Genomic DNA, 72,089 nt, shown 5'->3' on the forward strand with positions numbered 1-72,089 from the left:
CAAAAAATCAGCAAAGAAACATCAATCCTAAATGACTCACTAGACCAGATGGACTTAATTGACATCTTCAGAACATTTCACCCCAAATCACAGAATATACATTCTTCTCAAGTGCACATGGGTCATTTTCAAAGACAGACCATATATTGTGTCACAGGCAAAGTCTCTTCAAATTCAAGAAGATAGAAATCATATCAAGCATCTTCTCACATCACAGTGGCATAAAACTGCAAATCAACCACAATAAAAACAATCCAAAAAAAATCAAACACATGGAGACTAAACAGCATGCTATTAAACCATGACTGGGTTACAAGAGAGATCAAAGAAGAAATAAAAAACATCATGGCAATAAACAACAATGAAAACACAATAACCCAAAATCTATGGGACACAGCAAAAGCAGTCTTGAGAGGGAAGTTCATAGATCTACAAGCCTACTGCAAAAAACAAGAAACAATGGTAATAAATTACCTAACCCTACAACTCAAACACTTAGAAAGAGAGCAACAAGAAAAGCCCAGTGTAAGCAGAAGGAAGGAAATAATAAAGATCAGAGTGGAGATTAATGACATTGAGACCAAAAAAAAAAAAAAAAAAAAAAAAAAAACAATACAAAAGATCAACAAAACCAAGAGCTGGTTCTTTGAAAGGATAAACAAGATTGATGAACTTCTAGCCAGGCTCACCAAGAAGCAAAGAGATGACCCAAATAAACAAAATCAGAAATGAAAGAGAAGAAATAATAACAGACCCCACAGAAATACAAAGGATTGTTAAAAAAATACAACGAACAACTCTATTCCAACAAACTGGACAACCTGGAGGAAATGGACATATTCCTAGAAAAATACAACCTTCCAAACTCAATCAGGAAGAATCTAAAAATCTCAGTAGGCCTATAACTATGGAAGAAATTGAAGCAGTCATCAAAAAGCTTCCAGCAAACAAAAGCCCAGGTCCAGATGGCTTCACAGGGGAGTGTTACCAAACATTCAAGGAAGAACTAAAACCTATCCTCCTCAGACTGTTCCAAAAAATTCAAGAGGAAGGAACACTTCCAAGCTCATTCTATGAAGCCAGCATCACCCTAATACCAAAACCAGATAAAGACAACACGATGAAAGAGAATTACAGGCCAATATCCCTCATGAACATAGATGCCAAAATCCCTAACAAAATTCTAGCAAATCTGATGCAGCAGTACATCAGAAAGATCATACACCATGACCAAGTAGGATTTATACCAGGAATGCAAGGATGGTACAATATCCGCAAATGAATAAACATGATACATCACATAAACAAATTGCAAGTAAAAATCACATAGTCATACCAATTGATGCAGAAAAAGCATTTGACAAAATCCAACAACCTTTCTTGATAAAAACTCTCAACAAGGTGGGAATAGAAGGATCATACCTCAACATAATAAAAGCCATATATGATAAACCCACAGCTAACATTATACTCAATGAGCAAAAACTAAAACCATTGCCCCTAAGAACAGGAACAACACAGGGATGCCCACTCTCACCACTCCTGTTCAACATAGTACTGGAAGTGTTAGCCATTGCTATCAGACAAGAAGAAGAAATAAAAGGCATCCAAATTGGAAAAGAAGTAGTAAAGCTGTCCTTATTTGCAGATGACATGATATTGTACATAAAAAACCCAAAAGACTCCATCAAAAAACTAACAGACTTAATAAATGAATTCGGCAATGTAGCAGGATACAAAATTAATGCCAAGAAATCTTTGGCATTTCTATACACCAATAGTGAACTTACAGAAAAAGAGACTAAAAAAGCAATCCCATTTACCATCGCACCAAAAAAATTAAGATACTTAGGAATAAACCTAACCAAGGAGGTAAAAGACCTATACGTGGAAAACTACAGGACACTTAAAAAAGAAGGAAGATGTAAACAGATGGAAGTATATACCATGCTCATGGATTGATAGAATCAACATCATTAAAATATCCATACTATCCAAAGCAATCTACAGATTCAATGCACTCCCTATTAAAATACCAATGGCATATTTCACAGACCTAGAAAGAACTCTCCAAATATTCATCTGGAATAAAAAAAAAGACCCCGAATAGCCACAGCAATCCTGAGAAAGAAGAACAAAGTAGGTGGGATCTCAATACCAGATTTCAAGCTGTATTGCAAAGCCACTCTTCTCAAAACAGCCTGGTACTGGCACAAGAACAGACATATAGATCAATGGAATAGAATAGAGAATCCATATATAGACTCAAACCACTATGCTCAATTAATATTTGACAAAGGAGGCATGAACATACAATGGAGTCAAGACAGTCTCTTCAATAAATGGTGCTGGGGAATTTGGACAGATACTTGCAAAAAATGAAACTAGACCACCAACCTACACCATGCACAAAAATAAACTCAAATGGATAAAGGACTTAAACTTAAGACAGGAAACCATACAAATACTAGAGGAATCCACAGGCAGAGAAATTTCAGAAATACGCCGAAGCAACTTATTCCCAGATACCGCTCCTAGGACAATGGAAATTAAATAGAAAATAAACAAATGGGACTACATCAAAATAAAAACTTTTGCACAGCAAAAGAAACCATCAACAAAACAAGAAAGCCCATGGTATGTATGGGAGAACATATTTGCAAATGTTATCACTGATAAAGGTTTAATCTCCAACATCTACAGGGAACTTATACAACTTAATAAAAGGAAGATAAATCCAATAAAAAAGTGGGCAACGGCCCTAAATAGAATCTTTTCAAAAGAAGACAGAAGGAAGGCCAAGAGACATATGAAAACATGCTCAAAGTCACTAATGATCTGAGAGATGCAAATCAAAACGACAATGTGGTACCATCTCACACCTGTCAGAATGGCAATCATCAACAAATCAACAAACGACAAGTGCTGGCAAGGATGCAGAGAAAAAGGAACCCTCGTGCACTGCTGGTGGGAATGCAGACTGGTGCAGTCACTGTGGAGAACAGTACGCAGTTTCCTCAAAAAACTAAAAATGGAACTCCCATTTGACCCAGTAATCCCACATCTAGGAATATATCCCAAGAAACTAGAAACACGAATCAGAAAGGATATATGCACCCCTATGTTCATAGCAGCACAATTCACCATAGCTAAGATTTGGAAACAGCCCAAATGCCCATCAGCAGATGAGTGGATTAGAAAACTATGGTACATCTACACAATGGAATACTACGCTGCTATAAAAAAGAAGGAATTCTTACCATTTGCAGCAGCATGGATGGACCTGGAGAGCATTATGTTAAGTGAAATAAGCCGGGCAATGAAAGAAAAATACCACATGATCTCTCTCATTTATGGAAAATAAAGAACATTATAACCTGATGAACAAAAAGATAGATACAGAGGCAGTAAAGCACCGAACAGACTGTCAATTTACAGGGGGAAAGAAGGGGAGTGTTGGGGAGGGGGGGAAAGAGATCAACCGAAGGACTTGTATGCATGCATATAAGCACAACAAATGGACACAAGACACTGGGGTTGGGGGAGTGGGATGAGGGCATGCGACAGCGGGTAGGGGAGGCTAGGGGAAGTCAATGGGGGAAAAAAGGAGATATATGTACTTCTACATGTAATACTTTAAACAATAAAAAAAGAAAAAATGAAATAAAAGGAAAACATGGAAAATAATAAATTTAAAATAATAATAATGTTATAAGTGAGGGATATATTTATGTATTGGTGGATGTGATGGTTTCATGAGTATATATTTATCTCCAAACTCACCAACTGTGTACATTACATATATACAGCTTTTTCTGTGTCAATAATACCTCAGTAAAATGTTTTTTTTAAACCTAGAAAATATAATTGTCATTTTTTCAGTCACAGAAGAAAAATTCCTAAATATCTTAATAGCATTATGGCAACCAAAACCCAGGTACCTATAAATATGGGATAACACCACCCTGGCTGGTGTGGTTCACTTGGCTGAGCATCATCCTGTGCACCACAGGGTCTCCGATTCAATTCCTGGTCAGGGCACATATCTAGATTGTCGGTTCAATCTCTGGTCAGAGTGCATATGGTGGCAACCAATCGATGTTTCTCTCTCAAATTGATGTTTCTCTTTCTCTCCCTCTTCCTTCCTCTGTCTCTAAAATCAATAAAAACATATTTTTAAATGGATATACTATATAAAAGCAGTAATAAAAATAAAATTCTCTTAAGAATGCCACGCTTTCTGCTAAAGTAGCATGTTTCCGTGGATTAAGTACACATTTCCTTTATTGGTTTGAGAAAAAGTGAGATGCTACCACAAGGATTATTCAAAGGTATTTCCAACAGAACCTCAAACTGCCAATGAGGCCAAGGTGGGCAGTGACCTTGGGAAAGACAAATCCCTGTTTGGGGCAATCACAGAGTATGAAATAAGAATTTCTTGTTAATACAGAATTCAAAATGAGAAATGAAGTTAGCATCTCTGTTTATCTTAAAACAGCCTTGAGTCTGCACCCCTACCAATGCACTTCTCTCCCCAAACCCTGTCCTCAACATCGTCCATTCCTCTGAGAAGCACAGGGAAATTCCGATGATCTCCAGTGTCACTGACCAAAGATGAGCACATCACCGGTGGTAGAAGTTGCTGGTTCCCTTGTGACTGTGTCAGAAACCCATGTATTTCTCCACATATTACTCAGCATGCAAGACCTTCAGTAAATCAAAGGCTTCTGCCTGCTCTATGCCTGAGACAATAACAACACAATTGAGGTGAAGGCGGAGTTGGGGGCAGGGATGAGGTCAGGGTGGTGGAGGGGAGAGAGACAAAGGGTGATATGAAGGGAAATCCCCTTCCTGACTCTGAGCACATTTTTCTCTCTGAAGTATCAGTTTATATCAAACCCAGCTTAATGAGCTCAACCCTCTGTTAGACACTGTAGGGGGTTACAGACATTTTTTTCACAAACTTGTGGTGCAGTCTATTAGGAAAACAATTGAAAAATAGCAGGGCTTTTTTTTTTTAAAGGTCCATTATAATCAAATGATTCAGAATTCTTGCTTTGAGTCATCAGGATGAACAGATGTAGGAGTCAGGATTTATAAAAATGCGTGTTTTTTTTTTCTGGAGAACAAGGAACCTCAACTTCTTTCAGAAATGTAAGCTATTTGGGCGAGAGGAGCACAGGCATGAGCATATTACAGGAGTATGGAGAAATATATTGGGATTTGCCCTTCTTACAAAATCTTGGGAACTTGGAATATTTAAGGATTTTTCAAAGGCCATTTTATTTTAGGCTCTAACTGAATTCTGCTTTCCTTCTTAATTACTTAAAAACCTTAATAAATGTGCTTTGACTTCATGCTCTCTTGCCTCTCTATGTGGAGCCTAGGATTCTTGAAATAAAAACAGTAAAAATAACATCTCCTCTTCCTCTTCCCTGGCTGGCCCTTCCTGAGCAATGTAGGTCAAAGGCATTGGGTAGGGCTGAGCAAGATGGGCATTGAAATGTGAGGGTGGAGGGAACATCTTGATAAAAGGTGTTGGAGCCTGTGAGTGGTGAGGGTGTCCACATGGGAGTCATAGCCCAAAAAGGGTGATAAGGGTGTCCATGGAGAACAGTTGGCCTGGTAGATGCAAATGTCTGAGATAGCTAATAGGATTTTCACAATGGAGGTACTCCACAGTGGCCCAATGAGAATGAGAAGGGTACCCACACAAATGTGTGAACTATGCATCCTTGCAGAGAGCTGGGGGGGTGGGGGGGTCATGATGTGTCCAAGCTCTGGAAAGATAGAAGGTGTCAACATAGAGGGTAGTGTTGTGTGAGCTGTTGGAGCCCAAATGGTGGGTGAGGAGGGTGTGTCTGTATTGGAGGGCAGCCTGGTGTAAGAGTCAGAGTCTAAGTAGGTTGATAAGGGCTTCACATAGATGGGAAACCTTGCACAGGTGCCTTGTCTAAGTGGGATGAAGGGTGGCAGTCCAGTGTCAAATGGTGTCACCTGAGCAAGGTGAGGAGGGCAGTCCTATTGGGGGCAGGAAAGCCTACGAAGTACCAGAGACCTTCAGCTTGAGGGTGCAGTCAAGTACAAGATATTTGAGCTCAGGTGGAATGAGGCAGGGGTTCATTTAGGGATTAGGACGGTGACAACAGGAGATTGGTGACAGAGAGGTTAATCAAATAGGAAGCCTGCTTTCTCACTGTTGGAAAAGAGAGTTACAAATATGGAAAGAAAGGAAACTAGAATGAACCATGTGGTGTTGATTCGGATCAGAGCTACTGGAATAAAAATGGGGATTTTAATATATATAAATAGACAAAGAAATATAGATGAAAATGTGTGTATATACAAGCACACACACGTAGTCCTCACTAGCTGTGTCCATTCAGAGGGCCTAGGAGCAGTGATATCCCAAGAAGAATGAGCACATACAGCTTTGATTTCATAGCTGGGGTAGAAAAAGGTATAAAATGAGCCTAGAACATCTTGTTATCCCATAAAGTAAGCAAGTGCTCAAAGAATGACGAGGTTGAATCAAAAGCACACAGAAGCCACACTGTAGAGCTCCCACTGGCCAAAGCACAGACAATTTGAACATTTAAAATAAATAATGATAGTATTACATTTTAATCTATTGAATAAAATGGGAATCCATAAGGCTATGTTAATAGAAATAAGTGAAAAAATAAATAGAAAACTTGATGAGAAATGGGATATTCACTTAATCTCAAAGCAATTCCCCCAAAATACATATGAATTATAAGGGAAAAATAGTAACTTCAGAGTGGACTAGTTTGGATGGTATCGCCTTAATGAAATGATCAAAGTAACACATCAGCAATGTGACAAATCAAAATTGGCAGGATGCAATGAGAAGAACACAGCATCACTTCTGTGCTATGCCTTCCAAATAATAACCTGAATCTATTCATGATGAAACATCAGACAAAATCAACCTACAGTGCACTCTATAAAATGACAAATCTTTTTTTTAATTTAATAAATCTTTATTGTTCAGATTATTACAATTGTTCCTCTTTTTCCCCCCATAGCTCCCCTCCACCTGGTTCCCACCCCACCCTCTACCCTTACCTCTCCCCCATTCCTCATCCATAGGTGTACTATTTTTGTCCAGTCTCTTCCCACACCCCCCACACCCTTTTCCCCCTGAAAATTGTCAGTCCACTCCATTTCTATGCCCCTGATTCTATTATATTCACCAGTTTATTCTGTTCATCAGATTTTTATTCACTTAATTTTTAGATTCACTTGTTGATAGATATGTATTTGTTGTTCATAATTTTTATTTTTACCTTTTTCATCCTCTTCCTCTTCTTAAAGAATACCTTTCAGCATTTCATATAATACTGGTTTGGTGGTGATGAACTCCTTTAGCTTTTTCTTATCTGTGAAGCTCTTTATCTGCCCTTCAATTCTGAATGATAGCTTTCCTGGGTAGAGTAATCTCGGTTATAGGTTCTTGCTATTCATCACTTTGAATATTTCTTGCCACTCCCATCTGGCCTGCATAGTTTCTGTTGAGAAGTCAGCTGACAGTCATATGGGTGCTCCCTTGTAGGTAACTAACTATTTTTCTCTCCCTGCTTTTAAGATTCTCTCTTTGTCTTTTACCCTTGGCATTTTAATTATGATGTGTCTTGGTGTGGTCCTCTTTGGATTCCTTTTGTTGGGGTTCTCTGAACTTCCTGGACTTGTACATCTATTTCGTTCACCAGGTGGGGGAAATTTTCTGTCATTATTTCTTCAAATAGGTTTTCAGTATCTTGCTCTCTCTCTTCTTCTGACACCCCCATAATTCTGATGTTGGTACGCTTGAAGTTGTCCCAGAGGCTTCTTACACTATCTTCAACTTTTTGGATTCTTTTTTCTTTTTGCTTTTCCGGTTGAGTGTTTTTTGCTTCTTTGTATTTCAAATCTTTGACTTGATTCTTGAGGTCCTCTAGTCTGCTGTTAGGTCTCTGTATAATATTTTTTATTTCAGTCAGTGTATATTTAATTTCTAGTTGGTCCTTTTTCATATCCTCGAGGGTCTCGCTAAATTTATCAGCCTTTTCTAGGAAATTCTTGAAAAACCTTATAACCGTGGTTTTGAATTCTATATCCAGTTGTTTGCTTTCCTCCATTTCTTTCATTTGTGATCTGTTTGTTTCTGCATTTTCGTTGCTTCCCTGAGTTGGTAGAGTAGCTTTGTGTGCTAGGTGTCCTATAGGGCCCAGTGGCTCAGCCTCCCCAGTTACCTGAGTTGGACACTTTTGGTGCACCCCTTTGTGGACTGTGTGCATAGCCTTGTTGTAGTTAAGCCTTGATTGTTGTTGATATCACTGGGAGGAATTGACCTCCAGGCCAATTGGCTGTGAGGATCAGCTGTGTCTACGCTGGGAGAACTTCTGTGCTGGAGATACCCTTATGAGACAAGAATTGCAAAATTGCAAAAGCCTCTGTGCTCAGCTTGGATGGGGTGGAGTCTCAGGGTGGAGCAGACAGCCTTGGCTTCCCGTCAGCCCTGCCCTATGAGGCCCCTGGGTCTCAGTGTCCCTCAGTAATTGCTGCAAGCACCTCCGAGATAAAACTGCCCTTGAGTTTCGCCCTCTGCCAGACAGTCCAGTTTCTCCCCAAATGAGTCTGGGTTCCCAGATTCTCACCCAGAACTGGGGTTCAGCACAGTTGGGAGCTTCCGTCTCCCTCCCGCTTGAGAAAGCCAGCCAGGCACTCAGCCGCCCATCCTCTCCACGCGTGCGCGCGCACGCGTGCGCGTTTCCATACCTCAGCCTTTTGCAGCTCCTCTGAGTCTCCGTGTACTTTTCTCTTTCCTTCTAGTTGTAGAATTTCCACTCAGCCAGCTTTCCTGTGGTTCTGGATGATGTCTGTTTTGTCTTTTAGTTGTAGTTTTGAAATTGTTGTGCGAGGCAGCAGTTTAGGTGTTTACCTATGCCGCATCTTGGTTTCTGTTCAAAATGACAAATCTTCAATCTTCAAAGATGCCAAGGTCATAAAAGGCAAGGAGGGAAGACTACATAATGATAAAGGCAAACTAAGGAGACACAACTAAATGCAAGGTGTGCTTTGGAACTGGATCCTTTCCTAATAAAGGACATTTAGACAATGACTGAAACTTCAAGGGAAGATAGTAGGATGACAGAAATGTATCCTCTTGTTAATTTCCTGATTTTGATGTTGGGGTGTGTATGTGTGTGTGTGCTTATACAGGAGGATGTCCTTGTTTGTTAGGAAGACATGCCAAAGTCTTCAGGTTTAATAGGGCATTCTGTCAACAACTTACTCTCAAGTGTTTCAAAAAACATTTTATTTTACTTTTTATTTATTAATTAACTTTAGCAAGAGAGAGGAAGGGAGGTATATAGGAAGAGAGAAAGAGAGATAAACCTCAATTTGTTTTTCCACTTATTTATACATTCATTGGTTGATTTCTGTATGTGCCCTGACAGGGGATTGAACCCACAATCTTGGCATATCAGGAAGATGCTCTAACCAGGGCCAGCAAAACATCTGGAGGGTTGCAACTGTTATGTAAGTTTGAGATAAGTTTCAAAATTTTAAAAAATAGTAAGAAATGGTAAATTGGTCACACCATATGTGTTGGGCTGGTAAAGGTCTGACTGACAAAGGCCCTAAGTGCAATTTCTCCTGAATGTCTCAGTAGGAAGGACACAGGACATCAGTGCAGCATGAGGTGGAGAGCCTTGTCCTTGCACACCTTCCCCCTCTCAGAGACCGAGCGAATGACGTGTCTATGTATTTCACACCAGAGATGTCCTGTGTGTGTGCAGGGTAGCACTTTCTGGTTCTGAGTCACCAGGTAGAGTGAGCTTCCTCTGATCTTTTCCACATAAATGACAAAAAAAACAAACAAAACAAAACAAAAAACAAAACAAAAAAACAAAACAAAACAAAAACACCTTTCCTCTGGAACCCAGTCCCAGATAGGTGAACCTCTAGTAGTTGGGAGAGGGAAGGGAACAACCCTGGGTTTGTACAGTCAAAACCTGATTTGACCTTGGCCTCTCTGAGAATCCTATCCGCTACTTCACTGTTTGCTTGAGCATTAAATGAGAATGTGTGAAAACTCTAGGAAGAGCTATATGAATGCTGGTACCACAATGGCTGTCCCCGCCATCGGAGCTCACATGAAGCCAAATTCAGATGTAGGTAAATTTATTTTGGGCTTCCTTCCTCTATTTTCTTTTTCCTCACTTCTTGTAGCCTTGGGGACCTACCTTTGATCCAGAGTTCTCAGCGGCCCATGGTACTACCTGCCTTGACCCACTTGGAAGTATCTCTCCCACCTCTTTATCAAATTCTAACTGCTCAGCCAGCAGAGGCAAGCATGTGCCACAATTTCCTGCCATGTGCCAACCCTGTGGGAACAATACAAAATGTATGAAACAGAATCTCTGCCTTTGAAAAGCTTGCACACTTCATTCAGATTTTTCCTGGTGTTGTTTTTTTCACTGTTATCTTTTTCCCATTTCTAAATCTGTTTAGTTGTTCATCTCCTCCAATCTACAATCATTTCTCAGACTTCCCTTGATTTTCATGACTTCGACACTTTTGCAATATTGCAATATTGCTCAGGTATTTTATACAATGTCCATGCCTTTGGGTTTTTCTGAGGCTTTCTTGTGATTATATGGAGGTTCTGAATTTCTTAGGAAGAGTAACACAGAGGTGAAGTATCTTTTTTAATCACAGCATTATCAGCACCTGTTATCAGCATGACTTATTGCTGGTGATGTTAACTTTGATCACTGGGTGATGTCTGCCAGGTGGTGTCTGCCAGGGTTCTCCACTGTAAAGTTACTAACTTTCCCTGTTCACACTCTATTCATTAGAAGAAAGTCCAATCCTTATCCAAAGGCTGAGAATAACCTCTATCTTCTGGAGAAAAGAGTAACAAAAATTTGTGGATTTATGCTAAAAGCATCATGGATTCATATTTGGAGGAGTTACTTTCAAACTATGTGGATATTCTGTTTTTCCTTAAAGTTTTGCTCACTAATTTTAATATTCACCAGTGGATTTCACCTCCGACAGTTATTACTCTGGTGTTGAATGGTGATTTTGTGTTTCCTTCATTGTTTCTACATTTATTGTTTGAAATTTTGTAAGGAAGATTTGTCCATTCTTCCTAATTTATTTATTCCATCATCTATACTAGGATATATACATTTAGCACACATTAAATCTGTACATGTAAAAACTACATATTAGACTCAGAAATTTGATTTAAACTTTTTAACTAGAAATTTTAGATTTACAAAAAAGTCACAAGGAGTTCCCATATATTCTTCACCCAGTTTCAGTTCTTCCCTAATGTTATCAGCTTACATCACTGTGGTAAATTTGCCAAAACTAAGAAATTAATATTGATACATCACTAGCAGCTAAATTTCAGACTCTATTTGGATTTCACTAGTTTCCTATTAATATCTTTTGCTGTTCTAGGAAACAACCCAGGATGCCATGTTTCATTTTGTTTTCATTTCTCCTTAATCTTCCCTGGTCAGGGATGGCTTTCTTCCCCACCCTCTTCAGGAAGGTGCTCTCCTGCATCGGTAATAGGGTTTGATTCATTTAACACAGTCTTCATTCCATCTTGGGACCACTTCAATATCCTGGTTTATTTTCAAACATTTGCATAGGGTAAAGTTCATTCTTTGTGATGTACAGTTTCATAGGTTTTATCAAAAGCTAGAGTGATGTTTCCACCACCACAGCACCATACAAACCAGTTTCATCACCAAAATTCCCCATACAGCCCATTTGCTATTGAGCCCTCTGACTTCCTCAAACCCTTGGCAGCAAATATCTGTTTTCTGTCTCTGTAATTTTATGTTTTCTGGAATGTCATAGCAATGGAATCATATTATATGTAGCCTTTGGGGTTTGACTTCTATTACTTAGAAAAATGCATTTAAGATTCACCCATGTTGTTGCATGGATCATTACAAAACAAAAGTTTAAATTCTGATAAAGTTTAATTTATTAATTTTGTTTTATGGTTTTTGTGTCATATATAACATTTATGGTCATATCCAATGTTTCCTAAATATTTTCTTAAAGAAAAATATTTCCTTTTAGAGCTTTAGAGTTATCTCTTCCATTTAGATTTATGAACCATTTCCAGTTAATTTTTGTGTATGGTATGAGGTAAAGGTCAAGATTCACTTTTTTTGAATAAGGATAACCAATTATCCTAGAACTACTTGTTTAAAAGATGGTTCTTTCCTTATTGAATTGCTTTGGCAGTTTTTTGTTGTTGAAAATCAGTTGACCCTATAAAGGTGAAGATATTTCTGAGTACTCTTGTCTGTTCCACTGAGCTATAGGTCTCTCCTCAGCTTAATACTCTACTTCTTCATTACTGTAGTGTTATAACTTTCTTAAAACCAGGAGGTATGAGTACTCCAACTTTGACCTTCTTTTTACAAATTTCCTTGGATATTCTAGATTTTTTGCATTTACAAATTTTAGAATTAGTTTGTCAATTTCTACAAAAGAACCTTGTAAGATTTTGGTTGAGATTACATTTAACCTATACATCAACTTTTGGATAATTGATATCTTAAAAATATTGAGTTTTCTGATCCATGAACATAATATATATCTGTCCACTTATTTACATCTCTTTAATTTTTCTGAGAATAAAGTGTTTCTTGAAGACAAAATAGTAATAAATGACAGTTAAGCTCCACATAGCAAAAACACAGGATTTAACTAAGTTTAATGGGGTGGCAAAAATGACAAATAGCTTTATATATTTCAAAATCCTCTCAAGAAAGTGAAATTTAGTAATTAATACCATAGTAATAACCAAAATTCATCATGAGTATTAAATACCACCCATTGTATCATTTAATATGTCAAAACAGTATATACTTTTAAAATATATCTCTTAATTAAAACTTGCATAGGGTAAAAATAAAATAAAGTATGATGCTAAGTTTCAGTTAAGTGGAAAATTCAGTATAAATGAATACTTCATTTTCAATGATCCCAAAAGATTGATGGTTCTCTACGAATGACATCCTTTATCTAGATAGTTACAGAAGTAAAACAGGCAGGCCAGGTCTCTCCTTCTGCCTGGGGAACTCCCTGAGTAAGATAAAGATAGTAGGAGTTTTTCTTTCACTACATTCAGGGCTTTGCAGTATGTTGTTTGATCTTGTTTGTGACTTCAGAAAGTGGCTGACAATGTGCAAATGCCTCTAAGAACTTCCCACAAGAAACACAATCTGTTTTCTCTGAGCTTTTTTTTTTTTTTTTTTTAAAAAAAAGGAAGCTTTGGTTTTCTTGTAGATGCACTTTGGTTTCATAGAGGAGAGATGAAAGTTGTCAGGTCTGTTTTTCTTTTTCTTGCAACACTAGGTAAATCTCCTCTTGCCTCATAGCTTTCGTTGTTGAAGACCCAATCAACATAGACAAGAGAGATGAAAGAAAACAGTAAAGGAATTTCAATCATGTTGGATAATTGTGTCATGAGTCACATTTTTCTAGATGAAAATGAGAAGCTGACAAATTGGAGGTCTTTTTAGATGAAAGAGTAAATATCATTATGATAAAAAAATTAAAAGGATGGCCAGGGTGTTAACTGAAATTAGATGTGTGACTAATTACTGGTAGATGTGTGAGAATATATTAATCAAGGTTGAGGCTGGACTTTAAGATTTCAGAGGTGAAGCAGCAGTTCCAAATGATGACAAAATTCAGCATGTGAGCGTAGGTGTCATTTGTCAAACCATAGTGTGCATCAAGGTTATTGAGTAGATAGCATCAAGGAACTTTGAGGCAGCTAGAGCATTGGGTGTTTTGTCCCCTAAACACTGAAGTTACTCAAGATAAGCATGACTAGGGAGTTGAGATGCAACCCTTGAATATGAGTAACTGACTGTGAAAATGGTAAATGACCCTGTCCAGGAGAGGTAAAGGATGGTGTAACAAAATTGCATGAATTTTGAATAAGGAAGGTATTATATCAAGGGTATAAGGGTAATCCTGTGGAGCAGCGGCTCTCCAATTTTACCATGCTTGGGATCACCAGGAGGGTATATTAAAACACACATTGCTAGGTCCAACCCCCAGAGTTTCCGTTTCAGTAGATCTGGGGTGGGACCAAGAAATTTGTGTTTCTAACAAGTTCCTGGGTTGTGGAACCATTCTTTCAGAACCACGGCTTTGGAAGCATCTATAATGAGAACTTGATAGAGCTGAACTTGTCGGATGTGGGAGAATAAGTAGCTTCCATAAGACCGGATGGGGGAAAAGGAAGTAGAGGTATCAGAGGAGAATTACATTTCTGGTTTCAATTAATGGAATAAGTGGAATAAATCTTTCATCAATGCAATTGAGGAGGGAAGGAACCTTATTCTGGTGGCTAGGAGCTTCCTGAGGACGTGGTGAAACAGTTTAAAGGAAGGTCAGCAAGGGGTGGGTTGAGGGTGTGGGGAAAATGCACTGTTTAAAGAATAAATTCCTCAGAGGCTGTGATTGAAGAGCATAGATGAGGATGTCTAGGTTGTGAAGCAAAGGCTAAGATGCAAAGGGTAATCCTAGAGCTGGGTCACCACCTGTAAACTTTGTTACTCTGAAAATGGAGCTTAAAGCACTTATCTCCCTGTGGAGAAACCAGGGGTGCTCTGAGATATGGGGCGTGTCCCAAAGTTCTCTGCTTATGTGGTTACTCAGCTCACAATCCCTTTACTTGAACATTGGTAAAGTGGAAGATGGAAACTCCTGGGGGATTTTTCTCCTCATTCAACAATGTTCAAGGGTGCTGGCCTTTGTGACATAGGCCCATGTGTAATATCAAGATTTGGGCTGATGTCTAGAGATGGCTAGCTTGTTTGGAGAGTACCTGGAATTTAGATAGTAACTAACTTAATACAAAAATGTAGGTCCTTTAAAAAGGTAACAAATCATTGAATGCTGGTAGATTTTTAATGATGCCTTGGAAGATTATTAATAGGAAACTCTCAACCTTTGTCCGTAGTAACATTATAAATCATAACTTAATTATAAAAGGTCATTTTTAAATAGCTCTTTCAAATTTTGACGAGTCCTACAGAGAGAGATACATTTATATGCCTTTTATACAAGGTGGTTTTTCTTCAGATTACTTGAAAGTTTCTGTTTGAATAAAAAGTTATTTTCTGATGAACCTACAAGAATTCATGTTGTGTAGAGTAGTGAAGGCCAGGGGAGGGGTGACAGGGGCTGGGGGAAGTAGACAATGGGTAGGGGGGTGGAGGACATCTGTAATAGTGTCAGCAATAAAATAAAGAGATTTTTTAAAAAGAATTCACGTTGTGGTGGTAAGGCTTCCTGAACTTGGTATGCAGTGACTAGTTTTAGAACTCGAGAAAATTATATTGACCACTGGCTTAATAATAAATTGAGATTACCCTACTCTCTTTCTGGTCTTTGTTTTGTTGTATCCCTTTCTAGCAAAACATCCTATACAATAAAAGGCTAATATGCAAATAGACCCAACAGTGGATCAACCGGAACAACCGGTAGCTATGACATGCGCTGACCACCAGGGGGCATGTGCGGAACATGGCGGGCATTGGCTGCGGCGGGATGGTAGAACAGGTGAGTGGGGGCGCCAGACCAAGGTGGGGCACCAGTTGCTGTCATCGGGGTGAGCCTCTGGTGGTTACTAGAAATTCTTTGCTCCCATGCACTGCTGTCCCGCCCAGTGCTCTCACCTGCTGCCAGCTCTGGCCCCACTCGGAGCCACCGCTCGCACCCACTGATGGTGCTGGCCACACTCGTATCCACTACTGGCACCAGCCCCAATCGCTCTGCACCATCAGCGGGTGTGAGTGGGCCTGGCGCTGTCAGCACGTTAGAGCGGCGGCGGGAGTGGGGCTGCCAACAGACAGGGAACTGAGGGCCACTGCAGGAGGGGCCAGGTGGAGGCACAAAGGATGGGCTGAGACCCACCCCTGTGTCTAATACAGTCTCACGGCCCACAGTTCCTTTCAAGGTGCATGAATTCATGCACTGGGCCCCTAGTCTATATATATAAAATCCTAAGTGACTGAACGACCAGTTGTAATGACATGCACTGACCACCAAGGGGCAGACACTCAATGCAGGAGCTGTGCCATGGTGGTCAGTGTGCTCCCACAGCCAACCTCCCATGGCCCCTCCCCCCGACCGGCTGGCTCCTCTCCCCAGCTGGCCAGCCCAAATTGGCCCCAATCAGGGCCACCGGCCAACCTCCTGTGGTCCCTCCCCCTGGCCAACCTCCTGTGGCCCTGATCAGCCCCAATCGCCAGCCAGGCTGAGGGACTCCACCTGTGCACGAATTCGTGCACCAGGCTTCTAGTTCTATAATATAAAAAAAGAAAATATTTTTCTTATTTTATGTTATTTATGTAGGTTTATTGTTTCATTTTATTGCTGTCATTTCATTTGAAAAAGGTTATAATTTGTCTGTTTCCCCCATTATTATTTAAAGTGCAGCTGAGTTTTATTCATTTACCTAAGCAAACAATATTAGGTTTCCAGGTCTGGGAATAACCCTCAGTGATTCATGGCTCCAACCTCTGGGTTTGAGGCTCTGACATTGGACTCACCCTTCCTTTTTCGTGAGGTGGCATGTATTTACAGCTGAGTAGTTTTATCAATTTGTTTTCTGCCTGTAGAATTTTGGGAGTACCAACAGTCTTTTATTTCATCCTCCATCTATCCATTTCAATCCAAGCTAACAGTGTATTTCTGGAAACTTGTGGGTCTCCTATGTATGTCATGGGGACTTACTCCATTAGACAAGAGACCCCTCCATTGGTCCCTAGATAATCCTATTTTTATTTGGCTTCTGCTGAGATGACTGAGGGGCTGCATAAGTCATACATCTAATCTCTTCAATGCACCGCCCGCCCCCTCCCCCACCATCTGACTAAACACAGTGATAGTTGGTGCTTTTCAAGGCATTAGCAAATGTTTGTCTAACCACACCCTTGGCTTTTTCAAAAGAGGATATTTTTCTAACAGTGAATCTTCTAATTTTAGCATATTTTGCAGTCTGAATAGACTGAGAATTTCCCAACTCATCCTCTTATTTCCATTTCAATTAATAATCCCCCTACAATTTATTACTGTCTTCACACATCCTACCCTATATAATAAAGAGCTAATATGCAAATGGTCATCACACCCTCACGTCTTCATACCCTCGAGCCAGAACTGCTCAGACACTCAACAATGGGGAGAGAGAAATGGGGACCAGCCAGGCACAAATGAGCTTATGAGAGGAATGGGGACCAGCTGGGCACAAATGAGCTCATGAGAGAGGAATGGGGACCAGCCAGGCTGCGACCCGGGAGAGGGACAAGCCACCCACCCTGGGTCCTGGGCACCAAGGGCTGCAGCTGTGGCCCAGGAGAGGGACAAATCACCTGCCCTGCGGTCCGGGGTGCCAGCACCTGCACCTGTGGCCTGGGAGAGGGACAAGCATCCCACCCCACAGTCCCGGACACCAGCACCTGCAACTGCAGCCTGGGAGAGGGACAAGCCACCTGCCCCATGGTCCCGGGCACCCATGGCTGTGGCCCGGGCAAAGCCACCCACCCACGGTCCCCTGTGGCTGCGGCTGGCCCGGGTGAAGCTGGCCAGGGTCCTGGGTGCCTGGGGCCAACCAGAGGGAGGAAAGCCTAGGTCCTGGGTGCCTGTGACTGGCCGGAAGAGGGAATCCTGGGTCCCGGGTGCAGGGCGAGGCAGAGGCATTTAGGGGCTATCAGGCTGGTAGGGGAGCAGTCAGGGGCGATTAAGCAGGCAGGCAGAGGTGGTTGGGGGCAATCAGGCAGGCAGGCAGAGGTGGTTAGGAGCAATCAGGCAGGTAGAGGGGTTAGGGGCGATCAGGCAGGCAGGTAGATGAACAGTTAGGAGCCAGTGTTCCCAGATTGTGAGAAGCAGTCAGACATCCCCCAAGGGGTCCCAGATTGGAGAGGGTGCAGGCCGGGCTGAGGAACACCCCCTCTCCCATGCACAAATTTTGGCACCGGGCCTCTAGTTTTACTATAAAAAGCCAGAAGAAAACAGGCTGCATGTTCAGCACTGCTTGGGAATCTCCTCAGCTAGATTTCCAAGTCCGTCACTTCTAAATTCTCCTTTCCACATAACTGCAGGACACAATTTAACTAAGCTTTCTGTCATCATATAACAAGGATCCCTTTTCTGTCAGTGTTCAATAACATGTTCCTCATTTTCACCTAAGCCCTCACCAGCAGCACTCTGGAATATCCATCCTTCTACTAAAAGTTTGTTAATGATAATTTAGGTATTCTCTAAGACAACAGGTTTTCTCTACATGCTCCTTACTTCTTCTTTTTTTTTTTTTTTAATATATTTTATTGATATTTTGCAGAGAGGAAGGGAGAGGGATAGAGAGCTAGAAACATTGATGAAAGAGAAACATCGATCAGCTGCCTCCTGCATGCCCCCTACTGGGGATGTGCCCGCAACCAAGGTACATGCCCTTGACCGGAATCGAACCCGGGACCCTTCAGTCCGCAGGCCGACGCTCTATCCACTGAGCCAAACCAGTTTCGGCTCCTTACTTCTTTCTGAGTCCGCACAGGCAGAGTCATTACCATCCATATTTCCACTTACAGTCTGTTCAAGGAAATTTAGCTTTTTTCTACCACGTTCTTCAAAGTTCTTCCAGCTTCTACAACTGCCCAACATCAAAACCACTTTCACATTGTTAGGTATTTGTGACAGCAGGATCCCAGGCTCAGTATCAAAATCTGTATTACTATCTTATTCCTACTGTATCAAATCACCACAAACTTAAGTGACTTAAAATAATAAAAATTTATTATCTTACTGTTTTGTAGGACAAATTTCATGGGCTAAAACCAAAGTGTCAATAGGGCTGCTTTCTTTCCAGAGGCTCTAGGGAGAATACATTACTTTCCTTTTCCAACTTCTAGAGGCTGCCTGCATCCTTCTGCTCATGATTCCTTATCTTCAAAGCCAACAGCAAAGTACCTCCAAATCTCTCTGACTCTGACACTTCTGTGTTTCTCTTATACGAATCTTTGTGTTTACATTGGGACTATCAGGATAATCTTCTCATTTGAATATCTTTACCTTAATCACATCTTCAAAGTCATTTTTACATCTAAGGTAACATATTCATAGATTCTAGGGGGCCATTATTTTGCCAAATACAAGATGGGAACTTAAGATTATTTTTTTTTTAATTTTCTTTTTTTTTTTTTATTGTTTGAAGTATTACAAATAGTAGTACATATGTCTCCTTTTTTTTTCCCCATTGACCTCCCCCTCGGCCTCCCCTACCCCCCAGTACATGCCTTTACCTGCCCCTCCCCACCCCCCAGTGTCTTGTATCCATTGGTTATGCTTATATGCATGCCTACAAGTCCTTCGGTTGATCTCTTACAGCACCCGCCCCCCACAACCTCCCCTGCCTTCCTGCTGTAGTTTGACAGTCTGTTCAATGCTTCTTTGCCTCTGTATCTATTTTTTCTCCCATTTCTTTGCTTGTCCTCTTTTATAATGTATTCATCATTTTAGTGCTATAAATTTTTCTCTCAGTGCTGCTTTGGTTGCATCCTATAATTTTTTTATGTGTTGTATTTTTTTCACTCAGCTTTCCTGAATTTCTCAACAACAAAACTGGAAGCTAGGAGACAAGAGAACAGAAATTTCAATTTTCGAATGATAATGGTTTATAATCTGGAATTTGCTACCCAGTATGAATAAAATTTGTAAGGCAATTTTAACAAGTAACTCCCCCCACCCAACTTCAGTGGTTTAATAAAATAAAATGAAATTTTATTTCTTGTTCATGGAACAGAACAAGATAAATGTTCCCAGGTAGTGGATAGCCTTCCATTTATTGATTCAGAGATCCAGCCTCCTATAATTTTATGGTTTTCCCTCCTCTTGGAACTTGCAATCCTCTGCCTTCAGATTGTGGAAGTGAGGAAGAGAGAATGGAGGAGACACACATATTTACTAAGCTCATTGATCTGGAAGTGACTCATATCACCATCCTTCACATACCATTAATAAGAACTAGACATCTGCCACCTCCTAGAAGCCAGGAATCAACTCAATAGCCTGTGTAGCCAATAACTTCCCATCAACAACTCTTTAGATGAAAGGAATAGCACAAATGGCTGGTGGAGAGCCAGCTATTTCTGCCACACAAACCCAAATATCAGCTGACTGTCCAAGAATAAAAATATTTTTAGACAAGTGAGGTCTCATATGACTTTTCTTCCATGTGTTCATTACCGGGAAGCTCCTTGAAGAGATACTCCAACAGAATAAGGAAATGAAGACATCAATGGCGGTCAGGGATACAACATACAGAAGAGAGGTGATGGAAAGCCCCAGGGTATAGGAAGGGGGATCCCAGGGTGGCAGGTGTGAACCAGGCTTTGAGTCCAGATCTAAGCAGGCATTCAGAGGACTCCAAGAAAGAGATTTCCAAGAAGATAAAACTAACAAAACATTCTATGATTTAAAATTATTAGGAGGATTTACATTTATGATAAAGAACCTTAGAAAACCAAAACATACCAAAGACAGAAAATTATTAACTCTAGAGGGGGAAAACAGAAAACAAAAAGTTGTACAAGAAAGAGACATTTAATTGTAGTTTCCTAGATGGTGTGGTATAAAAAAAACATGTATTAAATCTTTGCCCCGTTTCCTGGCACAAAGCTCCCTTGGAATTTCCTTAGTGATACAACTGTCCTTTGTTATTCATAACAATCTCCTTTCAAACATACCTCAGTTATTCTAATGAAGTGACACTAGTGGGCCCCTAGATAGGATCAGGACAGGAGCTGGTACCAAAGGACCCAACCACGTGGTAAGGTTGAATTTTCAGCACCCCCTCCCAACCTCCAGGGGAAGAAGGGGCTGGAGATTGAGTTTAATTGCTAATGGTCAATGATTTAATCATTCATGCCTCAGTAATGACATTTCCATAAAAATCCCTAAACAATAGCATTCAAGAGCTGCTTCTGGGTTGACAAACACACGGAGGTGATGGGAGAATGGTATGCCCAGAGAGGCCTTGGAAGTGCTGTGTCTCCTTTCTCCCCACATACCTTTCCCTATGCGTCTCTTTCATTTGGCTGTTTCTGAGTTGGATCCTTTATGATAAACTAGTAAGGATAAATAGAGCCCTCTCCAGAGTTCTGTGAGTCACTACAGCCAGGTATCACACCTGAGGAAGGGGTTGTGCCAACTCCTGGACTTGTAACCAATTCAGACAAAAGTAGAGGTCACCTGGGGACATGACACTTGTCCTGGGGACATGACACTTGTAACTAATATATGAAGTGGGGACAGTGCTGGGGTACTGAGCTCTTCAACTTGTGGAGTTCAACCCGAGGAGTCACCTGCAGATTTGGCTGGTGTCAGGGAAGAGGAAACACCCCAGATGTGGCTCGGCTTTGATTTTTTAGTGCTTCATAATTATTATAATACAAACTGAATACTGAGATTACCAAAATTACAATATAATTATATCAATATAATTATAATATAAAAATAACTGAAAGAGAAAATGTGTGTGTGTGTGTGTGTGTGTGTGTGTGTGTGTGTGTGTGTGTGTGTTGGGGTGGAGGCTCAAAAGGAGCACTAAATCCTTACCTTCCTTAATGCAAAGTCAATAGATAATGCCTAAAATTGAAACAAATAAAAACATAGCCTTATATCAATGTTACGTAGAAATATGAAGGTAAATGTAAAAGGAATAGCCTATAGGAGGCAGGAATAGGGTTAGATAGAGGAGAGTTAGAAGAACCACTTTATTTTATAAGACATCTTCTAGAATTGTTTTGTCTTTTTAAACTATGTATTTGCGTGACTTTGATTAATATGAAGCAAATTTATTTTTGAAAACAACTACAGAAGCTCAGCCTAGAGCAGTGGTTCTCAACCTTTCTAATGCCGCGACCCTTTAATACAGTTCCTCATGTTGTGGTGACCCCCAACCATAAAATTATTTTCGTTGCTGCTTCATAACTGTAATTTTGCTACTGTTATGAATCGTAATATAAATATCTGTGTTTTAACGATGGTCTTAGGCGACCCTGCTAGCGGTTCTCAACCTGTGGGTCACGACCCACAGGTTGAGAACCACTGCTGTAGAGCCTAAGACCATTGGAAAACATAGATATTTACATTACGATTCATTAACAGTAGCAAAATTATAGTTATGAAGCAGCAACAAAAATAATTTTATGGTTGGGGGTCACCACAACATGAGGAACTGTATTAAAGGGTCACAGCATTAGAAAGGTTGAGAACCACTGGACTAGAGAGATCTTGGATAGAGAAAGACTGAAGTCATGGAAGACAGTGGGCAGAGGGACTAGCTAGAAGCCGACAGCACCATGTAGGAAGAGAGAATCTGTACTGAATGAGGGCAGTTCAGTGGGAGGAAGAAGGACAGTTACAAGGTGGTCACAAGCCAATTAGGGAGGAAATAAAAGTAAGAGAGGAACATGTAGACTACAACATCTTTGTCTTTCATGACTGCATACATGGCAGTGCCATTCGTAGAGAGAGGAAATGTAGGGGGGAAAAGCAAATTAAGCAGAAAGATGAGGTGAGTTTTGGTCATGATGGATATGAGATGCTGTGTTCTGAGGCCAGAAGCGAGATCACAACTATAGACCTAGATTTACCAAGGAGCAGGGCAGTAGTGCCAAGTAACTGAAGCCAAGGTTGACAAAATAATATTGAGCAGGGTGAAGCTTGCAGAGTGATAAGAAAGTCAGCTCAGCCCTGGAGAATGCCAACTCACGAGCAGAGAAAGAAGAGGCACCGTCAAAGAGGGTAAACAGAGACAGAGATGCCCATGCCAAATGCAGTGGTATCTCAGAGTCCAGGAGGAAGAAGGGTGTCACAGGAGAGGAATCGGCAATGTCAGCATGAAAAGGAAGTGTGTAAAACAAGCATTAAGGCATCCATTATATTTGGCACAAGTGGTTTAAAAATAACAGGAAGTTAAGAGAACATGCTGTTGTAGAACAGTCTGCTAATAAAGGCAAGAGAAGTGGCAGAATCCACATGGGAAAAAGGGTCCAAGGAGAGCTGTTTGTGTGCTTGCTTAATGTGTATTTTTATGTTCTGATTACGAAAGTAAAATTTGCTTTAAAAAGAAAGTTTGCAATATGATTCAGCCATGAGAAAGGAGGATATTCTGTCATTTGTGACAACAGCAATGGACCTGGAGTCCAATATGCTAAGTGAGATATTAGACAGAGACAAATACTGTATGATCTGACTTATGTGTGGAATCTAAAAGAAGTCAAACTCATAAAAAAAAGAGAGAGAGAGAGAGAAATAGTGGTTACGAGGGCACTGGGGGATAAGACTGATGTTGTTTAAGAATACAAACTTGCCAACAAATAGTAAATAAGCCATAAAGATCTAATGCACAGTATAATGAATACAGACAACAATAGTGTACTATAATTATGTAATAATAGAGGCCCGATGCATGAAGATTCGTGCAAGAATGGGCCTTCCTTCCCCTGGCTGCTGGCCCTGCCTTCACTCTGGCCGGAGCCACCTTTCCGCTCCAGCCGGAGCCTGCCTTTCCACCTTCCCACGCTGCCCAGAGGCCTGGAGCGGCTGGGATGGTGCAGAACACCTGGGTCATCGCCATGGCGATGACGCAAGTATCCCACCCTGCCCCTGGCTGCTCGGTGCCTGTGTATGCAAATTAACCCACCATCTTTGTTGGGTTAATTTGCATACTCACTCCTAATTGGCTGGTGGGTGTTGCGAAGGTACGGTCAATTAGCATGTTACTCTTTTATTAGTGTAGATGATAAATATTACAATGGCAATCATGTGACAATCTACAAATGTATCAAAGTAACACATTGTACACCTTAAACTTATACAAAACATGTTATGTGTATTTTAAAAAATAAAATTTAGAAATAAATATAAAGATGATATTTTGATAGATTATCTATACAGTTTGCACCCCCACTCCTTTTAGCCTTGTTTTTTCATCATTTAAACTAAAGAAAACATATACATTTTCTCAAGGGAAGGAGAATAGTTTAGAAATGGAGAGAAAATTATTTGGGGTTTCAAACCCAAAGATTTGTCATTTGTAAGAGACTAAGATTTTGAGATATGAGGACATTTTACCTCACAGAACTCAACACACCTACCTTGTGCCACAACTACAAAATGTGGAAGGATGTGTGGTATATAAGAATCAATTTCTCCACTACAGAGAAGCCTCCAGACTTGGAGAAAAAAAAGAAAAAATAAAGGATTGGCCATACTGATGTATCCCTGAGACAGGGCCTGCCCAAGGAGCTGTGTCCAGTTCAGAATTGAGGGATTGGGAACAAGACAGAAAACCTAGGGGAGCTTGAGAAATCCCAGAGGAGATGAAGCCTGTGCCTGGCTCCCTATATGTAACCTGAAAAAAATGTCAAATTCCAGGGAGTTCCAACACCTAGCATAGGAACAGTGAAGGGGGCATGACTACATGGACATTTGGCACTTACACAACCTTATAAAATTTCTTGTATCCTGGGTGGCTAAGGAACAACCCAAGAGGGCCATGGGATTAGCAGAGAGAAAACTAGACTCAAGGAGGCCTGAAGCAAGATAGGAAAGCAGTGCCATGAACTGTGTGGACAGATACCAGAGGCTAGACAGGAAATGATACTTGACTTTCTGCCAGTCTAGACAGATGATGACTGAGAGCTAGTTGGTTCCAGAGCCCACTGCCTTGGACTGTGGAATATTCTGGAAGTTAGTCACAGCTCCAGGAATGCTAGGAGTACACTGCTACCTCCCAGAACAACTGAGGGCTTGAAAAAGAACTTAAGTGTAATAAGAAAAACTAACAAAAAAAGTTGTGTGTTGTTTTTTTCTTGCCTCTACTTATGGACTGAGACTTGTGCTCATTATACATATGAAAATATAAAGATGAAAGTATAAATACCCCATAATACCAGCACTGAGTAAAAACTACTTTTTGCAATTTGCTTTACTTGTATAGTCTTTTTTCTCATTGAATGTATTGGGGTAACATTGGTTAATAAAATTTTATAGATTTTAGGTGCATAATTCTATTATACCTCATCTGTATATTATATTGTGTGCTCACCTCCCAAAGTTTATAAATCTATTTGTGTGTATATCCTATATAATAAAGAGGTAATATGCAAATTGACTCCAACACACAAGATGGCTGTCCCCATGTGGTCAAAGAAGGCCGCCCCCAAGTGGACACAAGATGGCTGTCACAAGATGTCCAGCAGGGGATGGTAGTTGGGGGCGACCATGCCAGCAGGGGAGGGCAGTTAGGGGTGACCAGGCTGGCAGGGGAGGGCAGTTAGGGGTGACCAGGCTGGCAGGGGAGGGCAGTTAGGGGCAATCGGGCCAGCAGGGGAGTAGTTAGGTGTCAATCAGGCTGGCAGGGGAGTGGTTAGGGGGTGATCAGGCTGGCAGGCAGAAGCAGTTAGGGGAAATCAGGCAGGTAGGCAGGCGAGCGGTTGGGAGTCAGTAGTCCTGGATTGTGAGAGGGATCCCCCTCCCTCATGCACGAATTTTGTGCAACGGGCCTCTAATATATATGCCTTATAACCCAGCGATTCCTGGGAATATAACCACCAAAATACAAAACACTAATTAAAAAGAATATATGTACCCCTATGTTCATTGCAGCATTATTTACAATAGCCAAAATTTGGAAGCTGCCCAAGTACCCATCAGTAGATGAGTAGATAAAAAAGCTGTGGTACATTTACACAATGGAATACTACTTGGCCATAAAAATGAGGAAAATCTTACCTTTTGTGATAGCATGGATGGACCTGGAGACTATTATGCTAAGTGAAATAAGCCAGTCAGAGAAAGATAAATGCCATATGATTTCACTCATATGGGGAATCTAATAAACAAAATAAACTAATAAATAAAATAGAAATAGACTAATAGATACAGAGAATAGACTGACAGCTGTTAGAGGGGCAAGGGATTGAAGTGGGGGGGTTATAAAGGTGAAGGGATTAAGAAAAAATACCTCATAGATATAGACAACAGTATAATGAATGCAAGATAAAAGGGGGGTGGGGGATATAACAGAGGTTAAAGGGAGGATAAATGATAATGGAAGACTTGATTTGGGGTGGTGAACACACAATACAATATATAGACGATGTATTATAGAATTGTGCACCTGAAACCTGTATAATTATATTAACCAATGTCACTCCAATAAATTTAATAATAAAATATAATAAACAAATTACACATTGACATTTAGGCTTTGGGAAGAGGCACAATTGTATTTAATAGTAAAATTTCTAATCCCCCGTAAGTTATATTTCTAAGTAGAGAAAAGTGTGTGTGTGCCGGGGGGAGGGGTCACTAAGAGAATAAATATTTTAAGAGTATTTACCAAAAAATTGACAAAGAAAAAAAGTATTAAAAAAAGAGTATTTACATACTATCAAATTGCCTTCCAGAGAGATGGCACCCATGGCCATTTCTAAGAGGGCCTATTTTAATGCAGTGAGAGTTGTAGTTACTAGTACATGGTATAAATATCGGAGAGATTTGAACATGTTTAGGCTTTAAAGATTTAACTATTAGAGAAGGAGAGACTGAAAACACAAAATGGGGAGGCAGTGACTGATGAATCCTAGTCCTGGAGAAGATAGAAGAGGGAATTTAATGTATAGGAAGCAAAATTATCATTAGGCAAATTTTTTAAATAAATAACACCAACTCAGAGTAGTAGGAAGGGCGTTAAAGATGTAAACAGATATAATGAAGTTTCAAGGTAAAGGGATCGTGAAAATTAAATAAATATCAAATTACCACTTTCCTACAGGCAAGGCTATCAACTATGAGAATAAGGACTGAAGGCTAAGAGTCTTGATATTTTTCCTCCAAATGTCCCAGAACACTGACTCATATAAGTGCTAATACCAAACTGAATTTCTGAGTTAAGAAATTCTAAAATATCTCTTTAAAATAGTGGTATATTATTTATTAATATTCTTTTGAGATCTGGCATTAATCTCAGATATCTTGTATTGGAATAGAATAAACTTATTTGCCTACCCTTTGACAAATCATTGCATAATTACTTTGATGTCTCCTCTTGTAGCATTGAAACATGAATATTTAATTATAACTTACTTGTCAAACAGAATATCAAAATATGTAAACTAAATTACTGAAAATAGCCCTGACTGGTTTGGCTCAGTGGATAGAGCGTCAGCCTGTGGACTGAAAGGTCCCAGGTTGGATTCCGGTCAAGGGCATGTACCTTGGTTGCGGGCACGTCCCCAGTAGAGGGTGTGCAGGAGGCAGCTGATCAATGTTTATCTCTCATCAATGTTTCTAACTCTCTCTCCCTCTGCCTTCCTCTCTGTAAAAAAATCAATAAAATATATTTTTTTAAAAAATACTGAAAATATATCTCATTCAGTTATACCTAGTAGTTACTATTAGTTTCCAGCTTTTTACAAAAAGGGTTTTTAAAATGCATATATTTTGTGTCTCAATGGTTTTCCAAAATAGCTTCCCAAGTATGCCACTTTATGGAAAAATAAAAATAATACCATACATATTGTTCATTTATCATACCTGAAAGAACATCAAATTGAAGACTTTCATAATTATATTTCTATCATCAAAATATCATAATAAGATCAGAATTAATTTTCATATCTGTATCTGGGAAAAAATCTAATGATAAGACTGAAAATTGTGGTAGCAACAGCCTTTGACCTTCTAAAGCAAAGCCAGTAGGCAGAGCAGTAAATATTTAAGTCTTGAGGGGCGGAGGGTGGGCCATATAGTTTCTGTTGAAATTGCTCAACTCTGCTATTATAAACAACTGTAAACAATACTAAATAAGTGCTGTGCCTGTGTGTAAATAAACCTTAATTTACAAAACAGGCAGCAAGCCAGACCAACCCCTATTCTAAACAAGAACATTTTCCCCAATCACTTTACTTTTTTTATGCTGATGCAACCTTAGACTCAAACCATGTGGAAATTACCTTAGATGTACAAACTAAAGGCCCAGCCTATGACTTTATTTCACAATGTACTGTCTAATTACTGATTCCTTTGGCACAAGCTCTATGATAACATAATCCTATCTAATAAAAGAGTAATATGCAAATTGACCATCACTCCAACACACAAGATGGCTGCCCCCATGTGGACACAAGATAGCCGCCACAAGATGGCCAGCAGGGGAAGGCAGTTGGGAGGGACCAGGCCTGCAAGGGAGGGCAGTTGGGGGTGATCAGGCCTGCAGGGGAGGGCAGTTAGGGGTGACTGGGCCGGCAGAAGAGGGCAGTTGGGGGTGACCAGGCTGGCAGGGGAAGACAGTTTGGGGGGACCCAGGCCTGCAGGGGAGGGCAGTTGGGGTGACCAGGCTGGCAAGGAAGGGCAGTTAGGGGTGACCGGGCCAGCAGGGGAGGGCAGTTGGGGGTGACCAGGCCTGCAGTGGAGGACAGTTAGGGGTGACCATGTTGGCAGGGGAGGGCAGTTAGGGGTGACCAGGCCCGCAGGGGAGGGAAGTTAGGGGCAATCGGGCTGGCAGGGGAGCAGTTAGGCATCAATCAGGCTGGCAGGGGAGTGGTTAGGGGGTGATCAGGCTGGCAGGCAAAAGCAGTTAGGGGAAATCAGGAAGGCAGACAGGCGAGCGGTTGGGAGCCAGCAGTCCTGGATTATGAGAGGGATCCCAGATTTTAGAGGGTGCAGGCTGGGCTGAGGGACACCCCCGCCCCCCCGTGCACAAATTTCATGCACCAGGCCCCTAGTCATATAATCATTTATGAAATGATTTTTTAAATCCTCACAGGAGGTTATGTTTTACTGATTTTAGAGAGAGGGGAAAAGGATGGGGGGGAGAGGGAGAGAAAGAAACATCCATATATAAGAGAAACATCAATAGGTTGCTTCCCATACACCCCCCTGGCCAGGGATCTAACCCACAACCTAGGTATGTGCCATGACTGGGAATTGAACTGGCAACCTTTCTGTCTACTGGACAACACTCCAACCTACTGAGTCACACTGGCCAGGGCTTACAAGAAACTTTTAATAACAACTTTCTTTATTATAGTCCTGAAAGTTGTATCTCTGACAACAAACTTATGTTTCCTTAATTTAATGTTGACAGCATGTCAGATTTGTCAGATTTCCTGCTTTTAATAAATCTAATTTATTAACTATTACATTAAATTTTTAAAGTTTTAAATGGGTTTGCATTTTAGTAAAGTGTATTTTTCCATATTTGGTTATCAGTACACTTAGTTTATACCCTCATTTTGATACTAAAATAAAGTTGCATAATTAACTTCAAAATTAAAATGACAAAATACCATAGAAATGGCATTATTATCATCAATAGTGGCAATCCATCAAACTGCTGTAAGGCTAGGACTTTTTTTAAATTTCATTCTTGGGGTACAATGACCAGAAAAGTACTTATGGTACAGAGCAATACACATATGAAGCCAGAAGTAGGGAAAATGGTGTTCTTGAAAGTTACAAGCATTCAGGTTGGTTTCCTTAAGAGAAGTGCAGAATAACCTGGGGGTGGGGGGCATGGGGGTGTAAGGGGAGACTTATTTGTTTGGAGAAACATTCTAATAAACCTTTACTTACGTAAAAATACACCCCATGTTTAGTCTGGAAGAGAAAATGGCTCCAAGGACAGCCGAATTTCTCCGTTTAACAGACAAACAGAATTTTGGCATTCTCTCCCAGTGGGACTCATGGAAAAAGAGGCAAAAACAAGGCCTGAGAAAAGAGGGGGTAGGCGGACCGAGAGAAGTTGTGGTCTGAGGTCTAGGCTGAAACAAGAAAAAAGGCTGGTGAGAAATTTGCTATGCTGCAGGCTGTCAAGGAACTATGTAATAGTGAGTTATACCTTATTCTTGCATTGTGCAGTAATCCACTGTGCTAGGCCCAAATATACAACAGAAGTCAATTACTAGTAAACACAGTAGCTTTTGGCCAATGAAGGGGATGGATCCATGATCATCCATGGAATGAAGTGGTAGAGAGAGGAGAGTAGCCAGGAGAGGTGAGATAGGAGAGGACTCCAGGGTTGGGCCAGGGGTGGGGTGAGGGGGCAGGCATACAGACCTCAAGGTGTTCAAGATAACTGGTTCTCCACCCACTTTCCTGACCATGCCTTCTCAACTCCTGTGTTGGCTCCTCATTTTCTGAACTTTAAACCAGCAATTTTCAACAGGAGTGCTGAAAGAATTTTTAAAACATGAAATACCTGACTATTTAGTCAGGGACACTGACCTCTTTTCCCTGAGACTGTCAAATAAAGAAAAAAATGAGAACAGCCAACACAATAGCCATTCTGTGTGAATGAATCAAAATTATACCTATTTTTTAATTAATTAATTTTTTTATTGATTAAGGTGTTACATATATGTCCTTCTAGCCCCATTGCCCCCCAACCCCCCCCATGCCCTCACGCCCCCCCCCCCCCCCGTTGTCTGTGTCCATTGGTTAGGCTTATATGCATGCATACAAGTCCTTTGGTTGATCTCTCCCCCTTACCCCCACCATCCCCTACCTTCCCTCTGAGGTTTGACAGTCTGAAAGATGCTTCTCTGTCTCTGGATCTGTTTTTGTTCATCAGTTTATATTGTTCATTATTTTCCATAAATGAGTGAGATCATGTGATATTTATCAAAATTATACCTATTTTTTGTCAGATGGGCAGAAAATACATTTTTTGTTGTGCTGCAGAATTTTAGTAATTAGTTTATGTGTGCTGTGAGATGAAAAAGGTTGAAAATTGCTGCTCTAAACCTTAGTTGGGTACCAGTACTCAGTCCTCAAACCTCTTCACCTCCCTGCTTATATTCATTTCCTAAGTCAGGGCCTTTCAAAATGTGGGTGCAACCCATTAGTGGATTGTAAAATCAATCTAGAGGATCATGACCAGTGTTTTTAATGAGATAAAAAAAATATACAATTGAAAATGGCAGAGTACAACCTATGTGGTAATGATCAAGTTTGTTTCATGAAACTTTTGAATCCGTGTGTGTGTGTGTGTGTGTCTGCCACATTGTATTGTGACATGCATTTCTTACTGCCGCCTGTGGTCCAGAAAGTTTGAAAAGCACTGTCCTAGGTGATTTCATCCAGTGTCATGGTTTTCAATACCACTTCTATGGTAAAGATTCACACATACAAATTTACATTTTAAATGAAACTGGATTGCCAAACTGCAGCTACTTAGTTGCATCTCAGACTGGATGTCTGTCAAGTGTTGCAAACTAATATGACCAAATCTGACCCTCTGCTACTCCAATCTGCTCCATTTCAGAATTGGGCAATTGTGTCTTTCTGGTTCCTTAACTTCTCTCTCAGACCCCACATTCAATACATCATCAAATTCTGTATTAAGAATCTTACTACTTCTCACCACCCTCATGGTCTCCACCCTAACCCAGCTGTACCCTGGTGTCTTGCCCAGGTTATTTTAGATTTAATCAGCTTGTAGAGATAAACGTTTCTTGTTTTCTCTCTCTAGGCGATGTGGCTCTAGAGGGTGTGGGCCGCTTCTTCCTTGCGTTGGTGAAGAAGCACAAGGGCTCTGAGCGTCTCTTAAAGTTGCAAACCCAGCGCGGTGGCCGCACTCTCCCCCAGGACGTGCAGAGGCCTCCCCAAGGTGAGTGGGCAGAACTCAGGGCACCAGGGAAGCCACCCTGGCCTTGGAGAGGAACCTGAACCAGGCCCTTGTGGACCTGAGTGCCCTCTTGCCCAGGTTATTTTAATTGCCTCCTTCTTCTTTCCTTGACCTTTTACGTCTGTTTTCAAAAGAGCAACTGAAGTACCCCTGTACAAACATAAATCAGAGCATCTCCCTTCTCTAACGTAGGGCTTACGAATCTCATGCAAAGTTCCTACAAGGACTACTACGCCCACCACTCCTCTCTGGCCTTATGGAATACTACTCTCCTGTTGTTGTTCTCCCTCCAGACTCTGTCTCCTTGCAGTTCTTTGAGATCACCAGATGACCTCCTACCTCAGGGCCTTGGCACATGCTATTCAAAGCTTCTTACACCAGATACCTATATGGCTGATTCTATCATTGTATTTAGGCCTTTATTTAAAGGTCACCTCATAGGCAGATTCTCCCTCTACTCATCATCTGTGTTTTCCTATTTTATTTTTATCCATAACATATAACTATGAATATCAGAAGGCTTAGATTTTTAAGACTTATATTTACTCACAAAAGGAGTGAACAATATCAAAACCAAAGATGCTGTACACATAGTAGGGCTTATGAGAAAAGAGAGAATAAATAAATGAATTAGGATAAAAGTGAGAGCAATAAGAACATCAAAGTCTGACAAAAACCATTAAAACTTAAAGTGAGAAAAATTATTAAAATTTGAAAAAAAAGTCCAAAAAGCCTGAACCTGCAAACAAAATTAATGTCACAACAAAAATAGCTATAAGAATTAAACTTAAAAGGCAGTACCCTCAAAAACCCCTCTTACAAAAGACCTTGTTACTAAGTTGATTTTAAAAATAAAAATATGGTCCTGGCTGGGTGGATCAGCTGGTTGAAATGTCATCCCATACACCAACAAGGCGGTGGGTTCAATATCTGATCAGGACACATACCTAGGTTGCAGGTTCGATCCAAGTTTGGGGCATGTGCTAGAGGCAACCAATTGATCTCTCTCTCTCTCTCTCTCTCCCTCTCTCTCTCTCTCTCTCTCTCTCTCTCTCTCTCTCTCTCTTTCTCCCTCCCTCCTTCCCTCCCTCCCTCCCTCCATCCCTCCTTCCCTCCCTTTTTCTCTCTCTGAAAATCAATGGAAACATATTATTGGGTGAGGATTAAAAATATAAATAAATAATGTATCTTATAAATTTTAAAAAGCCAAAACTGAATAACATAAGAAGCTTAAAATGTAGGAGAAAAAGCTATGAGAGATTTAGAGTTAAAACATTCCATTGAGGTAAAATATTTAAAAGTAAAAAATAAATGGGTTTACAAATTAACCAAAATTGAAGACTAAGGAATTACATAAGAGAAACAGGTTAGAGAAAAATTAGTATGTAAACAATAATACAAAGTTTAAATTCTAGAAATATAGGTGAAGAGGGAAGAGGAAGGCAGCTGGAACTGTCAGGAGTGAGGGTCTGAGAAAAGTCCTTGGGGATCATCTTCTGCTCAAGCAAAGAGGGTGGGAGGGTGGGGGACTGGAGTCTCCCTCTCATGTATTTCCTTCTCTGCCATTTATGACTCATACCACCCCAAAATGAATGTTCTGAATACATAGATGACATTGAACTTCCAAGCACCTAGGTAATAAGATCTAAAACTCAGTAGCTGCACATTCAAGACCCTCTAGAATTTGTCTAGATATAGTAGGACTGTCCTTCCAACCCTATATCCAGTCTGATCTTCCACATCTTCCCAACATGAGCCCTCCTCTCTATGAGTCCTTAATTTCCCATGACATTCCCACAGCCATGCCCTGCTCACATGGCCTCACCTGCCTGGCACAGACCCCTCACTCTTCTCAGGAATTCCCCCATGAACTTCATCAGCTGCCTCCAGTGTTCATGTGTCCCACGGCCATTTACAAGACTACAGAAAGTGGGTCGCCTTGATACTTAAATAATAGAAGGGATGATGCCAAGATCTGAATGCTAGAGGGAAAATGGTACAGTGATGACAAAAGGGAGAAAGACAGGAGACTTGGGGGCTTGAGGGAGTGGCAGCATCAGGTAAGGGAAACAAAGATATGACACCTAGAACATCATAGGTGCTCACAAGAAACAAGGACCTTTGTGAGTGAAGCCAGAAGAGCAGGCAATAACCAAAAAAAAAAAAGAGTTCAACAAGCCTATTTTCAGGGGCAGGAAATGCTAAACAGTTTTGGAACACTTTGAACATGATTAAAAGCAAACCCACAGCCGCGTTATATGAACCTTCAGCGCCTCGGCTGCTAAGCGAGTTACAGTAAAATCCAAAGTGGGGCAGAACAGCAACTCTGTGTGGGAGTTCAAACCACATCAGTTCCAGGCGGGGGGGATTGCCCCGGGGACAGCCAGGACTTGTCCAAGGTTGGAGCGTTTGACCAGAAGTGGCAGGGCCACAGTGACCAGGGGGCAAATGCAATGCCAAGGGTTTCATACAGGAGGATAATGGACAGCCAGCAGCTTAGTGCCTCTACAGCTTCAAATATGACTTGGCCGAGACTTGATGGGTGGGAAGGATGCAGATGAGTGGCCAGGGAAGGAGATTGCATTTTAGGAGGGAAAACACCCTGAGCAATAGCCTAGGCCTCCCTCTTTGGGGCAATCACGGATCCCCCACAATTGATCACCCTGCCACCAGTGGCCTGGGCCTCCCTCTGCAGGACGATGGTGCGGTGATGGCGGGGCCCCTCGACCAATCACATCACACCCACCTTGGCTGGCCTGGTGCCAGTGTGTGTCATAGTGTGGTCGTCTGGACTGTTGTTCTGCTGTTCTGCCGTTTGGACGATTTGCATATTACACTTTTATGATATATACTAGTGACCCGTCGTGCATGAGACCCCTACTCACCCCGCCCCCCGCGCCATGGGACCGCCCTGAGTCCCGGAGTCCCGCCCCGCATGGCTGGTGTAAACGCAGGATGGCCCTGAGTCCTGGAGCACCGCCCAGATGCCCACCCTTCCAGTCATAAAAAAGAAGGAAATCCTGCCATATCTGACAATATGAATGAACCTGGAGGACATTATGCTTAGTGAAATAAGCCAGTCACAAACGAACAAATACTGCTGAATCCACTTATGTGAAGTATCTAAAATAGTCAAACTCATAGAAACAGAGAGTAAGATGGTGTTTGCCAGGCGCTGGGGGAGAAGAAGTGGAGAGTTGCTGTGCAATTTCAGTTATGCCAGAAGAATGAGTTCCAGCTCTACGCTACGACTCAGCTCTTAAAAGGATAAAAGCATGGTTCTTGAGGTGCCTCGAATCTTCAAACTCAAGCGAGTTATTATCTACAGACTTTGAAAAGCATTCGAGGGACACGCCTACACCCTCCCTCGAAATTTCCAGCATGCCATGCTTATCTCCCCCCACCCCACCCCCGCCTGGGGATCGGTGCCATATGTACCATGGCCCTCATGTTGGCTGATTCCCGCGTCGCAGAACTTCTCACAGAGCTCCATCGGCTGATCAAACAAACACAGGAAGAGCGTTCACGGAGTGAGCACAACTTAGAAGACCCATGAGCAGATGCAGACAGAGAACAAGATCTCTCCCTATTACCGGACAAAGCTGCGTGGCCTCTCTACAACTGCCAAAGCCAATGCAGAGGCTGAGTGCAACATCCTCTGGAAAGCCCTAGATAAGATTGCGGAAATCAAGTCTCTGTTGGAAGAGAGGCGGATCATGGCCAAGATTGCGGACCTGTACAATGACTCAGAGCCCCCTCAGAAGACCATGCGCAGAGGGGTGCTGATGACCCTGCCGCTGTGGATCGGGAAGCCTGGTAACAAGCCGCCCCCACTCTGCGGGGCCATTCCGGCCTCTGGGGACTACGTGGCCAAACCTGGAGACAAGGTGGCTGCCCAGGTCAAGGCCAAGGATGGGGATGAGCAGTGGATCCTGGCAGAGGTGGTCAGTAATAGCCATGCCACCAAGTATGAGGTCGATGACATTGATGAAGAAGGCAAAGAGAGACACACCCTGAGCCAGGGGCACATCATCCCACTGCCCCAGTGGAAGGCCAACCCTGAGACGAACCCGAAGCCTTATTCCAGAAGGAGCAGCTTGTGCTGGCCCTGTATCCCCAGACCTCCTGCTTCTACCATGCCCTGATCCACACCCCCACAACTGCCCCAGGATGACTATTCGGTCCTGTTTGAAGACACTTCCTATGCAGATGGTTACTCCTCTCCCCTCAATGTGGCCCAGAAGTACGTGGTGGCTTGTAAGGAGCCCAAGAAAAAGTGATGCAGGCTGGCAGTCTCCTGCCACCTCAAGGGGGCATGCAACAAAACATTATGTGATGAAATAATTGTTCTTCCCCTTAAAAAAAAAAAAAAAAAAAAAGAATGAGTTCCAGAGATCAGCTGTTCAACATAGTGACAATACCATACTGTGTACTTGAAAATGTAGGAGGGTAGCCCTGGCCAGTGTGGCTCAGGTTGGTTGGGTATCATCCTGTGTGCACAAAAAGGTTGCCAGTTCAACTCCCGGTCAGGGCACATGCCTGGGTTTTAGCAGGGGGCGTGCAGGAGACAGCCAATGATGTTTTTGCTCTCACTTCAATGTTTCTCTCTCTCCCTTTCTCTAAAAATCAATAAATTTTTAGAAAGAAAATATAAGAGGGTAGATTTCATGTTGTCTTCTTATCACAATAAAACACAAAGACAGTTCCTAAAAAAAAACAAAACAAAAAAAAAAAACTCTGTAGGTAATAAAAAATATGTACTGTATAACACTAATTTTCTTTGACAGTATCTCTTCACTTAAAAATATACCACAAATCAGTATTTCAAATTCTTAAACAGATATGAAACTATTATCTGACCTATTCAAAATAACATTTTTGGGGAAAAATACCAAATTTAACTTCACTAGATCAAGGTACAAACTCTGTTAATGGCTGTGGGACTTTGGAAGTCATTAATCTTCTTGCCTCTTCATCTATAAAAAGGGATTACACTAGTTTTCCTACCAAATTTGGATAACTAGGATTCAAGATTTTAAAAATGCTTTTGTGATACTATTTGCATGTGCTGTGGGACTGCTCCCTGGTTCCATCAGAGAAGTCTTGTCAGCTGTTGTAGGTTAGAGCCACCCTTACAGGGGGAAGTCCCCTGATCTCCCCTTTGTGACAGGTATGCTCCATTCAAGGTGTCTGTCTTAGCTCAGTTGCTAGCAGATTATTTCAGCACAGCAGATGAATGGCAAGAACAGCGATAATATGTTTATACCAGTCCCAGAAAAGAAAGTAATATTGTTTACTTTGGGTCTATATATCCTGGGAAATTTAAGATGCCAGAGCAGCTCATTCACAAACAGCAAACATCATTTTTAGTAGCTGCTATAACAAATACCATAGACTGGGTGGCTTACACTACAGAGTTTTATTTCTCCCATTTCTGGATGTTGGAAGTCCAAGATCAAGGTACTGGCAGATTCTGTTCTTAGAAGGCCCTCTTCTTGGCTTGCAGACAGCCACCTTCTTGCTGTGTGCTCACAGGGCCTTTCCTTGTTGTGTACACATGGAGAGAATCTCATTTCCTCTTCTTATAAGGGCACTAATTGCATCACGAGGGTCCCATCCTCGTGACCTAACCTGAACCTAACCATCTCCCAAAGACCCACCTCCACTGGGGTTTAGAACTTCAACATATGAATTTTGGAGGAAACACAAAAACATTCAACCCATAACAGTGTTTTGTTCAATGGCACTAAAAACCAACATTCACAAGAGTACATGGCATACTAATTGTCTCAGGGAATGTGTGCTATACAAAATTCTCTCTGCTTCTGGCTTTTCCTCTTCTCTGGAGGAGTATAACATTAGAAAAATCAATATAATTATCACAGAAAAACAGCATCGAACTTTCATTTTCCAAGCTAGTCACCACAACAAATACACATTCTTTGCTGGGGCTTTGAGGAGCTCTCTTCATTTCCTGTTACTGGCTCTCAGTGGGTTTGGGTATGACACACCTTCTCTCTCACTCACAGCCATAAAGGTGAAGGGCACAGAGAGAAAGACTCATAAAGCCATGACTCATTTTTGTACCTTTTGGTTTTTGATCAAATGCCAACAGATGGCAAAAGATAAATAAATGAGTCTTCAATAATAAGGTATATGGAAACCAGGAACATTATGGGTGATTCAAGTTTCATTATTAATTTTCTTCTTCTTACTATTATAAATAAATGTAGTACAATAGGAAAATAATGTAATCCAGTACTTTCTGGGAGTAGAGAGAAGTTGCACTTTGCAGCTACTTGTATGACTTACTCACACACATGCAAATAGGAGGTGAGGTAGTAACTGTTCACCATAAACCTTAGGGTTTCAGATCACCATGGAAAATGTACATTATTTATGTAACAAACTAGGAAATTAGTTTCTCTTTCAAAATGCATTCATTTTGTTTCCTTAAAAGCAACACAAATGGGATAGTGCTTTCTAAAACGACCTAGATCGACATCTGACACAAGGTGACTAGGATATAGAATTGGAAGAAGCCTGAGAGAATCCAGCTCCCTCATTTTCTAAAAGAAGCAAACTATAGGTCAAAGATAAATGACTTGCTCAGGTCAGCAGAGCCCATGAATAGTCATGCCCAAATGAGTCGGGGTCTCTGGAGCCTTGTCACAAAGCCCTTTTTAGCATCCGTGGTCCCTCTGAAAGCTATGGTCCCAGCATTAACCTTTATTCCTCTGGATCATGACATTCTGAGAAAAGACAGAGGCTGAAACAGTGGTATCCTTTATATGACAGTATCTAGATTAAAAATATCTGTGGGATTAATATACCAAAAAGTACATCATAGTGGGGGAAAAAATTCTGACCTAACAATGACAGCCAAAATACAAAAGGCATAAGGATAATAAGTACAATTTCTCTAAGAGTTCTTTGATATAATTCTTACTTCCTCAACAATACTTTAAACTCCAGATGATCTGGGGCTCTGTAATTTATTTATTTATTTTACCTTCCTGACACTATAGTGCAAGAAATGTTGTTACAAAGGTCTTATTTGTTGTTGTTCCTGAAATCAGAACATACAATATTTAAATGACTTTTGTACTGTTTCTTAAGGTAGTGAACTGTCTGGCAGATGGGATTTTGTTGTTGTTTTTAAAACAGTTTACTGAAATATAACCTATGTACCATATATTCACTCATCTTTAATAATAAAAGCATAATATGCAAATCGACTAAACGGCTGAAAAGCGGAATGACCGTCTAGATGACCTTCCAGACAAAGCTGGGGCTAGTAGTGAGGGCCGAGGCAGCCGGGGCTGCAAAGGCCTACTCTTGCAGGAATTTCGTGCATCGGGCCTCTAGTTTGAAGTATAAAATTCAGTGGCTCACTTTATTGAGCAACCATTACTCCAATAAATTTCAGGTCATGTTCATCGCCCCACAAAGAAGCTCTACATGTCTTAGCCATCACCTCTATCTCTACCCCACCTCCCAGGTCCTGGCAACCACTAATCAGCTTTCTGTCTCCATAGATTTGCCTATTCTGAATTCCTCATGTAAATGGAATAATACAATATGCAGTCCTTTGGGTCTGGTTTCTTTCACTTAGTGTAAAATCTTCAAGGTTCGTTCATGTTGTAATGTGAATCAGTACTTATTCCTTTTAATGGCCAAATAATATTGCATTATATGGTTATACCACATTTTGGTTATCCACTCATCAGTTGATGGACATTTGATTTATTTCCATTTTTTTACTATTATAAATCATGCTAATATGAATATTCATAAACACATTTTTTTCAAGGACATATATTTTCCTTTCTCTTGGGTACATATGTAGGAGTGGAATTGCTGGATCATTGGCAGATGGAATTTTAATACCAAAATATTTTAGTCAGCAAGGCATTTGTTATGATTTATTTGGGAAATGGGGCATACTAATAAAAGTAAGATATGTCTTAAATAAATTGTTGCCAAGCCAAGAGAGAAATTTAACAATCTTTGTTGAGCTGGCTTTAAGTCCAGGGCCAATCCTTGTCATTTTCCTATTGTAGATCACCCCACATTTCCACAGTATACCTCTCCCTCTACTCAATAGATCCACAGAATAATTCTGAAAATGAATACTTAATATTGGTAATGTCATAGAGGGCAGATTGCTTTGTATAAAATGTATACAACAGTAGAGATATAATTTAGATGCTATAGCCACACTGTAACCTCTACAGCAATCCTCTTCGGATTCAATGTGAACTCTAATTTGGGTTCTCTTTATAAAATGTAGAATGTGACATTTCTATTTTTAAATCAGATTATCTTGTTTTCAAAATCTTCTAGTTATATGTTTGACTTAATTGATATTTAGTTCTTGATCAGCAGGACAACCTGTATCTGAGATACAGCATTATTTATTTGACAAACTGTGGTCTTCTTCATATGTTTTATGACATAATTTCTAGGAACTCATTGTGGTGAAAACTGGGGACTTTCTGCACCAGTATGTTGGACTGTACCCATCCTGACCTCACCATCAGCAATGCTGAAGAGACTCTCCAGTGTTATTATCAAGGTAGCACTGGTCAGAATGTGGTGTGGTGACTCTGGCATGGTGGGCAGCCTCTTAGCAGTCTACTTCACCAAAAAGTACCTGCTAGTGATAATCCTGTACTCTTCCTATCTCTCTCTTCAGAGAAAAAAATTGAAGGTCGTTGCCAAATGTCATTTACTAGGAGGATTAAATCCTGGTTGTCGATCTTCAAAATTTCATCACGCAACTGAAAGTCAGGTATTTACTTTCCTTTATATTCAAGCTCTGAATGGCAGACTGAGACCCAGCTGGTTCCTTAATTCTTAGTTCAACTATGTTATAGCTTCTACACTTGTTATACCCAGGTGCCTTCTCAATTATAAACATGCAAAATATGATCAGTCGGCCTGTTTTATCTATCATGGTCAAGGTTATTCAATTCTGAGGTCTTATGAAGCAGGGAAAGATGATGACTTTGGAAAGCCCGCATTCAAGTCCTGACTGGCTCTTCTTTTTGGAAGATGAGCACTTTAGAAAACTCACAATTTGCCAGACCCTCAGTTTATCTTTTGTAAGTTGGAGGTAATTATAGTATGAGAGAAATAGTATATGTGTGCACCAAATCCTACCTTATTTTCCTCTTCCCAATCAACAGAAGATTGCATTTCTCAGCCTTACAAGCAGTGATCTTGGGGCCATTAAACTAGGCTGCGGACAGGGAAATTCCACCTTTAAAAGCATCCCTTGTGGACCTCTGGCTCTCTCTTCTTCTGTTATGGCAAACTCAAGGCCATGTGTTGTGATGTGTTCTGTGTTTTCTTAGATCCCATATTTGTCTATGTGGCATCCATTAACCAAACTAATCCAGAGCCAAACTAATCCAGAACCAAACTAATGGACAAAGTTGTTTATATCTCCCCTGTGATCCAACTTTCCTGAATGCACAAAAATCACATTATAAACCCTCCAACCAATCCCAAGTCCATACCACCAACCACTTCTTTTTCTAATTTTCTCTTACCAAGCCAATATTTCCTCTGCCCTAAATGACCCAGAGCCAGGTACCACCCTGCAGTCCAGAGCCCACCAACACTATTCAAAGTAGCCAGTACTAAGCTGTTTCCCCCACCCTGCTTTACCTTCCATAAGGGCAACACAATAGAGGCTCTGGACTGGCCCTTGCTCCTGTTTCTGCCTCCCAACCAACTCTGGTACTTCCCCATGTGGCTCTGCATGGTCTGCTGTGCCTCTCTTTTAAAGGGGAACTGCAACTAACAATAAACTTTTAATGGCATTGACCTCTCAATGTCATCATCCAGTCACCTTTGTATATTAAGACCCAGGCACAAGTCAAGATGATGGCCTCATAAAATGAAGAATCCTCCCTGACCGGCCCTGGACTTTGTGTGACCGGTTGATAAATGTTTGTTTTGCTAAACTACTGAGATTTGAGGGGCAATTTGTTATTACATCTTCATTGATCCTGTCCTTATCAATACAAAACCCTCACTTTCCAGGTTTATTTTAATGACTAAGAAAAAAATAAATGTACGTAAACTATGTAAGAGTTCATGGTACAAAGTCATATGCTTGGAACTCAAAAATAGTAGTTATGATGATGATTCAACAATGTCTAAAAATAATGTCTGTAGAACAAAGCAAGTAGACCTGTCTATTATTCCGTCAAGTGAAAATATTCAAACAGGTTTTTACTAGATATGATGCATACGTTTGTAACACTGACTTGAAACAGAGATTGTGTTGTATAAAAAAACTACACTTTGGCAATTTGTTCAAAGAGATAGGAAGTCACCCCTCAGAAACTAGAAACAAGAACAAAAAGACTTGCTCATTAGGAGTGGCTAGCTCTCACAAACAGAAAACAACAATCAATTCAGATGAAAGCCCAAATCAAAATAAAGGGGCAGATAGTGTAAGTGATAGGCATTACTTTACTATGCAGAGAATGCTGACAGTCTAAGCTGATAATCTATGTAGCCAGGAGGATTTATTTATTAAGAGGTAGTAATGACGTGCAGCAAGCCACTTCATCTGTATAATTCTTCATAGTTTACAAGAACTCTCGGAGGATCCAAGATGGCAGCATAGGTAAACCCCTAAACTGCTGCCTCGCACAACAATTTCAAAACTACAACTAAAAGACAAAACGTCTATCACCCAGAACCACGGGAAAGCTGGCTGAGTGGAAGTTCTACAACTAGAAGGAAAGAGCAAACAGCATTGAGGGGTGCACAAGCGCGGAAAAGCTGAGGTACGGAGACGCGCGAATTGGTAGCACTGCTGTTTTCAACCTGAAGGGAGATAAGCTCCTGATTACTCCGAACTCCAGTTTCTGGGGAGACGCAGGGGACCCAAACTCCTATGGGGAGAAGCTGGACTGTCTGCCGTGGGGCCGGAAAGTGAGGGAGGCTTGCTTGCAGGGCTGCGTGCAGGAATAATTGTTTACTGTGCTGGGGCGCGGGAGGCGGAGACCCGGTCGGAGACACAGAGCCGACTTCTGGCAGCCATCGCTGTTTGCCACGCCCTAGCCTAGTGACGCCCTGAGACCCCGCCCCGCACAACCTACAAACCCACCCAAGCTCCAAGCAGCGGTTTTAGCATATGAATGGTCTGCCCTATTGCAGCTTAACCTAGCAAACTTGCAGCCAGGGTCAGACAGCTCCAAAACCTCCAAACCCCAAGCAAAGAGGAGAAAACTATAGTTCTCGCTGTAGCGCCTACTGGGTGGCCTCAGACAGTAGCTGACCTGCACCCCATTGGAGATCCAGAAGCCAGTGTACCTAGTGGTCAGAGTGAGACACCAGATTTCAACTCCTCACATCCATAAGTGACACATTCAAGAGGCAGACTCAGTGAGCACCAAAGCCCCACTGAAACAAGTCCTGCACCATAAGCGTGTCTCCAGCTCAGCAGTTCTTCCATTATAGACACAGCGGGTCCTCACAGCCAATTGGCCTGGAGGTCAATTCCTCCCAGTGTACCAACAGCAATCAAGGCTTAACTACACCAAGACTTTGCACTCAGCCCACAAAGGGGTGTACCAAAGGCGTCCACCTCAAGTGATTGGGGAGGCTGAGCTACTGGCCCCTATAGGTCATCTACCACACAAAGCCACTCCATCAACACAAGGAAGCAGCAAAATGCGGAGACCAAGAAACATGTCACGAATGAGAGAAATGGAAGAAAGCAAACTACTGGATGACATAGAGTTCAGAACCACATTTATAAGGTTACTCAAGAATCTTCTAAAAACCGCTGAGGAACTTAGTGAGACCTTTAAGGATCTTAATGAGAATACCAAAAAAATGGAAAAGGACAAGTCAGAAATTAAGCATACACTGTCTGAAATAAAGAATATACAGAAACTCAACTGTAGATCAACGTACCCCAAGAATCAAACCAAAGATCTGAAATATGAGAAAACAAAAAACACCCAACCAGAAAAACAAAAAGAAAAAATCCAAAAATATGAAGATAGTGTAAGGAGCCTCTAGGACAACTTTAAGCATACCAACATCCGAATTTTTGGGGTGCCAGAAGAAGAGAGAGAGCAAAATATTGAAAACCTATTAGAAGAAATAATGACAGAAAACTTTCCCTACCTGGTGAAAGAAATAGACTTACAAGTTCAGGAAGCACACAGAACCCCATACAAGAGGAATCCAAAGAGGACCACACCAAGACACATCATAATAAAAATGCCAAGGGCAAAAGACAGAGAATCTTGAAAGCAGCAAGAGAAAAACGGTTAGTTACCTACAAGGGAGCACCCATATGACTGTCAGCTGATTTCTCGGCAGAAACTATGCAGGCCAGAAGGGAGTGGCAAGAAATATTCAAAGTGATGAACAGCAAGAACCTACAACCAAGATTACTCTACCCAGCAAAGCTATCATTCAGAGTTGAAGGTCAGATAAAGAGCTTCACAGACAAGAAAAAGCTAAAGGAGTTCATCACCACCAAACCAGGATTACATGAAATGCTGAAGGGTGTTCTTTAAGAAGAGGAAGAAGAAGAAAAAGGTAAAGATAAAAATTATGAACAACAAGGTGACATCAAATACATACCTACCAACAAGTGAATCTAAAAATCAAGTGAATAAAAAATCTGAAGAACACAATGGACTGGTGAATATAATAGAATCAGGGACATAGAAAGGGAGTGGACTGACAATTCTCAGGGGGAGAGGGTGTGAGGGGTACGGGAAGAGATTGGACAAAAAGCTTACACCTATGGATGAAGACCGTGGCGGGGGGTAAGGGCATGGGGTGGGGTGGGGAATCAGGTGGAGGGAAGCTATGGGGGGAAAAAAGAGGAACACCTGTAATAATCTGAACAATAAAGATTTATTAAAAAAAAAGAACTCTCACAAATATTCTAATAAAAGCCACTTCATCATATGCTACTTCCAGAACATAGAATTATATTTTTCTCTAACAGTAAAACCAGAAAAAAAAAATGTAGAGGCACTAGATGGTATCCGGACTCATAGACGTAATCTACAAACTTGCTACTCACAGCGCACCTGTGGACCAGCAGGATGGGCATCACCTGAAGCATGGAATGGCCAGAAGCCAAGGATGGATGGGGCTAGGGAAGGGGAAGGACTTAGATGAATCTAATTAGCTCAACAAGTTATACTATTGGGGTTTGGACCAACAGCTCTATAGAAATGCAGAATGTGCTTTGCCTCACCTGGACCTCTGTAGGTATGTTTCTTTTATGACCATCCCAAGGAATTGGCTGTAGCCACACAGAACTCAGGTATTTGCAACCCTGAATCTCTGCCCAAATACCAGCATTATCCACATGACAAACACAACAAAAATAACATGTCATTTTGCTGATAATAAAACTGATAAACTATAGAATAAAGATGTTTACCTCTATTCCTATGAGAAGGGCAGAATAGGCCAGGAACAAGTTCTCTCGGGTCTCTTATAGCTAGGGTTGTCCAGTGAATTATCCATGTGACATTAGATTAGTGTTTCACAATCTTTTCCCAGCACACCTGTGAGAAACAACATATTTCCTAAGTTACAGTAACACTCCAATGAAATTTGTAGTAAGCTATATATTCCCACTCTCTCCAATGGTAAATGACAAAATCAAGCTGCTCAGTATTTTTAAGATGCATTTGGCAGTATGCTAACTACATGTCATTGCCCGAGGGAGAAGAAACCAGTTTAGTAAGACTGGGCAGCAGTGTGAGACTTCAGTATAAACTGAAATTGAACCTGAACTCTTAACCAGTTCAACTATGTCTAAATAACTAATAATTGGGCTTCTCCTGTTCCCCTCCTAGTTATTGGCAATATCAAAGAACTTATAACTATAGTGACTTACCTCATTTTGTATTTGTTAGAAAAGTAAAATAATTTAATTTATTATGTATTTAGAATTTATTTAACCAATCTCTCAATGTTTACAAATATCAGCTTGCCATTCATCCATCCATTCATCCATCCATACACCCATCCATCTATCCATATAGATGTGTGTGTGTGTGTGTGTGTGTGTGTACATATATATAAAATATTTATCATTATATAGAAAACACTTGGGTTAACTTCCCAAGTGTCAGAGGCAATGGCTGGCACATGATAACCCCAGCAAAGGAAAATGCTAACATTTAGTGTTGACTAATTTAACTAATTTATCTATAAATATTGACCATGGCAGTTGGTGGGCTCATGCATCACTTATAAGGAATTGTACAAGCCTCTAAGTCTGTATTTCCTCCCTATTTTTTAGAAATTAGATCTAGAATTTCCACAACATGTAAAGTCATCTATTTAAAATTTAATCTGGAGCGTGAAAAGGCTTGCAAAACTTGAGTGCATTTCTAACTGTGATAGTGTTTTAAGCATTTCTGAACCACTGTTTACTTTTTCAGTTTTTGAAGAAATTCAAGAAGCATAAAAAGTATTGATATATGTGCAGTCAATAGGAGTATAAGACAGTCTGATGTAAAAGATACGTCCACAAAACAGTGAAGGTGACCAGATGTCTACCACATCCAAATGAGACTCCACAACAATGAAGCTGGCAGAAAATTTTGAAGGAGAAGTGCAATTATAAATGAGCAGAACTAAATGCCACAAGTTAATCAATAGAAGATAATGTGCAAGAGCATCATGTAAGAAATAAGTTACAATTAGAGAACTGTAATGACAGATATTCAGGAAAAAAAGTTAAGAACAACATATGCAATAATGTTAACAACTATTAAGTCAGCTAGAAATACTTTATGTTATACTTTGTATAACTAGTAAGCAAAGCTGATATAAACATTTACATTTATAGATTGGTGCCAAACAATTATTTTTTATATTTGAAGAACTCACTAACCCAAATCACTGGGTCAGCCAAATTGTCATCCAGAAGGTGTGTGATTTTACTTTCCACTAAGTGCCTGTTTACCACACTTTGGTTAACTCTGGGTATTGTTTTTCAATTATTAGAATGTTTCCAACTTGCTAAGCAACAAAATTATATCATATTATTTTATATCTTACTAGAGGCCCAGTGCACGAAATTCGTGCGGGGGGGGGGGGGGGGGGCGGTGTGTCCCTCAACCCAGCCTACACCCTCTCCAATCTGGGATCCCTCTCACAATCCAGGACTTCTGGTTCCCAACCGCTCACCTGCCTGCCTGCCTGATTACCCCTAACTGCTTCTGCCTGCCAGCCTGATCACCCCCTAACCCAGGGGTCCTCAAACTACGGCCCGCAGGCCACATGCGGCCCGCCGAGGACATTTATCCGGCCCGCCAGGTGCCAATGCCTGTCCTGCTTAGCAGCCGACTCATCCCGGGCCCACAGTGCGCATAGGAATTTGTTCATAGTTTTTTAACTATAGTCCGGCCCTCCAATGATCTGAGGGACAGTGAACTGGCCCCCTGTTTAAAAAGTTTGAGGGCCCCTGCCCTAACTACTCCCTTGCCAGCCTGATCGACACCTAACTGCTCCCCTGCCGGCCTGATTGCCCCTAACTGCCCTCCCCTGCCAGCCTGGTCACCCCTAACTGCCTTTTCTTGCCAGCCTGGTCACCCCCAACTGCCCTCCCCTGCTGGCCTGGTCCCTCCCAACTGCCCTCCCCTGCAGGCCTTGTCCCTCCCAACTGCCCTCCCCTGCAGGCCTGGTTGCCCCTGACTGCCCTCCCCTTCCAGCTTGGTCACTCCTAACTGCCTTCCCTGCTGTCCTGGTCACCCCTAACTGTTCTCCCCTGCTGGCCTGGTCGCCTCCAACTGCCCTCCCCTGCAGGCCTGGTTGCCCCCAACTGCCCTCCCTTGCAGGCCTGGTCCCTCTCAACTGCCCTCCCCTACAGGCCTGATCACCCCCAACTGCCCTCCCTTGCAGGCCTGGTCCCTCCCAACTGCCCTCCCCCGCTGGCTGATTGCCCACAACTGCCCTCCCCTGCTGGCCATTTTGTGGCGGCCACCTTGTGTCCACATGGGGGTGGCCATCTTTGACCACATGGGGGCGGCCATCTTGTGTGTTGGAGTGATGGTCAATTTGCATATTACCTCTTTATTATATAGGATTTCCAGTGCAGTTGGATACTTTCCTTGTATGTTTCTTGGACTTACTGTTTTAGAAATTTCCTGCTTATGCCTCCTGCTCATTTTTCTATAGAAATATTCATTCTGCTCTTATTGACCTCCAAAAGTTTTCATATAATCTGGCTATGTGTAGGTCATGTACATTAAAAATTAGTTTTCATGATTGGAAATTTGGTTTTTGATTGGCTCAAACAACTCTGGTCTATCTGGAAACATGAACTGAGGTACAGTATAGTCTAGTTAGGCTCAGAGCAACAAATCTGTACGTAGCTGACTCTACACACGCATTGGTTTTTAATGGCTCTTGTTTACTTTGAAGAGGAAGTCTCACAAAAATCATACCTGGGCCCTTTGCCTTTTTCTGCCCCTATCTCTTCCTTCAGAAGTTCATGTACTCCAGTAGTTTCACAACTCTAAGCTAATAATTCTGATTCAGTCTACCTATCAGCCAGCAGCATGGTTTCATTTGCCTGATGTACCCTTTCATTAAGATTTTATTTGCTCGCCCACCCCCTCAAATACACATAGCACCTCTTCAGTATGCCCAGTAAATATGAAGCATCGTGAAGTTTCATCATCTCAAATTCAAAGATTGCAAACCAAAGTCACCTACTGCCCACAAACCATTCTTACATTCCAATTTCCCTTTTTGTTAATTATCTCCCCAACTTCTGCTGTTTCACTGAAAACATCGAGTCTTCCTTCTCTGTTATCACCACATGCCATCAATCTCTGTTACTTTTTTCTCTAATGGCTCAAAAATTCATTCTTTCCTTTTTTTCCCCCCTACAGTTGCCATTCTGGCCAAGTCCTCCTCATCTGGCACCTGTTGAACTGCTGTAACCTCCTATTGGTCTCAGTGATTCCTGTCTGTTTCTCGCTTCAATTAATTTTGTATATTGTGCTCAATTACTCCTCATACAGCATGGCTCTGAGAATGTCACTCCTCCATTCAGGTATCTCAAGTGCTTCTTTGGGCCTATGGAAATAAGCCCCAAATTCACCAGCCCCTCATTGGAAGTTTCTCATAAGCTGATTCGACCTATCCCAACTCATTCCCCTCTACTCCAAATCAGAAACATGAAGTTTGCTTAATGCTATTTCTGCACTATCCTCCACACAAGCCTTCTCATCTTTGCTTATTCAATTCTCTCTGATTCTTCTGTCAGTTAGTCCAAACCCCATACACCCAACTCTTCACGGCACAGCTCAAGTCCTCTCTCTTCCAGGAAGCTGGCCCAACTAAAAGCTTCGTTTTCTTAGAACTGAGCACCTTCAAGGACTCTGAGCCTCAAAAATCTTAAATTCTATTCCACAAAACGTTACTGACCACCCATTATGCACTAAGCCCTGTGCTAGGAACTGGGGACAAGGCAAATGAATATAGTGATTAAAGGAACTCTAGCCCATGGAGGGGACAGATACATAAACAGATCATTTCTTTAAAATGTGGAAGTTCTAAGTTAGAGGTAAACACAATGCTATGAGGGTAAGAAAGGGGGCATTTAATCCAACTAGAGGTTCAGGAAAAACTTTCCAGAAGAGATATCATGTGAATAGAATGTTAAATTAAGACAAAGAATGGTTGGAAGGGAGAGAGGAACTCAAAGCAGTATCATTGGACTGTAATGTTGTGAGCAAGGACTAGTGAGAGATAAAACAGAAGTAACCAGAGGGAGTAAGTTAAGCATGTGGGGTTTTGTAAACTCTATGAAGAGCTTTACACTCTGATCTGTAAATGATGAGGAGCCACTAACAATGCTTAAGCAAGGATGTTAAATGATTGGGTTTCGTAGAGAATTCTCTCTACATTATAGTTAGAGACCAGATTTAAGGGAAGCAAGACAGGAGAAAGGAGAGTATCTATTATGATGCTCCAGGCAAGAAATAATAAGAACCTGCAAGAGGACACTGACATTAAGGATGGGACTGAAGACAGATTTGAAAAAAATATTGAAGAGCTAAAACCATTAGAACTTGCTGATTGCCTAGACATGGGAGGTTTGGGGAAATGAGAAGTCTCACATGACCCCTAAAGTCTCTGGTTTGAGCAACTGGATGGATGATGGTACCAGTTGATCAAGCTAGAAAAAAAAGAGCTATAGTACCTTGGGGTGAGAGGGGGGATTGGTGATGAAGACTGGAGGTGGTGAGCAGAGAATGACAATGAGGACAGTTTTTGGATATGTTGAGTTTGTGATGCCTATCCTATACTAGTGGCCCAGTGCACAAAATTTGTGCACATTAAAAGGGGATTAATTAGAGGAAATAATTTAATATTGCTATTTGCCCTTTCTCTATAATAGAAGTATCAGAGATGAAAGAAAATTAGTGAAATGTATATGAAAACCTTCCTCCTGTCAGAGTCTGAGGCACACCACGGGACCCAGAGTCAAGTCCCCACCCACCCACATGCGCCTCAAAATCGCGTGAGACCCAGACCCGGCCGCCCCCCCACCCTCATTGGGATAGATCCAGACCTGGCTATTCCCACCCTTGTCAAGCCCCACCAGGCAGAGAATGGAGCCTCAGGTCCCCTGGCCCGGCACCAGGACAGGGGGTGTGGCCTGAGGTCCCCCAGCCCAGACTGGGGTGAGGGGGCATGCCTTGAGGTCCCCCATCAAGGCCCGCCAGGTGTGGGACATGGCCTGAGATCCCCTGTCAAGCCCTGCTGGGTGGGGGGCATGGCCTGTGGTCCCCCGTCAAGCCTCGCCAGGTGGGGCGGGGCGCAGCCTCAGGTCCCCTGGCCCGGCACCAGGAGGGGCGAACAGCCTCAAGTCCCCTATCAAGATCCATCAGCAGGGGGGTGCAGCCTCAGGTCCCCCCTAGGGGGGCGTGGCCTGAGTTCCCCCAACCCAGCACTGGGGGTGCACCTTGAGGTCCCCCCTCAAGCCCCACCAGGTGGCGGGAGCGACCTGAGGTCCCCCGGCCTAGTGCTGGGGCGGGGAGAGCAGCCTGAGGTCCCCTAGCCCAGCACCAGGATGGGAAGCGCACCTTGAGGTCCCCTGTCAAGCCCTGCCGGCCTGAGGTCCCCTGTCAAGCCCCACGGGGGCAGGGGAGGGTGTAGCCTCAGGTCCCTGCTGATTGCTTGTTAAAGCTCCTTATGGGAACTTGGCTTTAGCTGTGTGTGCAGCCATCTTTGTGACAGAGTGATGGTTAATTAGCATATTCCCTCTTTATTAGATAGGATAATAAAAGGCTAATATGCTAATTGTCCCCATGGGCAAGAATTCGACCAACCGGGAGTTAGATGTGCGCTGACCACAAGGGGGCGGCGTGGAACATGGCAAGCACTGGCAACACAGCACTGGCAGCAGGCAGCAGTAGAGGCGCTGCCAGCCCTGATGGGCCCTGACCAGAGCAGGACTGTGGTGGGATGGTAGAGCAGGTGAGCGGGCGGCGTCAGGCCAAGGCGGCTGTGAAGGGAGGCCCTGGCTGGTGGCGGCAGCAGGCAGCCAGGGGAACAGGCCCCTGGCCAGCAGCTTGCAGCTGATGGGGACCCTACATATGCACGAATTTCATGCATTGGGCCTCTAGAAGAATATATGAAACTAAAAATCACATAAGAAGTCAAAACTAAATGTAAAAATTTGGCATTGATTATCATTCCACTGACAGATAAAACAACGACATTGATAAGACTCCCGAAGCCAAGTATGTACAGAGAGAAATAAAGACTTGGATAGAATCCTGAGGTGTACCTGTGGTTAGTGGATACACAGAAAGGGAAGCATCCAGAGAGACCAGAAAGGAATGGTCAAAGAAGCAGGAGGTCTGCCAGGACAGATAGGAGTCAAGGAAGTAAAGGCCAGAGGTTTTTAAGATGGGGTGTTAAAGACAGAGAAAACATCCTTGGACTAGGCACTAGGCTCTAAGCAGTGATGAGTTGAAGGGTGGATGAATTATAGTCATGAGGCGCAAAGTCACAGGGAAAGAATGGAGTCAGGGCACAATTAGAAGGCATACGGGGCTAAGAGACAGCTAACTAAGGCTAAAGAGAGTGATGACAGAGGCAGCCAATAAACTAGTGGCCGTTATCCAATTCATTGTTTCAAAGAGAACAAGAAAAAACAGTCTACAAATATGCATTTCAATACCCAATACCTCTTTCAATCACAAACCAGAAGAGAAATAGTTGCCTGCATTGGCCAAATCCTAACCACATTTTTGTGTGCAGGAAAATTATTAAGTTTCTGCTCTCGCCAGAAACATATCAGACTGGTCAGGCGTCTTCTGGAATAACTCAATTTTGGGTGTAGACATTGTGTTTTCAGGGAAGCCCAGCACCCACCATTTCTGGGAGGAGTCACTGCACCCCCAAGTGGCCAGCCTTGGAAACAGCATTTCTCTCAGCTTCCTCCCACAGGTGGATTCTGGGTTGAATCACAAAAGAATTCTGCAGCAGGAAGAGAACTTAACGCCCCTCTCCCTGGGGAAGAGATGAGGATAGCAGAGGTGACTTGCCAAATTTTTCAAATTGTCTTTTTATTTTAACTTGCATGTGGATATCCTGTGCATAGAGGAGGGATTACATTTATAAAAGACAGACAACAAAATATTATCACCTATAAAATTTTTACATTTTCATTCAAACTCAAGGTTAGTGTTCCTATCAGACTCTGTTTTAAGTGCAAAATGTTGATGAAATGCAACAATACATACAGATTGTTGTTCCTAAACTAATTTTTAGCAACACCTATATTGCCATAAGGTTAACAGAATATTTAGTATAAGTAGAGCTATTTCATATTATATTTTTTAATGTATGTGAGCTCAAATGGAATGGCAAAATAAACAACATGTCTACTGAGGATATAATCTAAGTGGTTAGTAGAATGTGTTTATAATTTTAAGATATAAAAATCAGTTCTGTTATCTTTTCATTCTTTTGCTATTCTCTTTACAATTTTTTCCCAGTAAATTAAAAGGACAGATGTCATAAAGAAAACTTGGAGATTTCGGGGGGGTGGGAAGGGGGGAATAAAAATCACTCAGAATCCTATAACCCAATAATAATCTTTCTTAATATTTTAGCACTTCCAATCCCTTCTAAATGCTTTAAGTTAAAAATATCAAACTAGTCATTATATTTGTCCCACAGATTTAGCTGTGAGTAAAAAAAAAAGGGGTTTCTTATATTTACAGAAATTCCTTTACTTTTATTTTAAGCTCTTTTAACCAAAACAGTCACTAACTGTGGGACTTCCAACAAATGTCAGTTAAAGCAGAGCAAAGCTGACAAAGGTTAGGCAACCTTTGTCCAAGGTGGTATCTTTAACCAGGCCATCCACTTGCATCTTTTGATCTGCCCGTGAATTCTAGATCATTTGGAAAGGGAGCACCCTAAATCAGCAAAGCCAGAACACTTGGACTCCCTCTGAATGCAACATTAATAAGATTAGTATCAGTAATAGTGATCATAACCATTTAGGAGGATCTCATGACAAAAGTGCTTTATAAACCTCTCATTTACTAATCTTTTAAATCTCTCATTTAAATAATCTGATTTTACACACACATCTATTTTTATTCCTTCCTAAAACCAGAACTACAGTAGAGGAAGCTTTCAAAAGTCACAATTCCACATGAATGGGAGAATAGAAGAGAAGACCAGAGCATCACAATCTGTGAGATGGAAAGGGATGGACAAGTGATAATTACTTATCAGGTCTAAGAAAGCTGAGTAGCATACGGACAGTAGCCAAAGCTGGGAAGAACCAACCCGATCAACATACAGAATCTTCAAAGGGCTCAGAAGCTGGAAGCCCCAAACTCTCTGGAAGGTGAGGTGAAAAGGCTGTGAGAGAGGAAGGCTGAGTGAATACTGCTTCAAAAGCATCTAGAATTTCCAGATTCCCTCATCTTCTCCATGTTCCCCTTTGCCCACCTCAGCAGAAATCTGAGAGTTTATGAGTCCTCTGAAAGAGGGGTAACTGAGGGATTCTGCTCTGCAGGCCAGCAGGTGCAGGTGAGGGCATAAGCACCTGATTCAAAAACAGGGATGAGGAACTGTGCAGAGTGAACGCTGAATGCAACAAACTCTTGCCATCTTACCCTATGGGCTTCAAGAATTCTAGTTGGCTAAATTCCAACTTCCTACCTTATACTCCAGGCAGGAAGTTGGAATCTAGCCAACTGGTCTAATTGAAGCCATGAAGAGACAGATAAGAGGACTATCTTCATGAAGACTCTTGCCTCATTGAACCATCTCTGACTTGAGTAGAGAAGATGCTAGTGATCCAGGTGTAAGTTCTCACCTGTCCTCAGTTGTTCTGACCTTGGGCTGATTGAAGTTCCTACTTCTCCTCTATACCCTCCAGCTTAGGCCAGCTAAGGATGGTCTTACAAAGACTCACCCTGCTTCACCTCCCCTATGGGCTTTGGTAGGTGGTGAGATAAGAAGCAGAAAATGCAAAGTAGCCACTCCATTTGACCACATTTCTAGCAGATGCCCAAGGCCTGGTCCACACTACAGCTCTGCCAGATGTTCACCACTGGGGTCTTAGGCTTCTCGCTCACGATCTTGCTCACTGACTTCCCTAAGGGACTCAGAAACTCTCACAATCAAACGATGATACCGAGAGTCTATTCAACTGATCAGCTCCTGGGAGCAGCCACATCATAGTACCAATAGTGCCCTGTCAATACTCAAATAGATTTCAGTCATCATTCAGATTTCCAAAGACAACATAATGTACTATGTAGAAATTCACCTACCAGTGGTGAACTACAGAACTTCATTGTCACAGCAAAGTAAAGATATGAATGAGAGCAGCATGGTATCTGTTGGTTAGATCACACCTGGTTTAGTATGTGCACTAAACAGCTCTAAGTCACACTGAAGACTTAGCTAAATCTATGGGAAATCTGAGGGCACAAACAACACCTCTTCGGGTGCTCCTAAAGAGAGTAAAACAAAGAAGACCAAGGCTATCTCCTCCACAGATCACCTAAGGGATCCAAGCCCTAGTGCTAACTGACAATATGAGAGTATTTTGTGTGTTTTTTGAGCATGTAGAAACATCCCCCCAAGTATACTTGTGATAAGAATGGTAGAGAAAAACCATGAAGAAATTGGGATTTCAGATTAATTCAAACCTAGACTCCAAAACCTACTAGCTATCACCTTAGTTCATAGGCATAGCTTATCAGAATTCATTCTCTTTATCTGTATAATAAGGGTTGTTACGTTCACACCCTTATTTTTGTTCAATGCATACAATTCACATGTGTGTTAAACAAATACTTGTTGTGCATCTATTATATGCCAGTCAATGTATGGGTATATAGAATGCATCAGTTAAAAAATAGAGATTTATAGAAACTCCCTGCCTTATTGGAACTTACTAGTATATTGGAACTTACTAGTAGTTAGACATATTTCATATGTCTAAAGGAGGATATAAACTAGTAATAAATAAACACAGTCAACATGCAGTAAATTAAAAGGTAAGTCCTAGGTAAAAATAAATAAATTAAATAAAAAGCTGAGGATTGGAAGTTCAGAGAGAGAGGGTACAGTTTGCATTTTTATTTTTTAAATTTTATTTTATTGTTTAAAGTATTACACATAGTAGTACATATATCTCCTTCCCCCCCCCCCATTGACCTTCCCCCAGTCTCCCCTATCCTCTGTGGCATGCCCTCATCCCACCCACCCCCAGGGTCTTGTGTCCATTGGTTGAGCTTATATGCATGCATACAAGTCCTTCGTTTGATCTCTTTCCCCTTCTCCCCAACACTCCCCAGCCTTCCCGCTGTAATTTGACAGTCTGATCCATGCTTTACTGCTTCTGTATCTATCTTTTTATTCATCAGGTTATAATGATCTTTATTTTCCATAAATGAGTGAGATCATGTGGTATTTTTCTTTCATTGCCCGGCTTATTTCACTTAACATAATGCTCTCCAGTTCCATCCATGCTGCTGCAAATGGTAAGAATTCCTTCTTTTTTATAGCAGCGTAGTATTCCATTATGTAGATGTACCATAGTTTTCTAATCCACTCATCTGCTGATGGGCATTTGGGCTGTTTCCAAATCTTAGCTACGGTGAATTGTGCTGCTATGAACATAGGGGTGCATATATCCTTTCTGATTGGTGTTTCTAGTTTCTTGGGATATATTCCTAGATGTGGGATTACTGGGTCAAATGGGAGTTCCATTTTTAGTTTTTTGAGGAAACTGTGTACTGTTCTCCACAGTGGCTGCACCAGTCTGCATTCCCACCAGCAGTGCACGAGGGTTCCTTTTTCTCCGCATCCTCGCCAGCACTTGTCATTTGTTGATTTGTTGATGATTGCCATTCTGACAGGTGTGAGATGGTACCACATTGTCATTTTGATTTGCATCTCTCGGATCATTAGTAACTTTGAGCATGTTTTCATATGTCTCTTGGCCTTCCTTCTGTCTTCTTTTGAAAAGTATCTATTTAAGTCTGTTGCCCACTTTTTTATTGGATCATTTATCTTCCTTTTATTAAGTTGTATGAGTACCCCGTAAATGTTGGAGATTAAACCTTTATCAGTGATAACATTTGCAAATATGTTCTCCCATACATACAGTGGGCTTTCTTGTTTTGTTGATGGTTTCTTTTGCTATGCAAAAGCTTTTTATTTTGATGTAGTCCCATTTGTTTATTTCTCTTTAATTTCCATTGCCCTAGGAGTGGTATCGGTGAAGAAATTGCTTCGGCATATGTGTGAGATTTCTCTGCCTGTGGATTCCTCTAGTATTTGTATGGTTTCCTGTCTTATGTTTTAAGTCCTTTATCCATTTTGAGTGTTTTTTTTTTAAATATATTTTATTGATTTCTTACAGAGAGGAAAGGGAGAGGATAGTTAGAAACATCGATGAGAGAGAAACATCGATCAGCTGCCTCCTGCACACCTCCCACTGGGGATGTGCCTGCAACCCAGGTACATGCCCTTGACCGGAATCGAACCCGGGACCCTTCAGTCCGCAGGCCGACGCTCTACCCACTGAGCCAAACCGGTCAGGGCCATTTTGAGTTTATTTTTGTGTATGGTGTAAGTTGGTGGTCTAGTTTCATTTTTTTGCATGTGTCTGTCCAATTTTCCCAACACCATTTATTGGAGAGACTGTCTTGACTCCATTGTATGCTCATGCCTCCTTTGTCAAATATTAATTGAGCATAGTGGTTTGGGTTGATATCTGGGTTCTCTATTCTATTCCATTGGTCTATATGTCCGTTCTTTTGCCAGTACCAGGCTGTTTTGAGAACAATGGCTTTGCAACACAGCTTGAAATCAGGTATTGAGATCCCACCTACTTTGTTCTTCTTTCTCAGGATTGCTGTGGCTATTCGGGGTCTTTTTTTATTCCAGATGAATATTTGGAGAGTTCTTTCTAGGTCTGTGAAATATGCCATTGGTATTTTAATAGGGAGTGCATTGAATCTGTAGATTGCTTTGGGTAGTATGGACATTTTGATGATGTTGATTCTACCAATCCATGAACATGGCATGTTCTTCCATCTGTTTATGTGTTCCTCTATCTCTTTTTTCAGTGTCCTGTACTTTTCTGCATATAGGTCTTTTACCTCCTTAGTTAAGTTTATTCCTAGGTATCTTCATTTTTTTGGTGCGATGGTAAATGGGATTGCTTTTTAGTCTCTCTTTCTGTAAGTTCGCTACTGGTGTATAGAAATGCCATAGATTTCTTGGCATTAATTTTGTATCCTGCTACTTTGCTGAATTCATTTATGAAGTCTAATAGTTTTTTGATGGAGTCTTTCAGGATTTTTATGTACAATATCATGTCATCTGCGAATAAGGACAGTTTTACTTCTTCTTTTCCAATTTGGATGCCTTTTATTTTTTCTTCTTGTCTTATCACAATGGTTAATACTTCCAGTACTATATTGAACAGGAGTGGTGAGAGTGGGCATCCCTGTCTTGTTCCTCTTCTTAGGGGAAATGGTTTTAGTTTTTGCCCAGTGAGTATGATGTTGGCTGTGGGTTTGTCATATATGGCTTTTATTATGTTGAGGTATGATCCTTCTATTCCCACCTTGCAGAGAGTTTTTATCAAAAATGGGTGTTGGATTTTGTCAAATGCTTTTTCTGCATCAATTGATATGACTATGTGGTTTTTATCTCTCAATTTGTTTATGTGATGTATCACGTTTATTGACTTGCGGATGTTCCATCCTTGCATCCCTGGGATAAATCCTGCTTGGTCATGGTGTATGATCTTTCTGATGTATTGCTGCATCAGATTTGCTAGAATTTTGTTGAGGGTTTTGGCATCTATGTTCATGAGGGATATTGGCCTGTAATTCTCTTTCATTGTGTTTTCTTTATCTGGTTTTGGTATTAGGGTAATGCTGGCTTCATAGAATGAGCTTGGAAGTGTTCCTTCCTCTTGAATTTTTTGGAATAGTCTGAGGAGGATAGGTTTTAGTTCTTCCTTGAATATTTGGTAAAACTCCCCTGTGAAGCCGTCTGGCCCCGGGCTTTTGTTTGCTGGAAGCTTTTTGATGACTGCTTCAATTTCTTCCATAGTTATAGGCCTACTGAGATTTTTAGATTCTTCCTGATTGAGTTTGGAAGGTTGTATTTTTCTAGGAATATGTCCATTTCCTCCAGGTTGTCCAGTTTGTTGGAATAGAGTTGTTCGTAGTATTTTTTTAACAATCCTTTGTATTTCTGTGGGGTCTGTTATTATTTCTTCTCTTTCATTTCTGATTTTGTTTATTTGGGTCATCTCTTTGCTTCTTGGTGAGCCTGGCTAGAAGTTCATCAATCTTGTTTATCCTTTCAAAGAACCAGCTCTTGGTTTTGTTGACCTTTTGTATTGTGTGTTTGGTGTTTTTTTTTTTTTTGTCTCTATGTTGTTTATCCCCTCTCTGATCTTTATTATTTCCTTCCTTCTGCTTACACTGGGCTTTTCTTGTTGCTCTCTTTCTAAGTCTTTGAGTTGTAGGGTTAGGTAATTTATTACCATTGTTTCTTATTTTTTGCAGTAGGCTTGTAGAGCTATGAACTTCCCTCTCAGGACTGCTTTCGCTGTGTCCCATAGATTTTTGGATTGTTGTGTTTTCATTGTCGTTTATTGCCATGATGTTTTTTATTTCTTCTTTGATCTCTCTGGAAACCCGGTCATTGTTTAATAGCATGCTATTTAGTCTCCATGTGTTTGATTTTTTTGGATTGTTTTTATTGTAGTTAATTTCCAGTTTTATGCCATTGTGATGTGAGAAGATGCTTGATATGATTTCTACCTTCTTGAATTTGAAGAGACTTTGCCTATGACCCAACATATGATCTATCTTTGAAAATGACCCATGTGCACTTGAGAAGAATGTATATTCTGTGGCTTTGGGGTGAAATGTTCTAAAGATGTCAATTAATTCTATCTGATATAGTGACTCATTTAAGATTGATGTTTCTTCGCTGATTTTTTGTTTAGAGGATTTGTCCAATGGTGATAGTGGGGTATTAAAGTCCCCTGCTATGATTGTATTGCTGTCAATCTCTTCCTTGATATCCTCCAGTAGCTTTTTATGTATTTGGGTGCTCCTGTATTGGGTGGGTATATGTTTACCAGAGTTATTTCTTCCTGTTGGATTGCTCCCTTTAGTATTATGTAGTGACCTTCCTTATCTCTTATGTCCTTCACTTTGAGATCTAATTTGTCAGATATAAGTATTGCTACCTCAGCTTTTCTTTCATTTCCATTCGCCTAAAAAACCTTTTTCCATCCCTTCACCATCAGTCTGTGTGACTCTTTTTTTCTGAGGTGAGTTTCCTATAAATAGCAGATATATGGGTCATGTTTTCTTATCCACTCAGTTATCCTATGTCTTTTGATTGGGGCATTTAATCCATTTACATTTAATGTTATTATTGATAGGTACTTGTTTGTCACCATTTTTATTCTTTACCCCTGTGTTCCTTCTTTGCTTCCTATTTCTTCTTTTTACAGCAGACCTTTTAGCATTTCTTGCATTGCTGGTTTGGTGGTAATAAACTCCCTTAGTCCTTTTTGTCTGTGAAGCTCCTGATTTCACCTTCAATTTTGATTGATAGCCTTGCTGGGTACAGTATTCTTGGATTCAGACCCTTCCTTTGCATGACTTTGTATATTTCATTCCATTCCCTTCTGGCCTGATGTGTTTCTGTTGAGAAATCAGTCGCTAGTCTGATGGGGGATCCTTTGTATGTAGCTTTCTGTCTCTCTCTGGCCGCTTTTAAGATTCTTTCTTTGTCGTTGGTGTTTGCCAATTTAATTATAATGTGCCTTGGCGTCGGTCTTTTTGGGTTCATTTTGCTTGGGACTCTGTGAGCTTCTTGGATTTGTGTGAGTTTTTTCTTCCCTATATCAGGGAAGTTTTATGTCATTATTTCTTCAAACAGGTTTTCTATTCCTTGCTCAGTTTCATCTCCTTCTGGCTCCCCTATTATGCGGATGTTGTTTTGTTTTGTGTTGGTCCCAAAGTTCTCTTAGGCTCTCCTTCTGCTTTTTCATTTTTTTTTTTCTAGAAGCTGCTCTGCTTGGGTATTTTTTCCTACCTTGTTTTCTAGCTCACTGATGCAGTCCTCTGCTTCTTCTAGTCTACTGTTGATGCTTTCCATTGAGTTTTTAATAGCAGCAATGTCATTTTTCATTTCTTCTTGGTTCTTCTTCATTTCCTCTTGGTTCTTACACATATTGTTGAATTTGTCTTCCATTCTTTTCATCCACCTTATGACCATTTCTCTGAATTCTTTCTCTGACAGGTTGCTTGCCTCTATTTTGTTTACTTCCTTTTCTGGTGATGCCTGGGGCTATTTCTTTGTCTCCCCATGATCTCTCTTCTCTGGGTGTCTGGTTATGTAGTTCTCTCTCTCCTTATCCCAGGCGAAATCTGACCTTTCTGTGAGGAGGTGCTGAGCTCCTCCGAATTCGCGTGCTCACGCCACTTGGGGACCAGTTCCAGGGTTCGCAGCTGTTCGCTGCGTGCAGTTGTTGTATATTCCCGTGAATTTCAAGCTTCCAACAACATCTACTTTTCCCTTCAAGATGGTGCGGTCTCCACGTCAGAGCTGGTTGCTCCGGAAGGGATTCCAGCAGCAGTGGAGGCTGCCCCGTCAGGGGAATCCCGTCCAGCAATCCCCCACAGTCCCCTGGAGTATAGCTGTCCCTCAACTCACAAACAAACACTCCCCGTGGGTCCACATCCTGTCCCTTCATTCTCTCACTCACGCACTATCTTGCAGTCTGCCTTCCTGTAGGCAGCCATCTTCCTCTATCACAGTTTACAATTTTAAATAACAGTATTAAAATGGCTTAAATGATAAGAAAACAATTGAGCAAAGACTTCAAGGAGTGAGGTAGGGATAATGTGACACAATGCAAATTAATGCTCCTCCTGCACCTCTCTCTTGGTGTAGCAAGTGCTCAGTAAATTGTGATGATGACATGGAGAAAGACGAGGAAAAGAACAGAGAAAGTGCAAGTGATCGCAGTCCCAAATGAGCCGAGAAGTGCAGTCAAAGGCTATTCTTAGGAAGGTGACACTCTATAATAGTAACTAGTATTTATTGAACACTGCCTATATGCTAGGCATAGTGCTCAATTTTAAAATGTTTTATCTTACTTAATCCTGGCAAACAGCCCTTTGAGGCCAAACTGAGGCTGACAGGGATCATTTGTCCAGGGACACAGCTGTCAGTCATATTGAGGCAGGTGTTTTTGAACTTGGGCCAGGTATTCCTGAGACTGGTACCTTAGGCCCTAGGCTGCTGTGCCTCTCATATTTGCTCTCAGACATCTGACAGCTTAGGTCACAAGGGGAAATAGAGGTCCAAAGTGGCAGTTGGGATCATTGTAGCACCCTTCACGGGCCTCCCATACTGCTGCCTCGCTGAGCAGGGCAAACCTGAACTTTATATAAATCAGGCAGGAAGCCTGCCAGACAACAACCCTCCATGAACAGAACCTAGAAAAACATAGCAGGTTTTAAATAATAGATGTGAACTTCTGGGGAACTTACTGGGGTTTTAAATAATAGATATGAACTTCTTCGAGTTAGATAGCCTTTCCCAAAATGTGCTTCTCAGCACCCCAGGCCCAAAAGTTGATACAAAGAAAAAGTGGGGCTCCTATAGGCATGGAGGCTCCATGTCTTCAGGGTCCACCCTATGGCTGGTGCAGGGGAGGGCTCCATAATGCACGCATGTTGAGAGAATCGCAGAGAAAACTGTGCAGCCTTATTAGACACAGTCTACCACAGAGGCCACCTGACCTGTGGGGACAGTGGGTCTGCAGCACTGAGGCTTAGGTAGCACTGCACCCAGGCAGGAAATGAATGGTGTTTTCAAGACTCCTCTCAATCAAATGAGAAAACAGTTTCAACACAAGCTTACATTTTTGTTTAGAAAGAAAGCCCTCTATCTCCTGCATTAAAATGTTGGGGAGGATAACAAGGCCTTGGTACACGAGAGAGAGAGAGAGAGAGAGAGAGAGAGAGAGAGAGAGAGAGAGAGAGAGAGAGAGAGACATTACCCCGAGCCTTAGTTTCACAGAGTAACGGCAGAAACAGAAACCAACAGACATTTCTGTGAAAGAGGTCTCCTGCCATAGCCCTATAGCCAAGCAATGTTATCAGATGATCTAGAGTAAGAGAGGGTTCCCACCACAAAGCTGATGTACAAAATGAGTCTGTCAGACTCAACAGACATGGCAGCCTAAGGCTCACATGGACACAGAAGCACAGAAAAGAAGGGGACAGTAGGCAAGAAGGTCCCTGCACCCTTTCTGAGTCTGCCACTTGCTGCATGAGTGACAGTGCGAACTTGGGCAGCTCTGATATACATAAAAAAAAAAGAAAAAAAAATAGGGGAAATGACACTGGGTGACATTCTTCATGAGAGAGATGAGTAATAGTGCCAAAAAGTGCATGGTCTGCTGCCCCTACAGATGTTAGTGTGACATCCCCCACCGAAACAGTGAGCCAGCAACAAATAGCAAATGTCAGAGAAAACAAATCTCTTACAGTTGGGTGACTCCTCAGCTAAGGCATGGGAGGGAGGAGGCCCACTGAGAACACAGAGGTGGTGGAAGTCACACCACGAAAGCCCTGGGGTACTGTCACAAGCACCATAATTAAGCATCCCATGGTGCCAGGATCATGCTAAGGTGGTTTTATAAAATAAATTAAATTTATTGGGGTGACAATGATTAATAAGGTTATATAGGTTTCAAGTCTACAATTCTATGATACATCATCTGTATATTATATTGTGTGCTCACCACCCAAAGAAAAATCTTCCATCACCATATATTTGACCCCCTTTATCCTTTACTATCCCTACCACCTTCCCTCTGGTAACCACCATACTGTGTCTGTGCTTATGAGTTTTTGTTTGTTTTTCTTGTTTGTTCATTTGTTGCTTTCAGTTTTATATCCCACATTTGAGTACAATCATATGGTTCTTCATTTTTTTCTGTCTGGCTTATTTCACTTAGCATGATAAGGTTTTTTTTAAAAAAACGAACACATACACACACACAAAACTTTAACTCACTTAATCAAACATCAAGGGCAGCCACAATCAAGGAGGGTGCCACTTGCATGTCCCCTTCTGCTACTGCTCTGAGTCAAGCACAGCTCTGGCCTCATGCACCCCAAATGTGGCAAACCAAACCTGGGGCCTGAAGGATAGCAAAGCTACAGCTACTATTGGAATTTTGTCAAGTCAGGGCCTCATTCATACCATGCGGTCAATAACCCTGCCATCTTCACCACCAGCAGTACCGCCACAATTCCCTTCCTTGTCCCCAAACTGAGTACACAAGCAGAGATACGAATTAGAAGACAAAGATGGACTCTATTCTTCTATTACTCACTGAACAGATCCACAGTGCTTAGAGTACATATGGGGCGTATAGTAAATTAAATACCTGTTAAATTATTACTTGCTTTTGAATGAAACTAGAGTAGTCTTCCCCTAGAACGGTGGTCAGCAAACTGCGGCTCACAAGCCACATGCAGCTCTTTGGCCCCTGAGTGTGGCTCTTCCACAAAATACCACGGCCTGGGCGAGTCTATTTTGAAGAAGTGGCATTAGAAGAAGTTTAAAAAATTTGGCTCTCAAAAGAAATTTCAATTGTTGTACTGTTGATATTTGGCTCTGTTGACTAATGAGTTTGCCGACCACTATCCTAGGAGGTAAGATAGGTAACAAATCACTTATAGCTTGGTCAAGGTTTTTACATTTATATAAATAGACGAGATGCAGAGATGAGCCCCATGAACGAGCTTCGGGAGGAATCTGTAGGTTTTCTTGCTTTGTGATTTTTTGTGTGTTTTCATGAACTCCTTGGTGCTTCGAATCAGGGATCTCTAGTTTGCATATGTTGTTCTTACAGAATCTTCGTTCTCATGAGTACCTGGCTGCACATGTGTTAGAATATTGCTACTTTACACAGCAAGGTGGGAAGGGACTGAGATCCTGGCATGAAGCAGGAATCTTAGGAGAGCTGTAACAGGGACAGATACTTAGTGGTCTCAGTCTCCCTCCCTTGAAAATCCTTTACCTCACTTGATAACCTAACAAGTCTGTGATTTTACCTTCATTTCACTGGTGTCAAAGGCATAGCCTCATTTTCTCCTCTTTCTTGTCACCATCCCCCAGTGATTGTTCCTTCCCCTCTCCCCCATCTTCACCCTTTCCCATCATTTGACCTAGAGTTGCCTCAGCCATTCCTTCACAATGGAATACTATTACACTTTTTTCCTTTGTGGCCTTTTCAAGGCCCCCATTTTTTCTCTTATCCTGTATATTCCCTATTCTTCTGTTTGTTCATCTTTACTTCACACACTCATTCTTACTCACCCAATTTGACTTTTGTATGTGCTTTTCTTGTGGAATTACTCATATTTGTTCTTACTTTCTTCTTTCCATCTTCTTCCCACCTCCTTCCCTTTTTGTAACCTTTGCTCCTTCTACAATTGCACTTCCTTGTTCTTTTCTTTGTGTTACTCTTACTCTTTTGCCCCCCTCAAATTATATAAAGTTTGGCTTCTACATTCTTATTTAGAAGGAAAATGCTATAATTTGTAAATTTCCACTACTCGTATCCTTGGATTTTATCTCAGATCCTTTTGGGCTTCTTCTAGAGTTTTTATAGACCAAATTAATGCATAGCAAAATCTCCTGGTTTCAAGCTTCTTTTCTTCACCTGCAAACTTTATCCACTATAATAAAGGAACACACATAAGCCCTAGTAGGTTAGAAGGGACACCCATCCCCAGAGAATCACCACTATTGTAACCTATATACACTATTATCCAGCACTTGGGGGCGGGGAGGGGGTCCCTCAGCTCAGCCTGTGCCTTTAGCAGTCCGGAAGCCCTTGGGGGGATGTCCGACTGCAGCTTAGGCCCTGCTCCTGGGGCCTAAGCCGCAGTCGAACATCCTTAGCACTGCTGTGAAGGTGGGAGAGGCTCCGCCAATGCCGCTGCACTCACCAGCTGTCAGCCCAGCTTGTGGCTGAGCAGTGCTCCCCCTGTGGGACTGCACTGACCACCAGGGGGCACCTCCTGCGCTGAGCATCTGCCCCCTGATGGTCAGTGCGCATCATAACAACTGGTTGTTCCGCCGTTAGGTCCATATGCATATTACCCTTTTATTATATAGGATAGCAGTTTTTCATTAAAAATTTCAACTAATGCCTGTTGAGTGTCACTCCATGCACCAGGAGGTTGCTGATTCAATTCCTGGTCAGGGCACATGCCCGGCTTGCAGGCTCCATCCCAAGTAGGGGATGTGCAGGAGACAGCTGATCAATGTTTTCCTTCTTTGGATGTTTCTATCTCTCTCTCTTCTCTTCCTTCCTCTCTCTGAAATCAATAAAAGCATATTTTAAAAAACATCCATCTGACTCCCAAGGTTTGTTGTAATTTTACCTGACTCAATGTGCTCATTTCACAATGAAAGCACTATTCTTGGGGCATTTGCTGAAAACAATCTGGTAATTGTTAATTGTTTAACATTGCAGAGGCCTGTGGCAGTGATATCAGCTAGAGCAAATAAGAAGCTGGTCAGGAAATCTGGGGAATAAAGTATCAGTAGGGGGCTTTGAAAATCTCCAACATGTTCCTAAGGGTCTAGAAAGATGCTCACATTTGAGGGCTATGTGCATGTCAAAGAAAGACATAAAAAAAAAAGCTCTAATCTCTCAACTCTCCACTGGAAGTCCTGCATAAGCAGGAAGAAAGGGCTATGGCAGAGTTGTAAACTTCCAGAGTGCTTAAGGCCTGCCCCAAGACACACACAGAACCTCCCAGTGAAGGGTAAGAGACTTACTGATTCAATGAATTTAAGGAAATTTCCATCTAAACCTTAGTTGATTATTAAGCTAAGTAACAGAGACATCGTTGATCTCACACAACAAAGAATACAGGCTTTATAGAATTAAGTCAGTAAAGATAATAAGCAAATTGCAGCAGCAGCAACAAACAGAAACAAAATAACAACCAAAAACTAAAGGATAAGGGAGTCTAATTTCCATAATTGCTACTTTATATTATTTTAAATGTCTAATATTCACCAAAAAATTAAAATACATGCCAAGAAACACTTCCATGTGAACCAATTGGTATATGCTGTCAAGAAATATCCGGAGAAATTCCTAATACAGATACGGCCAACGTCTCTCATGCCTGGTGGCTAATTTGGTGGCATTCAACTCCGTTATTAATATGGAGTCATTTCTTACTTCCTTTGGGAAATTTATGAAGCTGATTGCTGATCATAGACCTAACAATCTGGAAACCATTATCAGACCCAAGGTCCAGGTTACTTACTTTTTTATCAGGTTTCCCAATGTGAGCCGATTCAGGCTGAAGCACAAAAACAACCCATTTACAGAAGATACACAGCCTTAAAGGAAAAAGCAGTGGTGCTCCATTCCTGGTTCTCCCTTTCCAACAGGAACAGAGAAGTGCTGAGAATGTATTGAAGAATGTTGACACAGAGTCCGGACCCTGGGATGCTTCACAAAAGAAAACCTGGGTAGCTAATGAATATAATAATTGAAAATGTGTACAGCATAGGAAATACAGTTGATAACATTGTAATAACAATATTGCATGGTGTTAAATGGGTAGATTTATTGGGGTGATCACATCAAAAGTTATATAAATGTTGAATCGCTATGTTATACACCTAAAACTAGTATAATATTGTATGTCAATCATAATTTTAAAAAAATTTAATGTTTAACCTATCAGATAATTCAAGATAATTTCCCATCATGGGGAAAATAAGCAAAATCCATGAGACACTTTGGATGGAGTTGATGATCAACAAAGACATGTATACATGTCTGGCCTTGTAGGTGGGAAGAAGATAAAGATCCAGAGTGATGTTTTAAGGTATTAATGCATCTTAAGGATTTAGGACTCAATTTCCATTAATCTGTCCTTGGAGAAACTTTCACAGATGTCCCAGGTTAGAAGCTGTGTAATTTATCCACTTTGTCCCAGAGATTTGGTTTATCCAAAATATTTCCAGCTGAAAATCTGTATTCTATACTTGAACAGCTTTCCAAGAGACTCCAGAATGTCTTCAAGAGGTCAGATATTATAAGAAAATATTTCTAGAAGGGTGACATGATTCCCTTTTCTTGGGCAGCCCTGCATGGTAAATTCACATCTCTACTTACAATAGAATCTAAAAAAGATCTGTGACAGATGGGGCTAAATCACAAACTTACAGCCTAAGACAGAATCTGTATAACTTTCCAGAGTTTGCCCATATTTACCTTATCAGAGAGGAAAGAAAAATTACAGAAGAAACTAAGCCTGGTTGCCTGTCACAGCTGATACAGAGTCATCTATCACAAACCTGTAGCAGCTTCACATCTCCAGTCCCTGCCACCACCCCAACTCAAATTAAAAATATATTCCTAGAGCCGAAACCGGTTTGGCTCAGTGGATAGAGCGTCGGCCTGCGGACTGAAGGGTTCCGGGTTCGATTCCAGTCAAGGGCATGTACCTTGGTTGCAGGAACGTCCCCAGTAGGGGGTGTGCAGGAGGCAGCTGATTGATGTTTCTCTCTCATCGATGTTTCTAGCTCTCTGTCCCTCTCCCTTCCTCTCTGTAAAATATCAATAAAATATATTTTAAAAAAAAAAACATATTCCTAGATATGTTCTGATGATTACACATGCCTCAGCATCATGTGGAGGAGACTGTTAAAAAAAAAAAAAAAAAAGAACACAAAATCATGTGACCAGTTATGTAACTACATTAATGACTCCCATATGTGGTATCGCTTTGAATTTCCAGTTGAATTGGTTTTCATTCTTTGTACTGAATGACATGTGACTGAATTATTTCTTTTCACCACCACAACGGCAGCCAAACTGCATCTTCAAACACTTGCACTTGGCTGGGTGTCCACATAGGTTGCCAGGTTACCATCAGAGCCTTGTGTGTCCTCAGAGGGCCACAGAGATTGAAAGAAGAATCTAGATGCTACCAAACTAAGCCATCTGAGAACTGATTGCAGGCAAAGGGCTACTTTAGCACTTTTCTTTAAGCAAATTAATGACTCTGGCATGGGGCGTTTAAGTGAAGGTATTAATAAGCATCCACAGAGTTACATATACATTTAATCTATGTTCAAGAAAGTTGCAAGGTAAAACAGCTGTAATTTGGAGACACATAGGAAATACACTAAGTGGGACAATCTCACCCATAAAATGAACACTGAGATACTTGTTTTAACTTTTTCCTAGAAGTAAAGAGAGATCAAAGTATTTCTTTAAAAATGGTAATTGTGATATTAATATTCCTCATAAATATTTTATCTAGTTGCAAATACAATCTTTTCAAAATAAATCACTTATGATTCCAATAGCCAAGCTCCTGTATTTGTTGTTATAAAGATGTTCTGAATGGATAAAAGGTTATAAAATAATTTTTTAAGAAAGTGCCCATTGCAATTTAAATAAAAGAAAGGAGGCTATTGCAAGTCTTCAATACCCCCTTTTCAGTAATGGGTATAGCAACAGACACAAACAACAAGAAATTAGAAGTCTTGAATAAAACTATAAACCATGTAGATCTATCAAATATCTATAGAATACTCCTTTTCCACCCTACCATCAACAGAAGAAAATACATACTTTTCTCAAGCAAACATGGAGCAGTCTATAGGATACACCATAAGATCGGTAAAAAAAAAAACACAAAACACAAGTCTCAATAAATTTAACAGGTTGAAATCATACCAACTATGTGTTTAGACCATAATGGAATAAAATTAGAAACCAATAATAGAAGGAAATTTGAAAAAATGACAATATGTAGAAATTAAACAATGCTTTCCTAAATAAATAATGGGTCCAAAAAAAAGGAAATACAAAGGTAATTAGAGAATAGTTGGAGATGGAATGAAAGACAATATACCAACACCTATGGAATGCAGCTGAAGTAATGCCTGGGGAAATTTATAGTTGCAAATGCCTATATTAAAATAATAAAGCATCAGTAATCTAACTTTCCACCTTCAGAAACTAGGAAAATTAGAGCAAATTATATCCAAAGCACACCAAAGAAATAAAATAGTGAAAATCAGAATAGAAATAAACAAAATAGAGATTAGAAAAACAACGGAAAAACTCAATGAAACCAAAAGCTGACTCTTTGAAAATATCAACAAAATTCACAAACATTTAGCTAGACTAACAAAGAAAAAAAAAGACAAGACTAAATTACTAAAGTAAGGAATTAAAGAGAAAATATCACTACCAACTGGAGAGAAGTAAACAGATAATAAGGAAATAATTATATGCTTACACATTAGATAACTTAAATGAAATGGATAAATTCTTAGAAAGATAGAAACTACAGAGACTGACTCAGAAGAAATTGATAACATGAATGGACCCAAGCCAAGACAGCTTTACTGGTGAAATCCACAAAAGATTAAAGGAATGATTAATACCAACCATTCATAAACTCTTCCTAAAGATAGAAAAAGAGGAAACAATTTCCATCTCATTCTTTGAGCCTAGTGTAACCCTGAAAGCAAATCCAGAATAAAACATCACAAGAAGTTCTTTTGGCATATGTCTGAGATTTTGCTGCCTGTGGATTCCTCTAGTATTTTTATGGTTTCCCGTCTTATATTTAAGTCCTGTATCCATTTTGAGTTTATTTTTGTGTATGGTGTAAGTTGGTGATCTAGTTTCATTTTTTTGCATGTATCTGTCCAATTTTCCCAACACCATTTATTGAAGAGACTGTCTTGACTCCATTGTATGCTCATGCCTCCTTTGTCAAATATTAATTGCGCATATTGGTTTGGGTCGATATCTGGATTCTCTATTCTATTCCATTGATCTATATGTCTGTTCTTGTGCCAGTACCAGGCTGTTTTGAGGACAGTGGCTTTGTAATACAGCTTGAAATCTGGTATTGAGATCCCTCCTACTTTATTCTTCTTTCTCAGGATTGCTGTGGCTATTCGGGGTCTATTTTTATTCCAGATGAATTTTTGGAGAGTTCTTTCTAGGTCTGTGAAATATGCTGTTGGTATTTTAATGGGGAGTGCATTGAATCTATAGATTGCTTTGGGTAGTATGGACATTTTGATGATGTTGATTCTACCAATCCATGAACATGGTATGTTCTTCCATCTGTTTACATCTTCCTCTATCTCTTTTTTCAGTGTCCTGTAGTTTTCCGCATATAGGTCTTTTACCTCCTTGGTTAGGTTTATTCCTAAGTATCTTAATTTTTTTGGTGCGATGGAAAATGGGATTGCTTTTTTAGTCTCTCTTTCTGTAAGTTCACTGTTGGTGTATAGAAATGCCATAGATTTCTTGGCGTTAATTTTGTATCCTGTTACCTTGCCGAATTCATTTATTAAGTCTGTTAGTTTTTTGATAGAGTCTTTCGGGTTTTTTATGTACAATATCATGTCATGGACTAATATCCCTCAGTAACAGAAATTCAAAAATATTCAACATAATGCTAGCAAAACAACTTCGACAACAAATAAAGAGAATTACATACCATGACAAAGGAAATGTACAACGTCATATTAATAAAATTAAGGCAAAAACTATATGATCATCTCACCTCATGCAGAAAACACATTTGAAAAAATCCAACACCCATTCCTAATCAAAATATTCAACACACTATAAATAGAACTTCCTTGATCTGATAAAAACAACAAACAAACAAAAACATCCAAGGCCCAGCCAGTGTGGCTCAATGGTTGAGCATTTACCCATGAACCATAAGGTCACGGGTTCGAATCCAGGTCAGGGCAATATGCCTGGGTTTTGGACTCTATCCCCAGTAGGGGGCATGCAGGAGACAGCCACTTGATGATGTTTCTCTCTCATCCATGTTTCTGTCTCTCTATCCCTCTCCCTTCCTTTCTCTCTAAAAAAAAATCAATAAAAACATATATTTTTGAAAAGTCTATGAAAAACTCACAGGTAACATCATAATTAATGGTAAAATGTTGAGTGCTTTATTCTTACAATCAGGAACAAAACAAAGATGTGCTCTCACCACTTCTATCCTGCCTTACACCAGAGGTTCTATCCTGGCAATTGGAAAAGCAAAATAAATAACAGGAACCCAAATTAGAAAGGAAAGAATAAAGCTGTCTATTTGCAGGTGACATAATCTTGTTTATAGATAATCCTAAGGAGCCCCTGTAAAAGCTACCAGAATTTGCCCTAACCTGTTTGGCTCAGTGGATAGAGCATAGGCCTGTGGACTAAAAGGTCCAGGTTCGATTCCAGTGAAGGACATGTATCTTGGTTGTGGGCACATCCCCAGTAGGAAGTGTGCCAGGAGACAGCTGATCGATGTTTCTAACTTTCTATCCCTCTCCCTTCCTCTCTGTAAAGAGTCAAAAAATATACATATTTTTTTAAAAGCTACCAGAATTTATAAACAAGTTCAGAAAATTTTCAGGATACAAGACAAATATACAAATATCAACTGCATTTCTATACACTAACAATAAAGAATCTGAAAAAGAAATTAAGAAATAATTCTATTTATAGTAGTATCAAAAGAGTAAACTATTAGGAGTATATTTAACAAAAGTGAAGACTTGTACATTGAAACAACAAAACATTGTTGAAAGACATAAAAAGACACAATAGAAAGGCAACCCATGTTCATGGATCAGAAGAATTAATTCAGTACAAAGGACA

The 72,089-nt window shown here is 41.0% G+C and overlaps 1 pseudogene across 1 annotated transcript; it reads left to right on the forward strand.

Annotated features, from left to right (window-relative positions):
• Positions 1 to 35,204: 35,204 nt before the first annotated feature.
• Positions 35,205 to 36,045, forward strand: LOC308237555 (SAGA-associated factor 29-like; annotated as a pseudogene). The gene has a single exon. The product of its transcript is annotated as an SAGA-associated factor 29-like (transcript).
• The last annotated feature ends 36,044 nt before the right edge of the window (positions 36,046 to 72,089 follow it).

Source organism: Plecotus auritus (genome assembly GCF_963455305.1).
Source record: "Plecotus auritus genome assembly, chromosome: 12".
In the NCBI taxonomy this organism is placed as follows: domain Eukaryota; kingdom Metazoa; phylum Chordata; class Mammalia; order Chiroptera; family Vespertilionidae; genus Plecotus; species Plecotus auritus.